Source organism: Bactrocera dorsalis, chromosome 3 (assembly GCF_023373825.1).
Source record: "Bactrocera dorsalis isolate Fly_Bdor chromosome 3, ASM2337382v1, whole genome shotgun sequence".
Classification (NCBI taxonomy): Eukaryota; Metazoa; Arthropoda; class Insecta; order Diptera; family Tephritidae; genus Bactrocera; species Bactrocera dorsalis.
The window spans coordinates 90,194,988-90,267,076 of record NC_064305.1 but is presented as its reverse complement, the minus strand read 5'-3'; the positions used below and the strand labels follow the sequence as shown (position 1 = coordinate 90,267,076).

Here is a 72,089-nt window from a genome sequence, read left to right as displayed (position 1 = left end):
AAAAACGAACACAAGCAACAGCAGTGGTAACGGCAATTGTTGCTTTGCATTTGCGATTGCTCGCTCGCTTCTTTGCCTTTTGCAAACCGAATGAGCAATCGTCTGTTCCGGGTGCCGTAACATGCGAACGCAGACGCGTGCAATCGCCGGCATTGATTCGCTTCCGACGCCAAAGGTGACTGTGTTCGATGCAGTTTGGCGAGGTGGCTGGGCAGCTGCAGCCAAGTGGAACTCGCATTGTGTGTGCGGCTGAGATTTTCGACGTGACTAAGCAGCAGGTGGCGGCAACTCGAGTTTTGGCTAACTTGCCCGCTGCTCATTTCATTTCACGCTGCTCACTACAGCTGACTGCTCATTGTACGTTGCTCATTGCTGTCTGCTCAAAACCAAAGTCAATTGTGTACAGCGCAAACATGCGAACAATTAATCAAGTCAACCTTTGCCACAAACACTTCAACATTTCCACTGCCAATTTCAAAGCGACCAACCAAGCAACCAACTCGTCGACCGACGGCGCAGACAGCCAGACGGGCAATCAGACAGGGGAGCAAGCAAACGAAATCAGGCACTATAACTCTGCTCACTCGTCTGTTTGTCTTGCTGTGAACTATTTCCATCTCTCTCGCTCTTTCCACCTTTCACTATGTCTCTACCTCACTTCTTCATTGCACACACCGCAAGCAGCGGAAGTGCCAGTGTGGCGCTCTGCTAAGGCAACGATTTGAATCGCCTTTACGATTCGATCAGCTGCAGAAGTGCTTTATGTTGTTGTTGTCACTATTGTTTTTGTGTTTGTTAAGTAGCACTTAGTTCTGGTTGTTGTTATTGCAATTAAAACATACAACAAACACTCAACATGACAGCTAACAGCAAATTCAAATAATGCAACGGCGATGAAGTTGAAAACTGACAGGAGGACCATAGGAGACAAAGCCAGCTAGAGTTACCAAATTGACAGAATAGTCTTCGTGTATAGATTTTGTCGCAAGCCCTTAATGTTTTCGCCTAATTAGGGGAGTCTGTCCGATACTAAAGCCACTCCTGGTTCCCTAAATTACATCGGTTTATGTTATACACCTAGCGTGACGGCGTAGTTTAGGGTTATGATAAGAGGTCGATCATATTTCATATCATATCATCTCATATTTTGAGCCTATTTCATAGTTTTAAGACGGCTAATATCAGTTCCGGCTACCTCTCCTGATTCGGAAAAGGTTAGACTACCAATATGACTCCACCTTAGCCCTGCTGGGCAATGGAGGAGAAAAAGGCCGGATGTTTCCAATTTACCCTCATCCGACAAAATTTTGAACTTTGACTGCTTATTGGATAATATTCAGAACTCCTATGTTTGTGGCAAGATGAACAAGTGGCGCAAAAAAGGCAAGTAGTTCAGAAGATCTCCTGCGTTTTAATCTATACTGAAATGATATTGCTGTCCGATAGGAGCAGGACGTGACCGACGCCTGCCAAGCGCACGGAAGGTCCACTGGACCAATGCTAAAACAGAAGATGCCAACGGAGTTCCAACTCGTTCCCATTCTTATGAGAACGCAGAAGCGTGCCCCTTTTTCCATCGGCTTTGCAGTTGCTAGTGATTCCATTATGACCGGGTATCCAAACGAGTCTGATAATAAAGTAGCTTGATGCTATTTCGAGACAGAACAGACCCTTTCACCAGCCTTAAATGGACAGTTAGTGAACTCAGCGTTGGTATTGCCACTCTGCTGTCGGAGGTAATACTCACATCCCTGAAAGAAGCTGCATTTCGCAATACGTCAACTACCACGTTAACCGCAGTCACTTCTACCTGAAAAACACTACAGTGGTCCAATAGGGTTAAGATAAGATTGATAGAAAGCTTATTACAGAGAGTCTAAACAAAAGGTGACTTTTAACACTACCTTCTGCCCGTTAAACTCAGCAAATGGAGAAACTGATTTATGGCTCTTTAACATAATGGAATAACTTATGACAAATGATAAAATAGGGGTACTAGGGTGACCACAATCTCATATGTCCAATGTACAAGCTTTTAGTACACGATTGAGATATGTTACTTCAAATAAATGAGGCTGAAAGTTGATCTGACCACAAGTATGCACAACTACTTAGACACCCTAAAATCCGCATTCTTCATTACATGCTTCTGTAATCATACAGAGTTTTTCAGACACTTTGGCAACCCTGCTAACGACACAGTTAGTGTTCGTAACTGTTACGCGCCCAATCGTCCCACGCACAATCATTAATTTGTTAGCAAATTGTGTGCGTATCTGTTCGATTGCAACTCGAGATTTCCATTGTTTTTCCGAGCAGCCAACTCAACTAACCGACGGCACGTGTGCGCTTGTATTGAACGATGGGAGCTACAACTACTACACACTCACACACACCGCTACAGGCAGGAACGATTGGTGTGTGCCAGCGTGTAATCAGCTTTGCTCGCCTTACCGCAGAAGCCGAGCGCCGCAATGCTCGAGCTGGAATATGCATGTGTGTGTGTAACGGAGTTTCTCAACAAGAAGGTCTTAGTTTTTATTTGCCCTCACATTGTTTTTGCCGTTCTCCCTCGGGCATCTCAAACAGGCATTTGGTGAAGTGATTTTCCTTGTTTACTATCAACTCGCTTTTGTTTATTCTTTCCCGTATTTGCTGCAATGTACTTAACTGTTTGCTACGCGCTCGCCACATTTATAAGCATAATTGACAATTGAAATTAATTAGTTCGTTTTTGTTGCAGCTTATATTGTACTTCAGCTGCATTCTCCCCACAGCATCGCTTGGGAGTTGGAGTCGCACTTTTTGTTGCCTACTTTTAAGCGCCTTAACTCCGTGCTCCGTGCTAGGGTTTCCGCTGAGGCTGAAGTTTTTGTTTATTGCTCTGCTTTAGCCGGCTTTGTTTCTCGTGTTGAATTTTTCTGGTTTTTATTGGCACCGCTTTGTCTTTTTCGCTCTTCTGCCACTCCCCTGGAGGTTCGCGCGTTGTTAATCATTTATAACGTCTGCATGTCTTCTCGCTAATAGCTGAGCACTCATTAGATACAACTAAAGAAAGAAATTAATTGCGAAAACGGTGCAGATTCTTGCTTTTTATGTTATTTTTTTATATTTCAACGGAAACCGCATATTTTTTATTAATTCACTTACAGAGTAAGGCTTTCAAGTAAATGAAGTGAAGATGGACACGCTTTTTGTACAGTTATAAACAATTTGGCAAGTCTTTTTATTAAAAGTGTGAGATAAACTCTTTATCAGACCAAATTTTCCCTGAAATATATTGGATATTCATCGATAGATGATAATGGCTTTCTTAAGACCAAACTTCCCTCATTCGAACTATTATGATATTTATAAAAATAAGCGGTTTCCACTTGCCCCGATTCTTTGGAGATCGTCGAGTTGACTTGCTTAGCCAGAGAACCAATTTAAATTTGTTTCCTAAAAAGATGCTTGGAGTTCTCTTCATTAAAATGGTAAGAAATCGCTCAGATAAGAAGAGAGTACATTTCACATCGACCGAAATAAATGGTAGTTAGATGATGCATGGTCTTACAGCATAAGAACGAGCATTTTTGCTGTAAATTTCTGGATGTGTCCCCAGTTTGCTTCATTCTCCAGCATGAGGCTGTTTAAATTATCTGCGTTTATTGGGCCAACCAGGCCAATTCAAAGAATGAGTCGCCTCTTCAACTTTTCCCATTATGTGCAAGTACTTTTTGAAGTACCCATGGGCGGATAACATTTGGATTGTATAAAAGTCGACTTCTCCGAAGTTACAGCTTGTTCATGAGTTGAGGTGTTATTCTGGGCGTTCATCTGCCGCGATTCTCATTCTCCCATCTTCGTTGCCTTGTTATTATTGTACCTTTCCTTATTTGTTCTATTGTATTCTTGTTATTAGCTCCCTCATCGTTTTCTTTTCGTATACCAGACGGTCACTTGGAGCATTACCGCTTATAACTAATATTGCATAAACTGTTCTGTTCGGTAGGCTGATGCAACTCTGAGGGCTGCGGTGCGGTATAGGACGCTTATTGTCGTCGATATTCGGAGCTTTCTCTTTCCTTGACTCGGGCCCCCTATGTTGGTCTCCTAAGTTGTGAGGTGACTTTCCATGCTTTTTCTTCAGCGTGCTGGGTTTGTACCCAGAAGGTTAGTTTGGGATCTAGTCGTACGCCTATGTGTTTTACTGTTTTTGCTGTTCTAAGAATATCCGTGGTTGTTTACATACTTATTTCGACGAGTACGTGCTTATTCATTAGCAGTAGTAGCTCCGGTTTTTCCATAGCGAGCTGTAGATTGTGTGAATCGAGTCAAGCTTGCGTCCGTATCATGATGACCTGATTAAGTTTTATTTGCGCTTCTTCTGTATCTCGCGCTGTACATACTGCTGCAATGTCGTCTGTTTAGCCCATTACGTACAATTCGTCTGGCATTTCGAGATTAATATAATGTCCTTGCTGATGTTTCACAAGTAAGAGCCTAGAATGGATCCTTGTGCTCCGTGCCACAGTTCTGAGGTAGTCGGTGATTTTAAGGCTTTTTTCGTGAGCCTCGATCATATTCACCCAGCTAGCGCTTTTGAAGGCCTTTCGGACATCTGAAGTCACCAATAGCACTATTCTTTTGTACTTATGATGTCTATGCTGTGCGGCTTCTACACTTGCAATGACGTATTTTATAGCTCTAAGAGTTGATCTGCCAGGTATAAAGACTTGTTATCTAGGGTAGAGTCCGTTGATAGTCGCTTCAAGTGTGGGTTTAAGTAGAGCTTTCCCACTGTGTCACGCATGCATGTTGGACGGTATATTGATGACAGATTGGAATCTCCTTTTCCCTTGCTGATAAGCACCAGCCGTTGGTTTTTCCAGGGTTTCGGATATATTCCGTCTTCGAGGAATCGTTATACATATTCAATAGTACTGCCGATCGCCCTGCACAGATTAATTAAGGATATCTGCTGTGCTTCCATCCGGACCATGCGAGTTGTTAGTGTTGAGCTTGCCAGTGACTAGTTGCAGCTCCTCAAGAGGAAACTGGGGGTTCTGTGTAAATCTTAGAGTCTGTTCTGAATCACTAGCCCTATTTTCGTATGTGGGGAAGAGTGCGTTTACGATGTGATCCATTTTGGCGGCGGTTAAGTCAAGTGGCCTTGCTCGAAGACCGAGTTCTTTACTACTATTTTATACCTAAGTCCTCAGGGTTTTTGCTAACATCCTCGGGTAATTCCTCCCATTTTTTTTCTTTTTGCTATCATCGATGGCATGCTTGAGCTCCTTTTTAGCTGCTTGGTATTGCTCGGCTTATCTCAGCAACTTCTCCATAAACTTCCATCGCAAAAACAGATTGTTGTTTAGATATCAAATTAATGACTTATACTGAAAAAGACCCGCAAGGAGTTAACTTTCCAAAGAATGATGGAAATATCGAAACAATGGAATAATAATCAAGTTACGCCATCTCTTAGCACACCGTATTAATATAGTTATAGACGTAATAGATGCAAGAACGAGCTATGGATGGAAGGGATCTCAACCATGCAAAGCCCAGATTGCTTGGAAAACTATGGGTTTAAATGCACTTGTTGTCTGATCTACCGAAAGTTACTTTCGAGCATTAGCTGTAGAAGGATATGAAATGGACCAACTTACGAGTCGAGGTTGTCTTGCATTACCAAATTTGGAACTTATTTCTCATTACTGATGCTCATTTCAAATATCATGTTATGAAATGAGAGAATTTTAAGTGCCATACTTCATAATCCGATTATTTTAATTTTTATTTTATGAACATGCTCTTTTGCAAACGATTGTGTCTTAAGTATGTGCCCCAAGCGCTTAGCTTCAAGCATATGTGCTGACTTAAGTTTATGCTCCCACACCACTAGTACCACAGATAACTCATACGTCACGTTGTACTTATACTATTTGCATGTACATACATGCAAATGAGGAAAAACTTTCCAATGCTTGCAAATCATTTCGATGCTCACGTGTAACTGAGCCGTGCGTGAGTCACGTGAGCACAAAACTTCCACTCAAACACTCCTCACAGAATTAATACCCAAAGCGTGACTAAACATACAAATGGAGTAGAAGTACAGGTGTTCAAACAAACACACACACAGCCACAATCAACGGTATGTTTTGCTAAATAAGTGTATGTGTGTGTATGTGTGACAGCAGCAGCCAGAGCCCGACAACGAGCAGAATTAAATTATACTTGAAGTAATTCGCTTGCAAAGATAAATTTTGTATATCACCTCCCATTTGTTGAGCACCTTCCGGCGGATATTAGCAAATACAACATTTATTTAATCAAATTTAGAAGCATCGTCTCTGCCAAGTCAACTTCGTTTGTCAAACAGCATGCAGCATTCGAGTACACTTGGCGCAGAAGTGTGTGTTAGCACTTGGAAACACACACACACTTGTATTGGACGTATGCATGACATATGTGCCACTAACAGACTGCATATGCTTGTCTGTGTGTGTGTGTGAATTTGTATGAAGCAGCCTTGCAGAGAGTTCGATGCCTGAATGTCGTGATTTTCTCTTTTTTAAAGAAGTATTTTAAAGAAAATTGAGCATAAAGCGAAATTAAGCGTGGCAGCTATCTTTAAAGACTTTCTTTTCAAGCTAAGAATGCTTTCAAAAAAACTTTTTAGGACTTTAGCGTCCTTTTCTAGAGACCCTTTTGGCATGAGAGCACTCGGTTATAACAAAATCTTAAAATTTTCCTACTTGGCTTCAATTAAATGATGCATTTGTGCATATGTGAATGTGAGTGTGTGTGTTTGTGAGCTCTCGTTGTAAGTTATTTGCATTTGCATTCGATTTGAGCACGCCTTTCAATTTGAGAATCACTCAGACGTGTCCTGTCACCCAATCGTTGACTCTGCCACTACGTGCATCACACTGGTAGAATAGCTGCAATAATAACAACAACAACAACAATAACAATACCGGCATTAATAATACGAATTGCAGCGAAAACATCGTGCATACCAATGCAAAATGAAGAAACACTCCGCACACACACATGCTTAACACAGCAAGGATTCCCTGACACTCACACATACATACCATCACGTTCCCCTCAGTGTGTTTGCATGTAAATTTGTTTGCGATATTGCGAGTGTGATAGTCATTATCAGCAAAGTTATGAATTCTCTCCAGAATTTCGCTCTTCTTTGCCGGAGTTGCAGCTATTTGTCCTCAAACGGCACTCTCATGTACAAGTGAGTATGTGTGTGTGTGTCTTTTGAATATTTTGTGTCTGTATCGATATCGGCCTGCCTGCTGTCTGTGATAATTATTGCTGCTGTTGAAACTTAATGATTTCGCGCGAAACGTGCAACATTATGAGGCACTAAAAGTAATTCGCACGCACACACACATTGTAGGCATAAAACACTCATTATACTAAATACTTAATGGCCGGCGGTGTAATTTCTTTGTTGCCAAGCCAGAGTTGTTTCTCAAATGACGCACGAAAGTCATAAAAAGCATCTAAGAATTTATGGAAATATTGCTGAATGCAGGCGCGTACCGGGCGTTGAGGAGCCCACACCCCCGAAAGTGTACGCTCATTTGAATAGCTGCTCTCACGTCGACAGCGCGCCGCTGGCGTATAAATAAGTGCAGTAATGCCACCTAATGTTGGCAATGACCGTTAAATTGCAAATTATTGACGATTAATGGTTCGGACCAAACACACAAACACAGACACAAGTATAGAGATGGATGACGCTGTTGTGTGGTTGTAATTCGCCGCATTTAATGCTAAGGCCGATTGTGTGGTCCATTAAGCGACCGCCAACGCTTAGCCGAATATCGCATTTTGGGCTCCACACACACACGCACACACTCATATTATTAGTTGTAATTGTTTGTCGTTAAAAATTTGGAATGTGGCATCGCTAAAAATGCGCTATTAAGAAATTTTTAATGGCAGTTGCCACATAAATGACATTCCACTACATTACTACACCGCTGCCACCTTCATTGTTTTTGAATACGCTGCGGTAACAGCTGGAGTAATTTGAAAAGCGAGCAGCTCGGCTATAGTAAACCGCAGTAGTAAATAATATTATTTTATGCACAAGCAAGCAACTTTTATTTGCAAGCACTTGGAAAATAATTAAATTTTAACAGAATTGTCAGTGAAAATGTTGCAAGGAATTAATTAAGCATACCGTTAATTTTCGGCATTCAATTGAATATCATATGGCAAAAATATTAAGCGCACAATATTTTATATTCAACGCATTTTGCCTTTTCAAGGTTCGCCATAAGGGAAGGCACATAAATCTTCAGTGTTGTGTGTTAACCTTCGTGCTTGTTGGTAGACACGAAGACAGCTAGAGACGCCCAGAAGCGCGATGAGCACAGTGGACGCGCTGAAGGTAAAGTTTGAAGATTTAGAAAAGATATTCTAATTCATTGTATATATGCAGGAAAAGAACTTACTTTCAACATGAGAGTCTTAAAGGGTGAATGTTATGTAATGACTTTTTTCATATAATTAATGAATTAAATTATTACAACTTTGGAGCATATAAAAGAGCAACATTTGAGTAATATTTTGTCAATTTAAATTTTTTGTAATTTTTCTTTTAAAACTTAGCCATTCAAAAGTGACTGCACGTGGTGGTCAGCATTATAGATAGAGGAGATTTTCGCAAATGGAAAAAATGCTTCTAAAACGGTATCCAATTCAAATTTTTTTCGCTCGAAACATCAATATCTCTATGAATTTTCGGGAAGAATGTTTTCAGCCTGCGAAGAGTCGAAAACGACCTTTCACTCGGAGTAGCTGATACCGGTAGAGTTGCATCGATCTGCATTTTCAACTAATATCGTGTCGCAACCGCCGCATTCACCTGATTTACCTTCGTGTAACTATTCAGCAAATTCACATGACCACTCCGAGGACACCGTTTTGACTCAATTGAGGGCATAAAAGTTGAATCGAAGAAGGGCTTTGATGGCCATCACGACGGAGGATTTTTCCAAGTTTTATGGATGCGGATTACTTTGAGGGAGATGAAATGGACAAAATTCAATTTCAATTTCAATTTGATCACAGTAATATGCGTTAATTGTCTAATGGTCAAGGACCGAGACTCATTCTTCGAGTAATGTTTTGCGGTACGGAAATTGCAGAAGTTAAGATGGCGTTCGTGCAGGCGTTATCTCAACAACAGAATGACAATTCTCCAAGAAGCACTGCGACTGCAGTATAATCAAAGTACCGTTCGAATCAAAAGTAAAGCGTTGATTGCCTCATTCGGTGGTTGACCGACTTTCCAAAAGTTGTCTATCAGAGGTAGCACGCAGAAACGTAATGCGAGACACGTTTTTGACATGACATATATGAGGCACCCCTAAAATCCCACTTTGCGTACGCCCCTGATATGATCCAGTAATACCTGTAGAGTAACAGATATCTTGATTACTCTCATTTTACAATAATCCGAAATCAATTGTGGACGTCGGTTCATCTTTCTCCGGTACTTTAAGGCTTGCTGTTTGTTCGTCTCTAGCGTGAAGCTCTGGCGATAATTATCTTTAAGCTATCTTGTACAAATCAATTGAAAATTGGTATGTCGCATACCATATGCTCGTTGCCAATGCCTTTCTCTGTCCACTCTTTCTTCCTTACGGAGCAGCTCCTTTAAGGTATGGGAACCTACCTCGGTGAATGGTTCGGGTCCTAGCACATTGGTGGAGGCTGCGGAGCGGGCGAGCTCATCAGCCAGTTCGTTGCCGGCTATAACTCTATGACCAGGCACCCAGATTTAGTGCCGCTTGACTATCGTTAAGTATGGTTATTCGCTCATTGCAATAGTTGCTATGGAGGTTTATCTCTATACAACGACTTATGGCAGAGACCTCTGCCTGAAAAATTGTCGGAAAACTACCCATCGGTATGGAGAGCTTGGTGCGTGAACCCGCGATCCCTGCCCCAATTCCATCCGACGTTTTCGAGTCGTCGGTTTACCACTTCTACGTGCTTTCCCTCAGCATTAGCTCAAGAGTGGAGTCATTCCACTCATTCTATTTGCTGAGGGTAATTCAAAGCAATTTTTTTACCAAAATCTAATATGTTCTAAATCCACTAAAAGTTCTCCGGAAATAACATTTCACATGTCTAACAATGGTGCAACGTCTTACATAATATTATATGATAACTATTAATTTCCGTTTAATTTTTTTTCGTTTGCTGCTCGCTTTGAGCACACTGTGCAACGCAGCCAAACAAAATATTGCTGTTGCAATAAAGGAGCTGATGTGCCAGCAAATTTATATTCTAACGAAACGCAACTCAATTTAGCAGAACCTTCGCCAAATAAGACACACAACATTCTTCGCAAAAACACACCAACGCCACATATACACAAACACACATACTTGAGCGGCAGCATGTGTGAGTGCAACATCGACAAAGACCAACGAAATAAGAATAGAAATTAAGCTGCAACTGCACATGCAACGGTAAATTTGGCTACTTTGCTTGCTTTGTCGGTGTACCTTGGAGATTTTCATTTCAGCAAGCAAACAAAATGCGAAGCACAGGCGAAGTGAGAAAGCGACGAAAAAGACTACAGGTAGTCTTTGTGGGATTTAACTGTAAAGCACGAAATTTATTTGAGCAAATCCTTATCGCAGTTTGTATTAATGAAACCACGCTGCTCTGTAGAGTTGAGCGCAAGTAATCGAGAGACGCAAAAAAGTCCGTATCAGTGGAGCGTGAAAATAATTGTGGAACTCTTTGTTTTGCTTCTGCCGGCATGAGCTCAAGGAGACCAAACGAAAATGCCAATAAAGTAGCACAAAGTGTTACTGTTAACGATATTACTGCTGAAGAAAAGAGTTCACATTGACCTTCGCGTTTCTGTTTCATTTTCCGTTTTGAAATTTCTGTCTTCGCTTTCATTTCTGTCTGCAGATGTTGGGTGTTGCATGCGATTATGGCGGCAGCGAACTCTATGTTAGGTGTTACGCAGCTTGGTGCAAGGGTGTATCAGCGAGTGTGCGCTTGAAGGCCACAAATCGAAACGTTTGATTTATGATGCGCGGCAAATTAAGCGAATCATGGCACGAAAGTAATGCAATAAGGACTTAGCGCCTTTAATACAGTTTGTAGACCCATTTTTCTAGCGAAATACTACTGTAAATGTCGGTCAGTTAAACAATAAACAAAAACAGGATAAAGGTTTTTCTCTTGTAATCGAAAATGCAATGCCGAACCCAGAGTATATTTGGTAATACATTCTGTCAAGAAAGTATCGGGAATTCTTCATTTCCCCTTCTGCTATATGGAAGACAGGTAAATTTCCGCACTTTCTTCGTATGATTCTTTATTAGGCAATTCTTATTCCTTCGTGATCTCATTTATAAAAATATATGCTTTGTGATTCCATAGTTTTCAACGAAGGTAACAATATACTATCTGTTCAAATTTGACACGGACTGACCAAAAACTACCACAAAAATGTTTAATCCAATTTTCCCTTCACCTGTTAAAAACCTAATATTATTGTTTTAACGGTTATCTAGTTATCAGTTTTTCATCGGTTACCTTGTTATAAGCCCTGGTTGGGGCGGCCTTCAGTGCCTCCAGGGCATTACGGTTCACATGGGCTATACACATGGACAACTATATGCTATAGTGCCTCGATCTGAACAATCCTTGGCATATTGTAACAGTTATTGGGTCTCCTACGTTTACTTCTGGGTGTTACCAACTTCATAGTAAACATGATATGTCCTGTTCAGGGTACAAATATTGAGTGTTCTTAGACTAAGTTCGATGACTATAGCCTACCCTACAATTTTATTTAACTAAATAATATTCTGAGCACAGAGGGCGTGCTTAGAATGATTCTAAAGGTTAGTAGGAAAAAGCAATTCGCCACTTTCTTTATCGAAAACGCAATATCGAAAATATAAGATTCACAATACAATTTATCATTTTCGATTGTGGCGGATCCCTAATTAAAATTCATTTCCACCGATTAGACACAAAATCATGCCAATCAGCCATTAGATGAATCAAGCAGAAATTCACACACACACAATCTAACTAAGGAACGCCCTTGCGTATAAGTAACCTCAAACACCTTAATAGCAAAGGAACGCGATTCTCCTTGCAAAAATACAAAAAACAAACGGAATTAACGGTGGAAAAGGTGAAAGAAAATAAATTCTCGTCCACCTTCGCTGCAAGAAACTTGCTTAGTAATGGCCAAATAACATGGGATAATGTGCGCCCATATTTATATGGCTGTTGCATATTTATATACACACCCTCGTATGTGCCGAGCGAAGGCGAAATAAAATACTGCTCAATAATAACCACAATTCACCGAACAGTTCATACTTTCGAAACAAATACTACATATTTGGGCCATTGATTGTGCAATAAACAAATTTTAAGCAGCTCAAGCAGAGATACAAACATACTTGGTGTGTGAAAGTGTGTGACAGCGCATGTATATGTGTGTGTTTGCCAACTTTAGCAACTAAATGTAGCACCGTGATATCCTTGCTCCGTGCAGCAACGTCTTGTCGTACTGCATTATTTACTGCTGCTGCCACTGTTGCTTTCCACACACACACGCACACAACCCTACACGGACACACAGGCAGCCATTCACACACAAGCTCACTAGAAAACCGAAATAACAGCAATAAGTTGTTACTGGTGGTTAGTAGTATTATGCAGACGTTGGCGTTTGTCGGCTCCACTGTGTATCGTTGTATGCGTAAGTGTGTGTGTGTGTGTGTGTCTGTGTGAACAATCCACACGCAATGTGGCCATTATATGCTCATTTTATACGTCTTATTACATACGATTATGCCGCAATGGCGCTGGCAAGACAAAACGGACGCAGTTATATAACATCATTTGGGGGCCAAGGGATGACCAATAAGGCTTATGATGACACTGCAAATGGATTTCGGTAAGCACTGCCTCAACAAACGAACAAACATCTATATACATATGTACATGTGGTATGTGGCAAGTAGCAGAGTCTAGAGTGCAAGCGCATAATCCTTGTGTGGCCGCCATCCTTCCCTTTGCTTTCCCCATTTGGGTCGTTTGCAAGATGCCCAATAAATAATCCTTTTGCGGCTAAATGGCGCTACTGCCTCCGCCCCCCCGCCCGCACGCGTGCCACATGCGCCACTGTGTGTCACAGCTGCCGTTCGCAATGCTTTCGATTTCTTTCGGTGAAATTCGTTTTTCGCATTTTCCGATCATTTCGGTATTGATACGACAATTGTTATGGTTGTTGTTACTGTTGTATTATTATGCGATTATTGCGTGCGGGTGGCTATGAGCTGTAACAACTCGCACAGGCAAACCAACACTTGCTCACTCATATACATATATGCACATCCGCAAGTCTTTTTTCGCTGCAACTACACTTGTTTGTATGTGTGTGTGTGTGCTCGGCAGATTCTTAGCACTGGCGTTTGCCGTATTTGCAGCTCTTGCGTAATAAATTTTTATTTTTACGCAAATGTCCTTGTTAATCCGCTGGCCAAAGAGCATGTGACTGTCGACTTTGTATTTGCGTACTGGAGGGTGTGTGTATGCATGTATACATATATGTGTGTGTGTTAGTGTAGTTTTGGGTACGTTCATGGTATCAACTGATTTTTATTTCACCTCATACACATTTGCAGCAACAGCTGTTTGTGCCACTACTTTGTCGCTGACACGGTTAACTTTATGTATATGTGTGTGTGTATACTGAAAGCTATGTATCGTCTTTGAGGCAAAATTAACTCGGATTTCAAGTCAATAAATTTACACGGTATTTTTATACCCTGCAACCTTTACAGCACAGGGTGCCACAATCCATAAAGACTCGAACCAAAAAAGCGCTGAAAGCACCAACGCAGAAGAAGGGCTTCTTCACTCTAATGTGAAGGCGACCGAGGGCTCCAACTCTGACAAAAAAAGGAGTCCCCGGAATAATCCAAGCAAGGAGAGGTTGAGAACGAAAGCGAGGTATAAGGTAGCGGTCTGAATATGTAATCGTCTCGAAAGCAAGACCGGTCTGAAGAAAGAGGAAGTGAAACGGCTGGCTTGGGCTAGAGAGAAGCTAAAGAACGGTCGGGCACACTTCGCCATTCGAAACTGCTGCAAAGAGCAAGGGTTTGACGGTAGGCAAAATGAAACCAATGAGATTGCAAAACGGAATTTGACCGTCACGCTCATAGACTGTAGTAACCGGCTGGGACAAAAGTTACAGTAGCGGTGGAAAATAATGGAAATGAAGGTATGGGAAGCCCGAACCAGCGCAACCCGTGCCGTCATTTATGGAGCAGAATGGCTTAGCGGTGTTAATATTTTAAAATGATCATACGGTTTGGGGCAGTCCCGACATCAATCAGCAAGGTGAGTCACTACTCAATTATATTTTACAAAATAGTCTAGTGGTAGCTAATCGAGGTGAGGAACCTATCTACATAGAACCCACTTCAATAAACAGCTAGGGGCACATTGATAGAAAACTGGAGAGTGCTAAGCACTCCGTTGTCCTCAGACCATAGGTACATCTAATTCTCCATTAGATCGGAAGTAAAGATCAGAACGAGGTTAAGAGAAATCTCAGTAATACAAACTGAGATCTCTACAGGCAGATATTATTAAGCAAGAGACATAGACCTTGCGTGTATAACTCACATGAAGAACTTGAAAAGGGCGTTACTGTATTCACGAATGCCCTCAATGCAGCTCTTCACTACGCATCTCCTGCTCTGCGCCTCAAAAATGAAACGAAGCCCCCTTACAGGAATAAGGAACTTGGGTCTTGTAGATATAAAGTACGGGAATTCTTCAACTGGGGTAAACTAGCAGAAAGTGAGGACTTTTGGAATTAATATAAGGATCTTCTAAGAGGTGACAAGAAGTTGGTGTGCAGGACCAAGCGAGAATCCTGAAAAAACATTTGTAGTGGCTTTGAAAAGACCAAAGAAGTAGCGAGACTTTTTACACTATTCCTCAAAAGCCCGAACTCCCCTGGTCTAATTCGCAAAAGTTCATTGGAAGACGTAGTCAGTGTACACTTTCCAGGCTATAAAGACGCGGTTAGTCCTAGCTATCAGTCTATGTCCATAGTCTGGGGTCCTCACGGTATCGCAGAGACTATAAAAATTCGCGTCAAGCGCAGGCATCCTAATGGATGACTACTCCTCATGAACCTAGGAAGTGAACTCCATCTGGTATCGCAAAGGACCAAAACTTTACTAAAATATTTTGACTTTTTATGAATTAAATTAATCCTCTACAAATAACCGTTATGTGAAAAATATTACAACTTCGCATTCACACTTTCAAAACTAGTTGATCAGCGAGTCACCAATGAGTGCAGCATGCGTTTAGCAGCGCTCACCAAAACAATACACGCGCCGCCACATCTTAGCAGTGTTTAGGAAGTAACCCTAATCGCCGAGTATCAATTGTGGTAGTTGCAGTGCCAAAAACAGCAAAGCTGCTGACCGCAACATCAAAACATTTCACAGCGATACAAGCCAAACCAGCGCCGCTGACAAAGCCAAGCCACCAACCAAGTCAGCGCGGCGTATACGTAACCTCAGTCTTCTTGTGGAATCGCCGTTGCTGTCAGCAACACTTGGACGCGCACAAACACACGTAAGCCACACATTTATTCGGCCATGTAAAGCGAAGTGCGAACGCATTTGTATCCTTCCCCGCACACGCACACACACACGCGTGCTGTCGGCATTGGCGCGCACGCAAAAAGGAAAGTGCACAGACAACATTCCGCACTTGAGCCGAGTAAGATGAGCAGCTGAGCGCGCGCCATTTGTTGCAGCTGTCAACGCTGTGCAGACTGCGAGCATTCCCATGCGGTTTACTGTGGCGGTGATCACAGTGTTGGTGTTGGCAGCATCATGAGGTCTAGAATGCCATCAAACATGGCACTTACATATGCGCTTACGAGTGTGTGTGTGTGTACATGGATTTATTTGGTAAACATTGTGCGCATGTTTGTACATCACCGCACGCTTACATCCCCACCAACAACACTAACACACATACGTGCCATAAATTCTTGAAAGTGTCAACATCAATGCCGTGTGTCTGTGCCGTTGTTGCTGCTTTACGAAGGATTTTATTAAACTGCAACAACACGGTCTTGTTTGTTGTTTAATGTTTCTGTTGCTTCGGGGAGCCGCAATTACAAACGGACTTGCCACTTTCTATCTTATCTTATATCTTGAGTTTTATTCGCATGCAGTTACATAATTCTTCCACGATTCTGGAACCCGTTGGTGCTCTGCGGCCCTTCTCAATATAAAGCAACAATTCTTCTACAGCAAATATCGCGAGTTAAATATCTAGCTAGCAGCCAGTTTTACTTTCTACTCCAATATTTTCTAGCACATAGAAAGACATTCTCCATCTCCGACTCTTAAAATGAAGACATCGAAACAAGCTTGGGTAAACATGGTTATCTATCCGAAATATGGTTATCTGTAGAACTAGATTCAGCATAATTGAAGCTACCTGGCACGTCGGAAAGCTGCTATCACAACAGACAGCCGAATGATTTTCTACTCGATTTGCTCTCCTGCTTTCTGAAAGCACATGGCAGCAACTCGATATAAGGGAACTGCGGGACGGCATTTCAAGCTTTTTACGTACAGCTGCAACCGAAGCCGTTGCTTTTCGGAAAATGAAAAAGAACTGCTGGTACGACGAGGAGTGCCGTGTCGCAGCGGAGAGAAAAAACAGACTGCCTACGTCGCAACGTTACAGTCGACCACAAGAGGATTTCAAGAGCGGAGCATACATTTGTAGAACCCCAAGAGGCAATCTAGTGACTGATACTCAGAACATTCTGAAATTATGGAAGGAACACTTCTCCAAACTGCTGAATGACAGTGTAAGCAGAACATCAACAGTTGGCGAACCCGATTTCACCATCGATGTCGATGGAGCAGACGTTTCATTGCCCGAATTAGCAATACCTATCTGAAGAACAAGCGGCTTGGCCGATGGATTGCCGGCCGAGCCGAGAAAGTTATATCGAGCGTACTGTGTGAAAGATTAATGTCCTCCGTCAACAAAGTAATTGGAGCTTATCAGTGTGACTTCAGGGCTGGACCATGCACCAAATCTTTGAAAAATCGTTAAAGAGAATCGACACACATCAACTCTTCGTCAATTTTAAAGCTGCTTTTGACAGCGCGAAAATTAGCTGCCTTTATACCACGATGTTTGAATTTAAACTGACGTTGAGCAACACCAAAAGCTCCGTCAAGATCTTTCCGAGCCCTTCAATGTCAAATGAGGCTTCAGACAAGGCGGAAAAAATAATTCGACTGCAGATTTGAATAGAGAAGGTACAATCTTCTGCAAGAGTGTAAATCTGCTAGCGTACGCCGATGACATCGATATCATTGGCCATAACAACCGCGCCGTTAGTTCAGCTTTCTCCAGGTTCGACAAAGAAGCGAAGCAAATGGGTCTGGTAGTGAACTTGGGCAAGACGAAATATTTCCCGTCATCAAGCAAACAGTAGTCGCACTGGCTGCTTGGCTCCCACGTCACTGTTGACAGTCATAACTTTGAAGTCGTAGATAATTTCGTCTAATCGACAAGCCGTGGACGTTGTAATCGAACTGTTGCAATGCTCACACGATTCGACAGATGCAGATATAAATAATCCAGCTTCACACCTATCGTTGAAAAAGGCGGTGAAAATATACGAAGAGTTATTTGAGTATGTTGGTATTGAATCATAGTTTGCAGTCGCTGCTAAGCTTCATCGCCAAACTATTGCAAAATACGTTACTAATTATTAATTTTAATAATATATACTAAATATATGAATGTACATAATCACAGCCATTAAACACTGATGTCACCGCATCAACATGCCTATAATTCTATATACTTTACGGGCACATCGTAATGGTTTATTTTGAATAATACCGCCGAGTTTTTGGATACATGCCTTTCAGCGATGAGATAACTCTTTTTGTGTCATTACTTGTTATTTCCGAGAACATGTACTCATTATGCATTCACTCGAGCGACCAAAAAAGTCGACAAGCAAATTAGAGTAGCCACTTAAAACACATCCACATGTATGTAAATATAAAAACCTGTTATGCGACATACGACAAATGGACGAGAAATTTTGAGATAATATCTAAAAGGGTTTCACTTTAAAAATGAGTAGAACATGAGTAACTTAAATAAGTCTTAACACCGCTCTCGGCAGACGCTTCAGCAATGCGTGCATCAAATGGCCGAGAGCTTAAAAGTCAAAATTGACTGCCAACATGCAAACTCTTTTAAAACTTTAACACTTTGCTTTCTGCCAAAAGCAAAAATGTGACAAGCAAAACTAAAACGAAGAGGAAAGCGAGAGTGATTGTGAGCATGAAATCTCACGCCCAAGCCAAATTCGACGAAAGCAAACGAGAGTACTTGTCTGAAGGTCACACAAGCTAGCGAGAAGTGAGGAAAGCAAGTGAATTTTTGAAATATCAAACGAACTAATCACTTTATCGAAAAGTTTTGCTCTTAAAGCGTGTCACAAACAAGTCCATAAACAAGCACAGAAAACGAGCACACGCAAAGCGAGCATGAAAGGCGTAGACATGAAGATGTTAGTGTGAATTTGACTTTTAGTCATTTCGAAGGTAAGGTAAGAGGAGACAAACACAGTGGAAATACTATCACCTTACTTTCGAAATGGAGTACAAATACAAGTTTAGAAAAATGCCGAAATGGATAATACTGCAGATTGAAGATACTTGTAAAATTTTAGAATAAAGAAACTCACCAACCGCGGAGAAGCTACTCACGCTTGGTGCCTAGAGTTTAACGCAGGACAACCTAATAGGACTGATAGCTTCTAAGCTCCTGTTATCTCTTTAATAATGAAGTTTTCCGACACTCAAGTTAGAAGGTCTCAAAACAGAAAATAGCATACCTTGAAGTGATCAAATGAACTGAATTTTTGTCTGAAAATGCCTTCAGACTGGTGTGTAAACTCTTTCAAAAAATGACTGCCAACACAATCGAGCAAAGTTTACAAAGCACCAAAAGCCATCTTTCCACATGCAATGCCGTCTACAACATAAAAACCCTTTTCAAACGTACAGCCGACCATGCCTCGAGCCTGGTACCCCATATGACCTACGAACCGTTTTGTCGTCGCCAACCAAATGTAGTTTTAAGTGGTGCAGTAACTCAAGCAAAAGGCAACAAAAATGTGACATATGAAATAAGCAGAAAAGAACCGAGCACATGAGCCCACAGCCGACGGCCACTGTTTTTGTTTTGCATTATTTGCTCCGAATTGCTCGCCGAGGAAATTAAAAGTAAAGTACATACACATAGTCCAACAATTGGTGCGGGGTGCGGAAGCCGGCAGGGGGCGTGTGAAGGTCAAGCGAGATATGATTTTGTGCGGTTGCATGTGTGAGTAACACGCGTTGATGGGTCACAGCTGATGCAGCCGCTGATGACGGACGTGACATTCGCAAAATGAACGAAAATGAAAGCACGACCTCTTTAGCGCCGACCAGCAAGCGAGTAATTGGGTTGCAAACAAATACTTGTGATGTACGGCATTTAAGGGTGCATCGCTTTGGACTTCTGGAAAGGAATTTGTGGACTTACTTTAATGTTTTTGAGCACATGCTAAGCTGCAACTAGACAGATGGCGTGGTAAATGAATCCATCGATTTCGGAAGTCATTAATTGAACAAGTCAAAAGCTGCTAGTTCCTTATCAACTTCCGTTTCAGACTTCCTGACTATTGCAGGGTTTTTCAAGCCGAGGTTGCTGCTATCAAGAGTAGCTTCTGCAAAGAAGTGACTATCCAATCTAACCGTGCGATCTAGAATGGTTAAGGAATCCCTAATCTCGTTACCAATACCAGCGAGTGACTTTGTGATAACACTAGTACGGGTACCAGGCCACAGCGAAATCTCAGGACATCTGTCAGTAGAGTGGGAACGTGTCGGTTCTTTCCTCTTCTCTCGTTTTCTACTACTGGATAGCTGGTTTCATTACCGCAAGATCATTTTGACTCAAAATCGATTGTAAGCTATCTGTAGTGGTTCTAACTGGTCACTGCCATATCGGCGTCCATGCTGTAAGATTGGATATCTAATCCGACGCCAGCTGCAGGGGCTTTATAGAAATATCTCAGCACTTCCTTCTTGATTGTCCCGAGTTAGCGAGATCACGACTTAAACTCTTGGGAGCTCACGCCTTCAGATGTCAAACTGAACTGATGGAAATAGAAATTACACTCCTGAGCAAATTTTTATTGGCCATATGTTCGAATTAAAAGAGTTCTAATTTTATGATATCACCAAGCACCAAGCTTTGATTTCTAATATTTGAAAGTTTAAATACCATTAGAGGGTCGACGGAACGGAAGGTTAATAAGATTTTTCTGAACTTAATAAGGATTATCGGCAATCCCTGAGAATGTTGAATTGTGGGTATTGCGTTTAATACCTTCGACATATCTAAGTACCTACCTACCATTTAATCGATGGAATTGGTAGTAGAACCCTGCGATTTGACGAAAGACTGTGGCGTATAGTAGGCAGCAGTTGCCGGTAGTGGTTAACCAAATGATTTTATTTGAATATGACACACAACTCTCCGAATGTTGTCGGATCTCGGCTTGTGCGCTCTCATTATATAAATACGACACATACATATGTTGACTGCGTGCATCCAACCGTTTGTCTCGTTTCTATTCCCCACTTCGTACTTTTGCACTTTTTCTCTTTCTACACCCAAAATCGGCTGGACAGTGTAACACATTTCGTGTGAGTTAACTTTTCCCGAGCAATGGTACAGTTTTATTTTCGTTTTTTGTTTCGTCTTTTTTCGCTGTGGCCCTTTTGAAGTTTTTGCCTTGGGCAAGGACCACAGGTGGTCATGGCGAATTGATGTCAAGAATTACAATTACCGAAAGTCAAGACCGTGCAGTGGAAATTAATGAAAACGGCACATGGGCACAGTGCATGATTAATGAAATGCCAGCTGGAAGGGGCGTTGGGATTTCGCTGTGGTACGAATTTGACAGGTTATGCAAGGCAAATCATGTTTCATGTTTCAAGAGCAAACAAGCAAATGGCGCAGTGTGTTTTTGCATTCTGACAGCCGTCGTTTGTCTAAAGACATTTAAATGTTTTTTTCATAATTTCTAAAATATGGAAGGACATAGCCAAATGACTACGATATTAAGTTGTAGAAGCTTACCCACCTGCTTTGATTGCTGTTATTATTTTCTAGTTTTTAAGAGCTTACGACTTTTTAATTCACGCTCACTTGAGTAGTGAGAGGACGGAAGGGAGTTTAATGTGTTTTTAAACTAGACGAGAGTAGATTTCAAATACAGCAGTATATGTGTGTAAATATGCCTGTAAAAAACTTTTGGATCTGCAGCTTGTAAAGTACTTTAATATTTTAACAAGTGAAGAGGCTTTCCTTGAGGGTGTTGGTTTAATATTCATGCGTTGATTAAGGTGATTCATGTCAAATTACCCTGGGAACAAATGAGTCATCTAACATATTTGAAGAGCTAATAACGTGTTGGGGGCTTTCAATATGGGGGAATATTGTAGGAGCTCAAAATCTGTAACCACAAAAGATTGATTGCTATCTTTCCACTGGGTTACTAGAATATTGAAAAACTTTATGAGTAAGAGGAAGAAACGAAACGAATCTCTTTCCGAACTGTTCTCTAATCTTTAACTAAATGCAATTACAGTTGCAAGCAATCTCTTGGGCAACTGCTGAAGGATAGCGGGCTTTAGTGATATCCCTTTGAGTAGCTGTTCCTACAAACCGTAGTAAATATCATGGTCTCAGAAATATTCAGTAATTATGAACAATAATTAATTCCATCATCAATGAACTGATTGGACTTAATCAAGGTAGTTTCAGACAATTAATGCAATATCCTCAGCTTTATCAGAATAAGAACTCTCTGAAATCAGCATCTACGTTGACTCGGTGATGGTAAAAGAATTAACGCGAGGTCGCCTGTGTGTTGGAACGAATAAGTCCACAAAGACTTTCCTCCATTCAGCGAGAGAAATAGACACTAGTTGGATATCACTAAATATTTATATAGTATAATGTCAAAGGGGCATAAGACAACTGTTATGGAAAAGTATACAGTTGTACATAGCATATCGCAAAGAGGAAAATTAGGCTTTCCTAGTCAATGGAGTAAGACTAACTCATATTAGCAATCACTTCCACCATGTATAGGACCATTATCTTTTTGAAAGAAAAACCAACCATCAAGATTTGATATGCTAAGTTTAAACGTGGTCTGTAGCAAAATGTTGGCAAAGTATAAAAATGGTAACTAAAAGTTTGAAGGGCACTTTAAACTATAAATCAGTCGTGAAGGGAACTAGTTTCAATAAAAAAGGCGAAGGGGACTTTGAAATTACTTGTTATTTGCATATGTTTCTGTCATTTACTTTCGCATTTATATTCCGCTACGTACATACTGTTATTTAAACTCGTCACTAAGCCGATTATTTAGTCTGATTGCAGCATTATTACATACATGCATACATATGTACGAAATTCTATTATTATTTGCCATATAAAACCTATAACTTTAATCGTTAATTTTTTATATTTTTTATTATTCTAATTTTTTGCTTCAATCTGCTTCTGCTAATCTACACTGGTCCATATTTTATTTATTGGCTGTTATTAATCGATAAAATAACTGTATGTTTAACTGTAACACATATTTATTAATAAAATAACAGTCATTGTTCATTGAAAGTGAGTTGTGTTAAAAATATTATTTTTTCTTAAATAATTTAATAGATTTCCACTTTTGGTGAACACGATGTTATTTGATGCAAGATATATAGTATGAGTGCAGTGAATTTACTTTTTGAGTAACTTCTGTGATAACTTGTTTGAGAGTTTCACTCTTTTATGTTTCGTCAGGCTATTTCAGGACGGTTGTGAGCTGCTTTTGGCCTTTTTTTGGTAAATATTTGAACCCCCTTTTGGAAATCATTTTGATACTCTTTCACTAACCGTTTTTATTATTAATGATATTTTTATTAACGGAGCATTTTTCGAAATTCACATGCTCTTAGCAACTTTCTCGCGAGGTGAACTTCAGTTCGATTTGAATAAATTCTCGATTTATCTCGTTTAATGGCACAAATTGTCCTTTATTTGGGCATTTTCACTGACCGAGTTTACTTTCACTAACCAAATGTAATTGTGTGTGTGCACCGCCTTCTGTGAATTTGCCGCTTTCACTCACATTAAATTTCTTCAAAACACGTTATATAAGAGAAATTTGCAAACGTTTGATTTTTTTGCTTCTAAAAAGCTCCTTTCCGTCCCCGCCTCCAAACTGACTGCGTATTTTATGCCAATGTGTGCAATCCAAAATGATGTGGTGCCCATTTGGCGCACTGCAGCCATTAGTCACAGCCACACGCGCATGCAAATAACCCTTCCATATACATATGTGCGTAAGTCTAGCACCTACACACACGCACACGAGGGATTTTGCCAACGTGTAGACCTACTTTTCTACTCCGTACACGTCTGGCCTGCTGAGTGCAAACGAATTCGAACGCTAATATTTCAACTCAGCAACCACAAATCGACTAAGTGCCGACGTCTGATAGTACTAGTCTTTTCGGAAATTAAGAAAGCACCTAGGAGTGACAACAACGCTTTTGACTGTTAGTCTCAATAAAGGATATGCAGATAAACAGCAAATCTCTTTAAAATGTTTTGTCTACGACTACGAGTCATGGAGTACATTAGAATACTATATTTACATTCGATATGGGCTGGAGAGGCTTTTGCTGACAGTCGAGAAGATTGCAGGAAATGTAAAGAGCAAAGCTCTGGCCCTACGCTTCAAGAATTTCGAAAGCCCCACGTTACACGACCAGAGTCTGTTGAAATTCTCGTCAAACGCAGACATTCTAAAGGTTAACCACACCTCACAGACTTCGTAACAGAACTTTATCTAATATCACATTAGACAAAACCAGGCTATGCATGGCTCATTAGTCTACCAGACTAACCTAACCTAACCTAGTATTTTGTCTGTGATTTGAACCCACAATCCACTGAGTGCTAGTAAAGCACTCAACTGCTGTGAGTTTTCGCTTACTTACGTGAATTATTTACCTCAAAAATATTGAAACACCGCACTGACTCATAATTTGTATTTGAATTGCTTTTTTATTACATTCTTTCAATAATAATGAGAAAAAAGGGAAAACAGTACGAAAAAACTTAATTGCTTGTGAATAAAATTCGTGAATTAATTATTAATAAATTTGTCTGCATAAAAAGCGACACTATAAATATTATGTACAAATATATAAACATATAAACATAAATATATTACATTTTTTGAGTAGCAAAATTATGGCGTGTCATTTGTGATTTATAAAGCGAGAGCAGCAAGCAGCAAAAAAGACGGCTCACACGCAATTAATACCAACACACGCACACTCGTTGCTATTCTACAGTGATAATATCGGTCACACAGCGACACACATAAATTTTAACGATTTTTGGCACATAACTGACTACGTTACTCCGTTGAGTTCGCACATTCGATGTGCAAATGGTTTGTACATAATTAATTTAATTACAAGCGCTGTCAAAAAGCAATGCGCGAATTATGGCATGTTTTCAAAATCACGCGTAAATCATTAGCGCACTACATACATACACACATACAAGCTAACTAGTTTACATTTAATTTTTATTTTTTTTTTTAATTTTTAATTAATAAAAAAATTATGCTAATTTACATATAAACATTTTTACAAATTAATTTATTTACAACATTAGTCGCTCAAAAGCGCACTTTTCGACGCGCACAACAAAAATAAAATTATAAAGTAATATATGCATACATTTACTTTCAAATAAACAATACACATATACATACTTAAAAAAATATCAATTTTATTTTTCAAATTCTTAAAGAGTCTTTGCGCGCACTTTTAGCAAGTAAAAGTGGCAAAAACTCGTTTACACTGCCAGCGTCAGCAGCAGTTCTTTTTTATGCCTGAACGCGCCTCACGTCAGCGACGCGGCGGCCGCATACATGACGCCACAAGCGCGACTGGCTGCTAAGTAAGTCTGAGGCGAGCGAAAACAAGCGGTAATTTTATTTAAGGGACTAGCAGCTGACTGACCTAAGCGCCGACGACTGCAGCGGCCTAATGACCCAAGGCGCTCAACGCGCAACAGACATTTGCAGCTGAGTTGCATGCCACCCGAACAGCCACTCAGACGAAACTCTCCTGACGCGTCAAATTGAATTTGAAATTGCCTCTGCCACTGCCACTGCCGTTACCGCTACCGCCAACTGCGCCCGCCATCGCTTGTGCGCCAGCACCACTTCCAGTAGCAGTAGTCAGCGCACCATCACAGCCGACCTGCGCGGCAGTTTGCTCCTGTTTTTGCGCCTGCAGCAATTGGCGCGCCAATGCCGAAATGTCTCTGCCATGGCTACCGTCCAGGGACCATACCTCCATACCAGCACCAGCGCCACCACCACCACCAGCGTTGCCAATTGACAGCGCCTGTCGGAAGAAGGCGGGCACGCGATGCTGCTCCAGCAGTTCAATGCCCAGACTGGACTCGTGCACCAAGTGTGTCAGCGTGTGCAGAATCGCTTTGATAGTGCGGCGCTGTGCATCGCTTTCGGCGCGCGATTCGTAGCACTTGTAGAATTCCGTTTGGTATGCGCACGTGATGAAATTTATGATGCTGCCATTGGCCAAGTGACTGTGGCACTTCTTGTTCATCGACATATTGTGCAACATCGCAACGATTTGTTCCTGCAATGTAGAAGAAGAAGAAGACATGATGCAACGTATTAGAATAAGTTGAAATTTGATTGCTAATATTCTAAAATGAATGTGCCTCAAGGCAATTGAATAGGCATAAGCTTTCACAAACGCACGCACAAAAGACAAGGAGCTTCCTCTACCACAGAAACATTGAAAGTGAAGAATTAGGTTGTGCCACAAAGCAAAATGAGCAATACATTTTACTCTAAAAGCAGCAGAAAAGAGAAAAATTGCTTTACAAATTTGGGAATAAATTTCAACAGCTCCGCTCTCCTCCCCGCACACATTTGGCAACCGGAAGTAGCTGCCGCCAACCACCAAACTGCTTTAATGCTCATAGGCGTCGGCACGAAGCTTAAGCATTTTGTCATTTGGAATCCCTGCCATGGTAGCTAAGTGTGTCTTCTCATCTCTCACCCTGCAGCCGTCTGCTTTTCGTTGCTCTCTTCATCCAACAGCCACTTTAATATACCATTTGAGCGAATGTTACTTGAAAAGCTTTCAATAAAATTAGAAATTGCTTTTTAGTAGCGATCGACTGAGTGATTTATATACTCCAGCGGCCATCCGGCGCAGCCTACAGCAGTACCCCTCAAATCCTTAAAACGGCTCGGCATCGATTCATGTCATTCGTCAGTTCAATGTCCCCACACAGCACAGTTGGCTCGGTGTGTTGGTCGATTTACGAGATTTTTAGTTCCTTCTTGTATGCCATTTCTCATTCAGATCTCACACTACTCGCCTTCTTATGGCATTTGGGCCGCATGCTCAACAACCCTACCAACGTCACTTCAGAGGCTCATAAAATACACATTCTAATATAAAATTGATTTTTCTTGCTGTTTTTGTTTTTTTTTTCTTTGAACTTGTGTTCTTTCTGCAGATAATATATGATGGCTTGTCCTGTTGAATTGGGTTTTTTATATGTCACTTCGTGCTACCGGAGTTAGGACAGTTAGGAAAGGAGATTTAGAATGGGTATTTATTTTTCAAATTGTCAATTGAATGTCAAATATTTCTTTCTAATGGGAATGAAGAATACCCTTCTATGTAACGTAAGAACTCTACTACTGCACTCCCAGGTTAACTCTTAGTATCTTCTTCTCTCCATTTTGCATATTTCTTACTCATACTTTCCTTAACATTTATTCTCCTAGAAGATTGCTGAACTCTAAGAAGAAGAAATGAACAACTCAAATTCTAAAGTAGCGTTTCTTACCAGATAGAAACTTTTCTCATTTGAAAACATCGTATGAAACCTAATCTGGATAGAGATCCAATCTGAATAGCAATCCAATCTCCTTTCAAGTATTCATAATGTTGCATTTCCAACCAACAATTTCAGAAACAACTTAACCTTTTCTCTTAGAACACATACACACACACATAAAGAGACTTTGGTTATTATGTACTTACGTAAAGAAAAATAGACGCCTCTTCGCCACGCGCCTGCACCACCTCGATCAATTTGAAGATTGCCTCGTTTGACATTATCGAGTAGTGTGACGTCACCTCTATGCGACTCAGATTATTCAAAGCGGCTGCACATAAGAGCAGCGTCTGCGCGCATGCAGTGTCAGTTATCAACTGCGTCAGCCCCTCCACTATGATCTCTGCACACGCCTTCAAGCCATCAACACGATGCTCCGGGCCATGCCAAGCAGCAGTGATTTGCGTCAGTAGTGATACCGCTTCGCGGCGCTCAATATCGCCGCGCTTAAATTCGCCTTTGCGCTCTTTACCCGGCACTTGTATGATGTCGCGCACGATTTCGATGCCACCACAAGCGCCCAGCTGCGCAATCGCCGCTGGTGAGCAGCAAACTGTAGCAAGTGCACGCAAAGCTTGCGCGCGCACTGACGACAGCTTATTCTCGAGGCAGACGATGAATAGGGCGCGCACGGCTTCGCTCTGCACGAACGCGTCGGTGAGCGAAGCGAAGCCCTCGTAATCGATGTTCATAAGCGTCGCAATCATGTTGATGTTGGCGCGCAGCATGAGATCGCAGTGACCCTGTTCGACGCTTTGTACGATAACGCGCACCATTTTCTCGAACAGCTGCCGAAGACTAATCAGCAGATAGCGCTTCAGCACGTGCACATCATCTAGCAGCGACTCTAGATTGATGTAGTGTTGGCGCTCGATTGAATAGCGTGTGTCCTTTGTTATTATGCGTATCTGCTGAATATTTTCGTCATAACGCTTGCGATCGGCGCGCGACTCATTGAAGAAGACAGCGCGTCGCTCGAGCACCTGTGTAAACTCTGCGACGTTCTCCACCAACTGTTCAGCGCCCGAGAGCGCCTCGTGTAGTGTGGCCTCCTGCGCGCCGGACAATATGCGCTCCACACGCTCGAAGTCCGATTGCATGGAAAGAGCGCGTTGCTGCAACTGTCGTATCAATTTCGCCACGGTATTCGTCGTTATCGTCAGATTCTTGAAGGCTTCCTGCGCTATAGACTTGGTCTGTAGTGTAGACATCACTTCGTGTTCATATGATGAGCGCAAGTCATGCAACCAGTGCTGCAGATCCGGTGCATGCCCGTTTAACAATGGATTATCATACTCATGTGTGACATGGCGGAAAGACATCTGCGTCCACGGCTTCACACTACTGCCTTGTGCGGCTTTCGGTGTGCTCGTGCTTGCCAAAAAGCGCTGTTCGGTTTCTTTCAGTGGCGATAACGTGTCGTCCATATCAAGCGCTTCGTACTTTAGCGTATTGTTGTTGTTATCTTCACTAGTGGCGCTCGTAATTTCACCACCGGCGCCCAGCACCACCGTTTCATTGTTGTACGGCTTTGTGGTGGGAGTTGTGGCAGCCACACCAAGATAGACAGTTTCATTGTTGTAATCTGGCACAACATGCAAACGCGTACGTGAGCGATTATGTTCCGCTGAACGATCAAGCTCATCAAATGAATTCACCGCGCTGCCGGCATCGCGCTCCTCATCACTATTATCTGTTTCCTCGACTAAGGTGCGGCGCTTTGTGGGCGACATGGGTTTCGTGGGCTGACGTATGATACGGCGTCGTCGTTTCGGTTGCTGTTGTTGCGCTTGTTGCGGTCCAGCAACGGCCAGTCCACCGCTCGCATTAGCATCGTCGAAATTCAATTTCTTCGCAGCACTCACGGCCTCGTCCATCAACAGCTCATCAGAAGTCAAGCATTTCGGCAAATGTGACGTTGAGTCCTGCTTCGCGGCTAAGGCGGCATCCAGCGCGGCCGTTGTGGCAGGTGAACCGGGAAATGATATACGACGCGATACGTTCACCAGCGGTGAATAGAATTCCGATTTGCCTACGCGTCGGATAACTGTGGGTGGCGTCTCAACCGCCACGGAGCGCACTGAACTCGGCGAACTAGCCGCACTGCGTGCGCTGCCCGTCGATTTGGCGCTCGGTGAGGAGGGTTTCGACGAACGTCCGCCGAGACTGCGTCCGCTGTGCGACTCGTCATTGTCCGAGAAACCCGAGTCCTGCAAATATACGCGAAACATTGAAATTTATGCTGATTAGTAACAATGCAATGTGGACTACAAGAGAATTATATACGATGACTGTCATCTTATGATGTAATATCACTCACCTGACTGCGTAGACTGCCGGGACTGTCACGCTTGCCCCACGACAACTTCGAGTTGTTGTGCTCGTCATCGACTTCCTGTATACGCGACAAATTGCCCACGTGCGAACGAAAGCTGCCCGAATCCAGCGAATGATATCCGCCACTGTGGTTGTTGTAATGCGTACGCTGCGCATTCAGTTGTTGCGTCTTTTGTGTGAAGTAAGAGCCGTAGTAGAAACCGCCACTTGTGAAACTGCTGCCGTCGCCGATAGAGGATGCGCCACCCGCCGCTGAGGACAGCGCCAAAGAGGAGGGTAACTGTTGATTATCGGAGCCCCACCACACTTTGCTGTAGCTGCGTTGGAAAGCCATTGCTTTTCTCTTTGTTGGTTTGTGATAACTCTGAGCAGGAGAATTCGTTAATGGAAGTGATCTGTAAGCAAGTAAGTAAAGAAGGTTTAGTATGAACCTAATAACTTAATTTGGGAATTTACAGGTGGAGTAATTAATGCGTACAAAGTTTTAGAATAACTAAGAAGTAGTAAAAAGCACATCTTAACGGGAATGTGTGGTTCTGGTCTAAGCTAAGTCAAAATAAAATTAAAATAATTAAAATAAAAATAAAATTAAAATTAAAAATAAAAATAAACCTTAAATGAAAATTAAAATTAATTCAAAATTATAATTAAAATTAAAATTAATTTAAAATTAAAATTAAATTAAATTAAAATTAAAATTAAAATTAAAATTAAAATCAAAATCAAAATTAAAACTAAAATTAAAATTAAAATTAAATTAAAATTAGAATTAGAATTAAAAATAAAATTAAATAAAATTAAAATTAATATTGAAAGCCAAATTGAAATTAAAATTAAAATTAAAACTAAAATGAAATTATAATTAAAATTTTTAGTGAAACTAAAACACAAACATTTTCAAGCAATAATTTTAATATTGATTTTTGGTACTGTATACACGTTCAACAGTTAGCATAAAATTGGCTCCCCCTATATGAATTTACTTGTATATCTATGTATAACTACGTATAACGGAGCTTGCAATTAAATGTGCAAATATACCGTTATTTGTAGAAGTACTTATAAGCGCATTCGTAATACACAAGCAAACCCGTGCCCTGAGTGCATTTACAAGTACAAATACTCTCGTTCCACCTGAATGACCGTAACAACTACGCACATACACACACACATACATTCCCTGTTATAACTTACAGTTACACTTCTGATGTTGCAACAGTTTTACAAGTACTCCACAACACTGTACTGCACTTAACTTCGATTCCAGGTAACGGGGCACTCACACAGGCACACACCCACATAGGCACACAACACACACACAACGATAGCGCAAACGTCAACAGCCAGAGCAATCGAACTTATTTAACGAGAATTACTGCAAAAATTGGCATTTTATTGGTTTCCACTATGCACCGTTTCGCATGCATTGCATGAGGCGGAAATGGAGGGAAGCCACTGGGCGAGCAATAGGTGTGTCGACACAACCACAAACGACTGCGGCAGCACGGCGCGGCATGGAAGAGCAGTATTTGTTTGTGTGTGTGAATGTGTGTATGTGTGTGCTATTATGCATTAGGAATCGCACATTGATTGCTGCCATTTATGAGCAGTTGAAATGGGTCAACTCAGGTGCTTGACTTCTAGCGGTGGTTTATAACCGTATTCCCGAGTACAGAGTTAGAGCTGGAGTGTGCTTATTATAAGTGCAGTGTGCTGCTGCTTTTTGTTGATTGTTGGCAACGTGACGAGTAAATGTGCGTGCTACAAAACCGGCCGTTGTTAGAAAATATGACTGGTCAGTACTTTCGTACTTTGAACTTTTTGGAGGGTGAGTAAGTTATGAGTTGAGTAATAATAGTCATTATTGAGAAATTTGTCAAAATTAATACATTTCAAATTAAAATTAGACAACAAAAAATAGTTTAAAAATGATAACAAATCGCAGAGGTTTCAGAAAAACTTTAAAATTTGTTCAGATGGCTGCCACCTATTTTAAATTTTTACTTCATTTTTTTTTGTAATTTACTATTTATTTATAAATATCAAATTAATAATGTTTCAAATTTTTTGTGTAAAGAGTTGCCACCTGTACTAGTTATTTACTTAATTTTATTTATAAAATAATATATAATATACATATGTATTAAAGATGTCAAAGTAAGTGTGCTTTAATAACATCAAAACAATTATGTGGTACGAATACTTTTGTGTAAAGAGTTGCCACCTGTGTTAAATTTTTAAATAATTTCATTTGTGAAAAAATTAATATCAGCAAACAAAATTTGCTTTAGAAATATGTACATTTTTTTTGGAAAGAGTTGCCACCTATTTCAATTTTTTATATGTAACTTAAATATAATTTATTTATTAAAAAATGTAATATTTCTTATTAAATAAATATAATATATATATACCGTTCAAATATTTTTTGTGCAAATAGTAGCCACCCGCCCCAAATTTTTATTTGTAAAATTATATATTTTTCGAAAAATATTTTCATTTTATTTTTTAAATTTTTAGGTATGTTTTTTTATTTAATATTTCATTAAAGTATCAGACTAAATACATATAATTTATGAAAATTTTTTATTTGAAGTGTGGCCACCTGTTTTAATTTTTTACTAATTTTATTTATAAAACTTAATATTTCTTAAAAAATAGCAAACTAAATGTGCTATATGAAGATTTTTATTTGGAGAGTTGCCACCTATTCAAAATTTTTACATAATTTTATTTCTAAAATTCTATATTTCTTTAAAAATATCAAACTAAAAATGCCTTGGAAATATTTTTTGTTTAATAGTTGCCACCTGTTTTGAACTTTAAAGAAAATAGATAATAATCAAACGCTTAAAGACTACTTTACGAAAAGACTTTAAAACGCTTCTAATTGGAAATTATTTTTATGCGATGCCGCTTGTTCGTATTTCACTATTTTTCGATATTTTATTACTTAAAAATAAAAAGGCAATAACTTTAAATTTAAAATACGTGTTAAAATCCTAACTATGTCTATGCAACATTAAATTGTCCATTTAACAATTTAATAATTTCAATTTCCCTCACTTCCTTAGCTTTGTATACATTTCATTTAAGCTACAGAAATATAAAAGTTTCCGATGAAAAAGAAACTGCACAGCAAACAATCCAACAATCACAATATCAATTTTATTATATTATACACATATTTATGCATTGCATCGTATTTTATTTACCAAGGATATGGGCAAAGAGTTTAAGCGCTTTTTTCGCCCATCGCCCGCTCTCCCCCTCCGCACAACACGTGTGCATTCAATATACTTTTTAATTTGTAATATATTTTAAGCAACATTGAATGTAGCAATGTAACAATGCAACAATGCATAACCGCATAAACAAACAACGGTTTATGTGCACAACCATTACACACGTACAAATAATTCCCACTTGCTTCGAGGAAAAAATGGAAGCAGCGAAAGGATAGTTGGACGCAAGCGGACACAATTGCACGAAGATGGACTGGTGCGATGGCGACCAGTTACTGGAGCAGTTAGAAATAAAGCGATTTCGGATGTTATAATGAAGATAAAATATATTTATTAACAATATTGAAAAGAGTGACTCGTAAAAAATACATTTTTTATAATAAAACATTACGATCCCAAAATTTGTATTTAAAAACAAAATTATATATAAAACCATAAACACAAAAATGTCCTACAAGGCAAATAGTGTGTCAGTTACTACTGTGTTACGTATACGCCATGGCACACACACACGCGATTTTAAAAGGTTGGCTGCCATAAAGGCACACACATTCACATGCACACAGCCGCACAAAGGCGAAATAGAGCAACACAAATAACAATGATTCTGTGTATTTGTGTACAACAACAACAAGTATACGCTGATTGTTGCCATATTGAAATATGACACAATTTTAATTTCCGCAAGAAAAAATTAAATTTCCGCTTTTACGCTGGCATTTTTGTCCCTTTTATAATATATGAATAAATAATAAAATTATTTTAAAGTGTAAGCAATAAGCAAAAAGCAGCGAGCATTGCACGCGCTATACAGTAAAAGCATTAAGCGTAATCAATGAACAATGCGCCAGTGTTTATATGGACTTTTATTAGTCTTTTGTGCGAACACGCAAAGGTCGCGCGTGCACTCACACACACACACACACACACACACACAAAGTATCGGAGGTCAACGCTAAAGCTTTTTGCTCCAGCTAATGCATGTACATGTGGCGCTTGCTTATTTGTTGTTTGCAAATATGAAAATGTTTCATATTTAAAAACGAAATCAATGTCGGTCAGCGTGTGTAAAAGGAAAATGTCAATGCGTTGAAACATAATTTCGCTTTAGGCCTTATGGCATAAGTCACTGCATGTGTTTGTGTGTAGGTGTGTGTGTATAAAATTTATTTAATAAATATTTTCGAGCGATTGCAGTGGCTCACAAGCATGCTACTGTGCATATGTGCTCCGAGCTTAAATCCAATGACAACTAAATTTGCACAGTTCAGTTGTTGTTGTTTTTTCATGAGAGTGTCAAAGCTATAAATATAATAAAAGTGAGCAGCAATATGTGTTGCTTTAAAAATAACATTTTTCCAATTTTTTTATCACGTAATTGTAAATTTTTTATGTATATCTGTAAATTGTTTTTGTTTCGTAATATAAATTTTTAGAACATCAAATTTTTAATCACCTGTTTTTAACTCAAAATTTTTTGTAACTAATTATTTAGTATAAAACTTTAATGTTTTTATAAGAGTAAATATTTTATATCTAACTGTAAGTTTTAAATTTTTTTTTAACTTTTTTTAAACTTGAACTTCTTCGACTCAAAAATAAATTTTTATAACTGTAAATAGTTTTTATATCTAACTGTATTTTTTTTTACTTTTTTCATATAATTTTTAAAACTGCAATTTTTTTTTTACTTTTAATTTTTTTTAACTCAAAAATGTCTTGTATCTAAATTTTGTAGAACTCTAAGTAGTTTTTAAATCTTACTGTACATTTTTTCAAAACTTTTATAATTTTTAAGTTTTTTATAACTCTTTTGTTTATTCTATAATTTAAAATTTTTTTAACTGTAAGTTAGTTTAATATACAATGGTGAATTTTTTATAAATTTGTCTATTTTAATTTTAAATTAAATTTAATTAATTAATTTTAATTTTTATTTTGTTAAATTTTTTTTTTCTCTAAATTATTTTAATATCTAACTGTATTTTTGTATAACTGTTAATTTTTTTAACTATAAATTTTTATAACTGTAATACTTTTTTTTAATATAAAATTTTAAAATTGTTATCTCAGTAAATTTGTTTACATCTAACGGTAAATTTTCCTTTCCTAAAACCTGCAATTCAATGCTTATTTAACACAAATTGCAATAATTAAGAACTGCTTTATTGTCAAAGAATACATAAAATCAGCAAAGCAAGATTTAAGTGCAACACGGCGTATACGTAACATTTTCTGTTCTATGTACATAATGTATATTTGGTAGAATGCAAAGTGTATGCATGAGCAGCGCCAAAAATCGACAAGCTGCTGCCATTTCATAACTTCTGCAAATCAAATCTATATTCAACACACGCACACACATGCAGACCAGCACTCGCATAATCTTGTAAACACTGACGTAAAATATATGAAATATAAACGCTGTAAATATGTATGCATTTATTTATTTGACTGCACTTGTCTACAAGCACTTTTGTGGCAGTAATGCAGATGGATGCCAATGTAAGCGTATAAGTGTGTGTGTGTGTGTAGGGTATTAAGTTACCGCAAATTCGAAAGGCACTCAATGAATTTTTGAAATGTCGGCAAGACAAACAAATTCCAGCAAAGTCACTGTGGCGAAATTGTGTGAAAATCTCAGCAAAGCAACTACTTATAAGCAGCTTAAAGCGCAAATAGACGAGGCATGCTTACTAAGTAGGTTATGTTTTAGAATAAACCGTGTTAAATGTGAGCGATAGAACCATCAGTATATGCTCTTTTGCAAAAATTTCAGTGTTGGGGAATGTGAAAAATTAAAAAAAATACCAAATATCATTATTTTTAAATTTTCAATGAAAACGAAAATCAAGCAAGGAAAGAAAAAATAGAATTTTTTATATAGGAAAAACTTTAGATATTGATTTAAACAATATTGTTTGAGCAAAATTTTAATTAAAACAAAACTCTTGTATCGCGGCAAACCGCTTTCGTTTTCAATATCCCAACCATATTACTCGCATTTAAACTGAGCTGTCCTCTTATATTAATGTTTGTATAAGTCACAATTATTTTCAGTTGGCATTTAAATGGCAACCGACATTTCACAACAGAATTTCACTGATTTCACTTTAAATAAACAAAATTATTTCAAATGTAACAAATCGAATTAACGCCAAGTATTGGAAGGCATTTAATTTTCATTTGAAACACATGCGGCGGCCTTTATATTTATAAACAGGAATTATTGTGTAATATGAGCTACTTGTGTGTGCGTGTGTGTATGCGGTGGAAATGAGAGAAATTAATTTCATTTTGAATTTAAGCTGCCGACCGCAAGAGTTCAACTGCGTTTCCTTGAAGCCACTTTAAAATGCCAACAAACATATGTACATATATGCATACATATATATGCGTGTGTGTGTGTGAAAAGTGCATAACTCAAAGCCACTTTGGCTGAGCATTGCCAGCTTGTAAATTTAGTTGTTGTTTTATTGTTTGTTTAATATTTGATTAGGCATAATGCGGCTTAACACACAATTTTCGACAGGTTCATGTAATTTGGCAGAATCTAATAAGACATTTTCATAACTAATGTGAGCAGCCGACTAATCAACAAACATACATGCACATATATACAAACATACACATAGCTATATATTTACAACAGATATATGCATTTAAAATGGTATATATACAGGTATACATACATATGTATGTATATTGTATGTATGTACATACATATGTGTTGCTGCAAACATTTGTTCTTATTGATTTAGTTTCGACTTTATGTAAGATTCCACAAATTGAATTACGGTAAAGTATTTAAATTTTATGCACAACAATTTGTATATATGTATACATGTACATATGTATATTCATATGTGTTAAGTTAATAAATTTGCCTTTAGTTGCGCTGAAATATTTGTAAAGATTTACATTCATGATTAGGAGCTTCAATTGAAATTTTCACTTTTTGGATGGAAAGTAATTATAAATGCCACAAGAAATTCCAACAGAAAATAGTATTTGAACTTATTATTAAATAAGAAATTAAATTATTAAATACTAAATACCGAATACCGGGTACGAAATACCGGGTACCAACTACCGAATACAAAATATCAAGTACAAAATAACGAATATTTATAACCGAATACCAAATGTTGAAAACCGAATTTCTTATACCAATACCGAATACCAAATATATAATATGAAATACCGAATAATCAATTTGCAGTATTAAATACCGAATATCAGATACTAAATACCCAGTATTACACATCGAATATGAAAAACTGAAAATTAAGTATTAAATACCGGCTATCAAGTAACCTGTTTTATATACCAAATATAATTTACTGAGTAGCACAAATCATATACGAAATAAAAATTGTATACTGATAACAAGTATCAAATACCAAATTTAAAATATTAAACACCGAATACCCAGTATAAATACCAAAAACTGAATACCGAATATCACATACCAAATTCCCAATGTTAAATACCGAGTAGCCAGTTTTAAATACTAAATATCATATACCGAGTACCGAAAACCGAATACCACAAAATAAATATCAAATACTAAATACCGAGTAAAAAATGTGAATATTAAATACCAAATTCCGAATATTAAAAACCGAATAACAAGTATTAAATACCAAATACCGAATACTAAATACCTAATAATACTCTGTATTAAACACAATGCGTAAAATAACAAGTACTAATTTTCCAATACCAAAAACCGAATATCAAATATGAAATACCGAGTACTCAGTATGAAACACCGAATACCTAAAACCGAATTCAGAGTAAAAATATCGAATATCAAATACGCTGTACCGAACATCAAAACCAAAAACCGAATACCGAATACCTAATACCGAATTCAGAGTAAAAATAACGAATATAAAATACGCTGTACCTAACATCAAAATCAAAAACCGAATGCGAAATACCGAATTCAGATTAAAAATATCAATAATACGCTGTACCGAATACCATTACGAAAAATCGAATATCAAATACCGCAATTCAAATACCAAATACACAAACTACACACAATTATAAATTCATTCTAAATTTCTTTATACCCGAAAAGCTACAAAAATTTATTCGAGAAGCCTTAAATTTAAGCAGAATCTTTTGGAAAATTAAACGGACTTCAATTGCGTAGAAAAAATATTTTTTTTTGCAAATGTACCGTTACAATTAACGTGCCAATGTGAGGACAGCACCACAGCCAACAGTCAATCAACATTTTTCCGACATTTCAGCGCATTTTTCATTCAATATCTTAATTTTTCGGCAGCAGCAAGTCGGAACGGACACAAAATTTAAACAAACGGTAAAAGTTTTTGCAAAAGTGCTCAAAACATATTGAAAAAATTAAGCATATATTTATTTATACGCGATGTGTGCGTAGAGATAAAGCTGGCTGAGGCAGACAGTGAAATGTTACGTGCCGTTGACATATGTACCGTTAACATAAAAAGCCGCCAAAAGCAATCAAATTACTTTACATGTGTACAAACCCTAAATGGGGTACAACTGTCAGGTGGAAAAAATATAGATTTACCGTTATGTGGATATGTGGCACTGTTGGTTGCTGCATGAGTTCTGGGAAGGGCAATTGTTATTGTTTTTATAGGCCAAAATGTCAAGCCTCATTCGCTATTAATTGACAGTCGAAGCGCAAAATATTGCCAACAACCAGCCAACTAGCGAGGGGGAGCGAAAATATCGAAGCCACTGGCGGCGACATCGGCTTTTTGCTAACACATTTCCATCTTTTGCGCTAATTTATTAACGCAGCGGTAAATGCGTGCAAAGAGTCACATGCGACGATAATAAAGTTGATTGCAGCGAGTAAACAAGCAGAGGGTGTGTGCCAGCGGCGCGCTGTGAAAAACTAACGGCGCAGGCAGGTGTGTGTGCGTGTGCAAATAGTGGATTTTCGTTTGTTTGTTTCGTCTGTTTTTTTAAGTTTTTTTTTCAATTTCCGTTTCCGATATTTTTAAATTTTTTTCAACGGTTTTCACGACAACAGACTATAACAGTTTTTTTAATGAAAAGTATAGACGTACAGTTTTATATACGCCAACTGTCAAGTGCTAATTAAAGAAAAAAGTTCTTAAAGATTTTTATTTTATTTTAATTTTTTTCATTATTTTATAATCAATCTCAATGCCTGCAAACCGAAACAAATCAAAATATTCGATTTCTACTCGCCAGATATGCCAATCTGCCTCAACAAAGAAAGCATAACAACAGCAACAACCAATTTTCGAAGATTTCTTTTATTTCGCCAATCAAATAAATATGATAAATCTATTTTGTTACTGAGTTTGTGTAGGAAATTGCTGTTTTCTTTTATTTCGTTGCAGTTTGCATTCAACCAAATCGAATTGCTGACATACTCATACTTCAGCCACACACAGCAAATACCAATACAATGCAGAGTTGTATTTTTAAGAGCACTTTGTTGTGCATATTTGTGTGTGCTTGCTTAAGCATGTGCGCTCTTTAATTTATACAAATTTTCTGAAAACATAAATATTTTCCATGTGCTGCACTAGTCAATGAGCATGAAAGGTAGGGAGTTGGGGGGTTTTCATCTCACCAACCACACACAACAGTGGCAGGCATTAGTATGCATTTCTGTGCGAATGTGTGCAGCAAATTTGTGTTACAACGAGCAATGTTGGAATTTTATTCAAAAATATTTTTTTTTTCCAATAAAATTCAGGTGTGCTGTAAATAAATACATATTTATTATAGAAAAAACATTTAAAACATATTGCGGGCCTAACTCAGCTGTAAAAGTAGCTGCCAATGTACTCAACACTAATATGCAGCCTAAAAGTATGCTACGGTGTTAGTGGGATCAGTGTGTGTTTATTATGTTATTGAAGTATTAACTTATTTAGTAACATTCTTACTTTTGATTCCACAATAAACAGTAGGAAATTTCAACTGAATCCTTAAAAATAAAATATAGAAATATATAAAAAAAAAATGTGTTAGTGCTTTTAATTGCTATTACTCTGTTGATGATCAAGGGTCCATATGGTTATTTAAAAGAATTTTTTCAATTTGCTACTAATACTGCAGCTACCAGGCTACAAGCTATGAAGCAAAAAGTTTATCAAATACCGAATACCAAATATTAAAAACCGAATACCGAATACCAAACACTCAGTATTAAATATTTAATACCAAATGCTAAATACCGAGTAACAAGTACCAATATTAACTGCCGAAAACCAAATACCAAATATGAAATATTGGATACCGAATGTCAAATAACGAATATCAATAATTAAGTGCCCAATATTAAATTCCAATACTCTATGTTACCGAATACTAAACATCCAGCATTAAATACGTAATACCAAAAACTAAATACCGAGTACAAAGTTTCAATATTAACTACCGAATATCAAATACCGAGTAACGAAAATCAAATAGACAATATTAAAACCAGTTACCTTATGTCAAACATAGTATTAAAAACCTAGTATCAAATACTGAAAACCGAATATAAAATACCGAATACCACCAAAGATCAAATAGCCAATATTAAAATCGGTTGCCTTATGACAAACACAGTATTAAATACCGAATATCAAATACTAAATACCAAGTAACAAAATTAACTACCGAAAAGCAAATACCAAATACCGCATATCAAAAATCAAACAGTCAATATTAAAACCGAATACCCGTTGAGAAATACCGGATACCAATTACCGAATATTTCGATTGGATTTAGCTGGTTTTTCCTATAATTTATCAAAAATCAAGTAAACCCTTGAAATCAAGTACCCAATATTAAAACCGAATACCCAACGTCAAATACCGAATACCGATTACCGAATAAATCGGTTGGATTTAGCTGGATTTTCCTATAATTTATCAAAAATCAAGTAAACCCTTGAAATCAAGTACCCAATATTAAAACCGAATACCCAACGTCAAATACCGAATACCGATTACCGAATAAATCGGTTGGATTTAGCTGGATTTTGCTGTAAGTGATCAAAAATCAAGTGAATTGATTGTGGTTTCCTTGTTTTCTCAAAACTTAAGCGCCTTATTATAAATTAAATATATAAAATCTACATATTTGAGGCTTATAACAAGGTTAAGGGGAAGTGCGACCCGCAAAATTTTTAAACTAATATTTCAATTAGTAATATTTCATTTAGGTTAGGTATACTTATAAATATTTTAATAAATCTTTTAAATAATTAATATAGTAGTAGTACTTTATACCGCCTATTTTTGGGCTGTCACAAAATCTGATAATATCAGCTGAGTAGGGACCACTACCTACAATCAGCTTCCTCAGCCATAAACTAATTAGCTGTAATGTCTTTACACCCTGCTGGCTGAAGAGAGCGATGCAATCAAAAACAAAGGATGTTGAATTAAATTTATGCAACAATTACAATAAACATACTCGTACTGGATAAGCGGAGAGCAAAGACACGAAGAGGCGGCGCTCATAAAATACCACAAGCGGCGTAAATCATATCGAAACAATGAAGTCAATGGGCCATTTCATCGGGCAACCGAGCAATGCACGCGGGAAGATTAATTAAGATTTCAACACTGCTATTGGCATGTGTTAAATTGTAGCCGAAATGCGCCAGTGCTCGGTGCAGTGTAATCGCGAAGCGTTTGTTTGCATTCGGATGTGTCTGCCGCAACATAAGATAGGCGAACGCGTGGTAAAGCAGAAGCGTGCACCATAAATAAGGCAGCGAACGCACTAATACTGGCACAACTGCTTTTATTTATATATGTATATATGTATGTGTGTATGTGCATGTGCATGTTGTTTTTGTACGCTTTAACAGCAGTTGTTTTTTGTTGCACGTGCCCCACACATATTTGCGGCTACTACACACACCCATACACATTTCGGCACAGCCAATCACACAAAACAACAAAAACACGCAACATCAGTGGCAAGCAAAAACAACACACATGCTGCAAGGAAGCTCATAACAACATACCAATACATGCGGCGCGCCCAAAATGCTATATAACGGATTTTATTATCGAAGAAAAATTAAATGGCAAAAGGGAAATGCGAAAATGCTGTTGTTGTTGCGTTTGCTGCAGAAACTTGCGGCGGCAAAATCAAGGTTTTATCGCAGCAACAACAACAATAATATTGACACGCACACACACAGACTCACACTGCCACATGCAGGTATTACTTTCTGCTTTACCACTTTTCAATTAATATTTACAGCTCTATTATGCTTAATGATTATTGCGCTGGCAACCAGTTGTACAAAAGTAATATCAATCGACTGCCCCCGCCACCGCTGCCGCCACACACATGCTGCACGAGCATGTGTGGCTGTGTGCGAGCGCAAGAGCATGTCGAAAACCCCATTAATTTTGTTGATCCCGCGCAGAAATCAGCTCATATTATGTGCCGCAAAGTGTTTAAGCGCCGCTGCATGTGTGTGTGTGGGAGCATGAGCGAGTGTGTTGGTATGTGTGGCATGCAAAATTCACACGCTGCCAGCAACTCACGGCAAAGTACCGACTGCACGCGTTGCCATTGTGTTGGAATATGGCGTGTGCTGGCATGCAAGCGGTCGTGCGACGGGGCGTATGAGTAATATATTAATTTATGCGCGCGCCCAACACCGAGAGGCCACGCACACGCACGCAGGCATGCAATTTGCAACTGTCGGCCCGCATAATATTTTTCGCTTTTCGCCCGTGTTTCAACACAATACTACTTATTATTGAGTTTCCTCAATTAATCGGGGAAAAATGTGAACAAAACGAAAATGCCGTGGAGCGAGTCAAAGGGAAATAAAATAGTTTCGATGAATGTGGTTGATCGCTTTGCGCACACACGTCGCTGTGCTTACACAGCCTTATGGCATATACCCTACATTCATTCATATATATGGACATGTGTATGTATTTATGACTGGGGAGTAAAAAAGCGCTTAAGCGCAAGCGTAAACGTCGCAAAATCCTGTCGCTTCAATATGGCTTTGCCGGATATGCGGCAATAATATTTTTTTAAAATTCACTGTAAACAATTCCATAAGAAATAATGCAATAATAATAAAATAATAACGCCACACAATTGATGAAAACAAACTGTGGCGCACAATGAGCGCTGAGCTGGCGAATGCGTTCATAACTCAACTGAGAACTATACATTAGGATGAGTCAAAAAATTTTGACTTTTTTCTTAGATAAAAAAATATTTTAAAGAATTAAAAAAATGTACAAAATCGCAAAATATTGAAAAACAACATAATTTAAAAAATATTTAAAAAAATACTTTAAAATTAGTTTCAAAAAATATTAAAACAAATTTAAAAGGCATTAAAAAAGAAATATTAAAAGAAATTATCTAAAAAAAAGATTTGAAAGCAAAAAATTTAAAAACATTAAAAAAAACAAAATTGTTCAAAAAATTCAAAAAAAATATATAAAATAAATAAAAAAAATAAAAATTTAAAAAAACAAAACAATTTAAAAAATTAAAAAAAAAAAACAAAATTGTTTAAAAAATTAAAAAAAACCATATATTTAAAAAAAATTATAAAAATAAAATAAAATAGTTTAAAAAATATTAAAAAAAAATAATATTAAAAAAAAAAATTTAAAAAAAAAAAAAAAAAAAAAAAATAAAAAAAAAAATTTAAAAACATAAAAAAAACAAAGTTGTTTAAAAAAATTTAAAAAAAATATATAAAAAAAAATATATAAAAAAATATATAAAAAAAATATATGTAATAAAAAAAATATAAAAAAAATATATGAAAAAAATATGTATATGTACATAAAAAAATTATTTAAAAAAGTATATAATTTTTTTTTTTATTAAAAAAAAACTAAAAAATAAATATTAGAAAAAATTAAAAACAAAAAAAAAAATATTTAAGAAAAATACAAAATTTGAAAACCATCTTTTCGCTTTAAGATTGAACTTTGACTTCCAATAATTTCAGAACGAGTCGACTTACCAAAAACTCACACTTGAACTTTATGAAGATAGTTAAATTCTCTATAAGAATCCAAACAAATTAAGAAAATTCCTCTAAACTTTACCAGTATTCGGAAGACATTTTCACGGTGCTCAAGGAAAGCAAGAGAAAATATTAATTTTGGTTTCACTGAAGCTACTACAAGTATAATACCAGGTTCATTTCATATAGCTTAAAATGCTATAAAAAGATCTTCGTATTAATTTTGATCGAACAGTTAGTATGGTAGCTATATGCTACAGTAGCCCGAGCTAAACAAATTCTTCGGAGATTGTACCGTTAACCTAAACTCTAGTGCATGCCAAATTTCGTGAAGACATCTCGGCAAATAAAAAAGTTTTCCATATAAAAAATATATCTGCCTATCAGTTCCTGACAACTACATACATACATACATATACACATATACAAAAGTTTTGTTTGGCGAACCCTACTGTGCGCACTCGTATACATATGTACATATGTACGTATGCATTTCTGATATTTATGAGCAATTGCGGCCACACAATAGCAAAAAACGAATGATTTCTTTTTATATTTTTTTGTTGAAAATTACATTCATTTATTTATAGCATATGTATGTACATAAAAATATAAAGATTGCGTTTTATGTCGGTTCGCTGTGTAATACTATGATTATAGTAGACTCTTAAACTTGCTTTACAATCAGTAGGATAAATACGTTATAAATAATTAATATTAGAGCTAAAAGTTATAATAGCAAGGTAGTTAGATTATCGCTAATACCAGTGGTTAATCCGTTAGCTAACTTTACCGAACGCCTTACCAGCGAGCATAGCTGTGTAATTCTTCATATGAAAACGTTTTCTAACAACAAAAATCTGTATCACCGAAACACTTAAAAATTATATAATCTTTTTTCTAATATACGCAGTTCTACTGCGCCTGTGCCATAAATAAGTGTGTGTATGTAAGCATATGAATATTTAATTATCATTATAATCGCACATTGGTCAATTAATTGAAGATAGTCAACGAAAAGTAAACGCTTAAATAATATTGATGATAGCCACAAATAAGCATAAAGTAAATAAAGCAGATAACGAAAGAAAGTAATACTCAAGGAAACATAAAGCTTAAAAGTAGATTTCGTTTTTCGATTCGTAAGGCAGCAAGCACCTGCGCAGCAACACTTTTCATAACCGAAATTATCAGGCACTAATCAGGCGATTTGCATGCAAATAAAAACAACCGTTATTGCATCGGCGGCCGCAGACTTCGAGTACATTTAACAGCTAACATTAATTCTAATAAATAGGCGATTGTTTAGTGTAGTAATAAGCGCACTTGGTATATGATGGCTGGCATTCGGGCATGCCAGACATGCTTCACCCCCAGCCGACGAACAATTGTTTGTTTAGTTGCTTTTAGTGCTGCCAGCTGTCGGTACGTTCAACTTTTCGTTTATTTAAATCATATTTTTGCTAATCACACGATCACTTTCCTTACTACATGTACTGGTTCTCCTGCTAACCCCGCATCAACGCCGCTCGTAGCGCTACAGACGTTGCTTTGCACTCATCTGACATCGTTCAGCACCAAAGTGGTTGTGTAGGTTTGCGACTGCACCGCCTTCACAAGCGTTGTTTTACGCTGGATACCGTTAGCGTTGATTTCCTCGGTACTGCTCATGAGCACACCAGACTTGGTGTTCACTACAATGCCGTTGTTGTCGCCGTCGTGCACTTGCACCGGCTCGTCTTCAATGCAGCCGATGGTGGTCACCTGCACGTCGGTTTTGGAGAGCCGCGGCGATCGTGCACGGCGTGTGGGCGAGCGCGCGCCATTGCTGGAGGCTACCTCATCGTCGCTGTAGTCGTCGGTGGCGCTACTTATAGCGCTGCGATTGGAACTCAGGTAGGAGCGTTGCGGCGCCAAGTGGGGACGACCGCCATTAATTGCTGAGTTGCGGTACATGCCGCCCGTGGTGGAGGGCGTAGCGGTAATATCTTCCTCGGAGATATCATCGAAGGCTGGTGGCGGCGTCGATGAACCGGATAACAGCGGTGGGCGTGTATGCGAGGCCAAGTTCTGGGATGGCGTGCGTTGTGGTGTGCGCAGCGTTGTCGAGCTCTTTCGCTTCGAGGGGGAATGTTTCAGCGGAAAGGTGGGCGTCTTCTTGAACACAGTTTTACCCATGAAATTTTGGAAACGTTGCGCATAGAAAGATGGTCGGCACACCGACACCGTGTCGCCATTGTAAATGATGCTCTTGAACGTGTGTTCCAGCTTCTTCTCTAAACGGTACGATTGCAAGATATCGATTATACCGATGTAGAGGATCAGACGTTCATCGTTCTCGGAACGTGCTGGTATGCCGCCCGCTGGCACATCTTCGTCTTCCTCCATGGGTATGTCCATGTCGGCGGTGATCGATTCGAGTGCCGTAGAATGTGCCACCAAGCGTTGGCGGTTCATGCTGCGCGAGCGATTCAATGCGGTACCAGCCGATTGTAGCGCAGTGGTTGAGCCTGCATTCATTGTTTGGTCGAAATCTGGTGGCTCTGGTGCCTCGCGTACCTCTTCGGAGCGTTGCAGTTTGGCACGTGCATTTCGTATGCGCTCCTCACGTTTTTCTTTTTGCGCCAAGTCCAAATTGTGTATACCCACGAGCAGCGAGTAGTCCATTATCTGGAAACTCTCAAGCACCATACAATCTCGCTGTATTGTCTTTATGAGTGCGTTGTACTTGTCTGTTTCTAGAAAAATACCATTCGGATGATGCTCCATGAAATCTAAATCTTTGAAGGTGGGACTGGCTTTCTGCCGTTCGGTTTTTGATGCCTTGCGACGAAATGTGGAGCCTTTCAAATCGTATTTCGCGTGCATTTTGATATCAGAGGGCAATAGATTGTTCATCGCCACCAGACGCACATTCTTCGCATTGTAGTGAAAGCAGTAGAGCCCGAAGAATTTTGGCAGTAACGTGCGCGGATTCTGTGACAGGTTCATATAGTAGCCCGGCAGTAGTTTTTGTAAAAATTCACATTCCTTCTTCTGCACTGTCTTTATGATAAACTCATCGTCGTCGGTCAAATAGAATATCGAACCGGATGCGCCTGGATTCGATAGTTGGCGCAGCGGTGAAGCACACATCGACATGAGAAAATCATCGGGTGCTATGCCGAACAAATCGCGAAAGTACCGAAAAGCAATGGGCGCATAAACTTTGAAACGAAATTCGCTATAATGATGAGCTGGCGTTATGGATGAACCGTCTGGTGGAAAAGCTATTGTTTCCATTTCCCAAAAGTCTTTCATGAGCAAGTCCCGTTTGGGTTTACTGGCCAAACTGCCAACCGTATGTTGTATGCCCAACTGAATGGAGCCCATTATTTGCTTAGATTGTATGCGTTTATATGTCACCTCGCCACCTTCGTCAACGCGCCGATGTCCAATTTTCTTCTCATGCTTACCGGCCGCTGACGGATTTCTCGATACACTGGCGTCTAATGTCGAACTGGCACTACGTAGGCGCTGTTGCTGCGCCGCACTAATTTCCATTTCAGCCTGCATGAGCCGTGTAGACTCGTCGCCACCGTGTGCCGCAGCTGCCTCACTATAAAAGTTGCGTGACGTCGATGGCGCAGCAGGTAATATACTATTTACGGCATTCGTGCTTTGATGTACGTCCTGTAATTGTGCTAAGGTTTCATCACCAGATAATCTCTTCTCCGGCGTGACAAGCGGCGTTATGGTGACGGTGTTGACAGCAAGTGGTGGCGTAGGTGTGGACGGCTTCGAGGTTTCAGGCGGGATGTTGGCAACATTGTCAACTTTCGCTGGCTCATTTGAGTTTTGTCGGTTAACTGTTTCCATTTCAATGGCATCCGCTGTCTCACCAGTTGCCATTTTGGCTGAGTATATGTTTTTGTTTTACACGTGTTGCTGTCCTCTGTACGCTACAAAGCGTAAGTTAAAGGTCTGAAAGTTGGTAAGAGAAAGTCAAAATTGGCAAACCTACTTTGCAGAAAATTCAAAAGCAGGAAAAAAGTTGCAACATTTATATCAAATTTCGTTTTTTTGTTTTTAAGACTTCTCAAAACTAAAAATTAATCAGTTACTCCTAAACACTAAACTAGTTGTATGATGAAACTACTGAGCGGGCAGCAAAACATTTGGATATTATCTGCTAGTGGAAAGGTCACGTATTCACAAACCAAGCACACATGTATTCACCGGCACACAGTCGAGCGCTGGCCTGTCACTAGACAAGCCAATGAAGCATCTAAACTATTGTTGTGCATTTCTCTTTCAACTCGAAAGCGCACCAGAGAGTACATGGGCAGTAACAAAATTACAAAGCAAAATGTTCAGCATTAAAATTCCAGACGCGTACAAGTGCAATGTCGTTGCACCGTTTATGGGTGCATGGCAAGGTGTGGTCGAGGCATTGTCAATCTCATGCGCACTCACCTACTTCATTACCTGTCTGTTGGATGAGCAACTGGCTGAAATCTCAATTGAAATTGATAATGTGTCATGCTAAGCACTATAAGCAAAAAATGCCAACGGATTAAGCAAATCATTTCAAATTATGCTCAGAATTCGATTTGGAACTTTATTAGACTAAAAGTTAACTAAAGTCAATGTCTAGTTAGCGTCGCCTTTCCAACAAGGCTTAAGTAAAATGATTTTGTAAAAACAAAAAAGAAAACTAACGCGAATGACAATTTGTGTGCTACCACTTTAAACATCTATACATACATACATTATTTGTTATGGAGTATAAGTATAGCTAGCATATTCTGAAATGTTTATTTTAAATGCTTTTGTCAAACCAGACCGCGAGCAATATACTTGGAAACAGACTTTGCTACGTATGAGAACAAAAGCTATTTTTATGCACAGTTGGCGAGTCAAGTGGTCAGCATTCTGAATAGGCTGTGAATCAAATGGAGAAAATTTGTCTAATTATATAAAAAAAATTGAAAACAAAACTGTTTATATGCTTTTGTTGGCCAGTGGTTGGCGGCGGATTTATGTAAGACCTAACGAAAACGTGCTGCTTAGTAGCTTCACTATTCAACTGAAGGAACAATGAATTGCTGCCATTTAGCATTCATACACAGATATATTAGAGCAAATGTGTATCAACATTTTTATTGAAAATTATTTTCATAATTGCGGGGAAGAGACAGTCGTACGGCAGTGGAATGTAATCTATCTTCCTGCTTGACTTATCAGCATTTTATGTGCTAGCCTCTTACGTAGCAGATATTTTATCTTTAATAACTTGTCGCTTATCTGACGTATGGCAAACGTCGTGTATACATCAAGGGCAGCGGCGCTGTTTGGACTTTTAGACACTTTTCAATTTCCAATTAAAATAAGAATATTTAATAGTAATTAAAAAAGCTGGTACGGATAATTGTTTTAGCTCTTCTATATAGTAAGCTACAATTTGAGCTTTCGATAAACTTGACTTAACAACACTTTAGCTCAGTACATACTTTGGCATTGGAAGTATGTCGTCATTTCGTCGCGTTTTTATGGAATTCACAACTTTTCACCTTGAATAGCACATAGACTATTGACACAAAAGCAAACAGCTGATATGATTTTTAGCCTAAGCGTTTGCAATTGAAATTCCCACATTAACACAAACATACATATATTGTGAAGATAATGATTAAATTAAATATCTGTTGTATTAATCATCCGTCAAAAATATATTTGAAGATCGAGAAAACGTGATGATTAACTGTTGCAACTTTTTCCTACTGTTTACTCACAATTGGGAAGATATGCCAAAAATTTCCAAAACTTCAAAGTTGTTCTCCAAATGAAAAAATCGAACTTGCTGACGCCCACAAATGAAGATTACTGTTGAAAATAGTTTTATTATTTTATTTAAAACTTTGCGGCCTCATACAATGGAGAAATCTGCGTAATGCGCGTATCACCAGCTGCTCCAATACGTACTCAGCTAACTCTTGAAGTTGTGCTCCAGCCCCCGTTCCCAATTTAGCACATAATTTACACGATTTCGCTACACATTAATAATTCTAACTACAATTTTTGCAATAAAAATTAAAAGAATTTTTCTCCACCTGATTTGCATATAAATTTATCCGCAAATTTAACTCAACACTTATTCACTGCTTATTCTATTTGAAAGTCGTCTGCGCTGAAGATTTTTCACACAATTGTCAACGCCAATGGCTAAACACCGCAGTGCAACCGAAATGGCAGCACTAACTTACGTATTGCCCAACGAAGTGGGAACGAAAGAGCTAGCACCACATACATCTAAGTGACATGAATCATAGGTGCAACTACTGTGTAGGGCGACCTCACACGGTGATAATAAGCGATCAATTTGTAGACAGGGTGATAACTTTCAAAATATACAATTATTGTTGTCGACTCAGTAATATTTATTTAATTATTTCCACGATTTTGTTGTCGTCTGAAGTAAGCACAAATATTTTAAGTTTCTTGAATGAAAAATACATGTTTTTGGCTTTATATTAAACGTGTTTAGTATGTTTTCATCATTTTACTGTTGGTTGTTGGTGCATTTCCATTCTTTTATTATGTACTCAATACATGTAATGAGGCAACATTACGCACACTGGAAGTTAGCGGAACTTCCGTAAAGAAATCCTTTTTGATACTAAGTGGCAGCATCCTCCTCCGGCCATATTTTAAAATCTGCAAATTTGTCATTTTTCTCGCGATTGTGTAGCTGTTATTAAATTACTTTAAATTTGTGTAAACCTAAAGTGCATTATTAATTAGTCGTACACTCAGCCTAATCAGATTTTCATCATTCAATTAGCAAAAGAAAAATGGCTTCATACACAAGAACCATAAACAAATATTGTAAGTCCAACTGTCGGTCATCGCTGGCAATTTCATTTTATGGATTTTTTATTTTTTCTAAAGAAAGCGTAGAATAAGCGTCAAGCAAAAGCAATTAGAAAATAAGAAGGTGCTGAATGACCTTTCTAAATTACGCCATATTCGTATTGGTGTCATTAGTAACTATGCCTGGGTGTTGTTTTCTGCGGCCGTTTGTGGTTTAATGACTCGCTGACCATAATAAGCCTGCTGCGCTGAACAGTTAGTACTTACAACTAACAACGTGGACAGCGCTTGCTACCGTTACCGACGACACTGCATACTGCGGCAGCGCCGGCTTTAGTACCATGAGCGAATATTAATTGGATATTGGCAAGCACCTGAAGCTACATCGATTACACGAACGTCTTTAGCTCGGTAATCCACAAAGCCGCTAAGGAACAGACGACCTAAATACTCAAGTGTTTGCTAGTTGGGCAAAGAAACTTCTTAATTAAAATTCGATAGACATGCGCATTAACCAAATTAGTTATATTTTGTGCTTAAGTGTACTTGAATCGCGACAAAAAAAAATCTACTGGATTTTAATATTTGTTGTCTTTTTTAAATTTTGCTTTCAGCGTTTTTAATTTCCGCGGCTAAGTACGCAATTACGGCAAAAAGATTTCGTTTGGCCATGTTTACTTGTGTTGTAGTTGTTGCTTGCCCTCGGCTTGTTATTAAAATTGTTGTCATTGACCACTCGAATCTCTTCCAGCTCATCTACACGACAAGTGCGTAAATTCGCAATTATGGCCGGCTAATTTGCAAATATTCGGATTTTTAAATTAGTTACAAAAATATAAAATTCAATTATTTCAGTTCCTCATTGCCCGCACACCTCAAACCGGTTCTGGGTATGAGTATATGGCAAGAACTTTGTACATCACCGCGCAGTGAAGCACATCTCCGTCGGCGAATATTATGGTGGCTGCGATGATTAAGCTACACTTGATTGGAAACAAGTGGTTGTTGCAACCGCACAGATATGCAGTGAGGGTACGAGAGTTGCTACTTATCGAGTGACGGGAGGAGAGCAAGTGATTGCAGCAGAGTGACCGCATTCAATACGCCGAGTGTGTCATCTACTATTGAAGCGCAGAGAAAATATGTACATATGTATATACATATTTATATTGAATGTTTACATAATTATTAACATTGTCCTCACCTCCAATCGCCTTGTTTCACTAATTCTATGCATTTTCATTCCGTTCTCGTTCACCTGCACATACATACATACACATTGGCGATCCGATCACGTTTGCCGCAAAGGCGTAAGATATTTATTGCTTGAAAGCTGACTACTGATGCTACTTTTGCCATTGTTGTTGTCATTTATCTCCTTTTTGCGCTGTTGCCATCTTTGTTTATACCTTGTTGCTTATATGTATATGTGTGTGTTAGTGAGGTTTTACATTTACATAAATTGTTTTGCGCTTGAATGACTGAATTATATTAAGTCTCAATTGTGCTTCGACTGGAATTTTATTAAATATCGAACTTTTAATTATCGGCAATGCACAGCAGCGCTGCAAGCATTGAAAACAGCAGCGAAATTAGCTGTCATATATTAATGGAAAACCCTACTTAGTGACTGTCGCAGGTGTGCTCATGCAAAATGTGCTTAGACACGTACATATATACATATGTATGTATATACATGCAGATGTCTATTACTGAGTAATCGGTGTATAAAACCCAATTAGAAATATTTAATCTATTATAAGAATTTATTATTATTTATAATTTTTTCTTTTTTCCAGATAAATTCAATTCTACAAACTTCCTAGCATTTTGAAAACAAGCAGCCAGTTTGTAGTAAGTACATAAATACAGTAGAAAGATACCGTTAAGTTTAAGTGGAAATATTTAAAAAGATTTTCCTTTGGATAAACATAAGCGCGTGAGCACAATATAAGTACTCCTTTGTAAGTATGTATCTAACAGTTCAATATTCAATATAGACGCATCAATTTGGCGCCGAGTGCAACATAGAAACACGTGCTTAACCGAAATAATAGTGAGAATAACAAAAACAATGTTGAAGTGGATAAAGTTAATATAAAGTGCAGCTGATAAAACAAAAATAAAAGAAATAAAAAGAAAAAATTTATAGTGTGGAAATAAGTACACAGCCGGAAGTTGTCACTTAAAGGTAAACAACAATTAAACATTAATTTTTCTCTTCTTTAGTAGAGCTATGACGATCAAAGACAAAGACTTTTGACGTTTTGTAAAAAAATAATAGTTTTTAAATTACTAAAAATTGTCTCATGCACTTGATCGTCAAACAAACAAGTTTTCCATGCAAGAATTTGATTTTGTTCCTTCAGTTTATATGACACCTATATGCTAGGGAGGTCCGACATATACGATTTTTTGAAGAGAAAAGAAAGTGTGAAAGATTTCAGTTCAATATCTCAAAAAACGAGGAAGTTCACGTGTATACAGATGAGCAAACGAACAGGCAGACGTACTATTGTGATCAAATTAAAAGGTGAATTTTGTCCATTTCATCTCCTTCAAAGTAATCCGCTCCTGCTGCAATACACTTATGCCAACAAATTTTTCAGCCATCATAGCACTTGGAAAAATCCTCCGTTATGATGGCCATCAGAGCCTTCTTCGATTCAGCTTTTATATCCTCAACTGAGTCAAAACGGTGTCCTCGGCGTAGTCATGTGAATTTTCTGAATAGCCAGAAGTTACACGAAGGTAGGATCAGGCGAATTCCGGTGATTGCGGCACGATATGAATTAAAAATGTGGCGAAATAATATGGTGCAGACATAGTAAAAATAGAATAATTCACTTTTTGAGCCTCACAAAACGACGCGTATCTCAAACACTAATGAATATTTTGACGACGACGAGCATAGATGTCACTAACAGTACTACCAACTTACAGGAAATTACCTATTCGAAAAACCCGCGAAGTATAAATCAATCAATTTGATCACAATAGTACATGCCCAGTACGTCACGCTGATCATTCATAAATGTAATATATATGTATTTTAGAGGAAAAAACGTTTCATTCTGTTTTGCCCTTAAATACATATGCATATAGTACGTGCATGTACGTAAATATGTTTTTTCTATCATTCATATGTATTAACTAGAATAGGATATTTATTTTTAATGGAAAAGTGTGAACTTATAAAAATATTTTCAGTTTAGACATTCTCTACATAATAAAATTGCTGCTGGATCAGATTGTGGTTTGAGCTGTTATAGAAAAGCTTAGCTGAATATTTTAAATGTTTTATTTTATTTTCCGTAACACATTCTATAGGACATATAGTTCACTGCTGCATTTGAATTGTGTTTTCTTTTACTATTATTTTTTATTTCTTTTTGTTTTTTTCCGACACATTCACACACATATTCAGCAAATGGCCGAAATGGATACACAAATGTTTTCATTTGAATTGCTTTGGACTTTTGGTCAGCAACAATTTCAAACTATCAGTCGGAGTACGTAAATGTCATTTAAGCTCAACAAAAAAAGACGAAATACCTCAGAGCATTTAGTTTATATTTTATTACTTGCAGATAACTAAAATAGACACATTTCAAAGTACGAAAATTTGTTGCAATAAATTGGATACGGTATACTTATTTCAGAAATAACAAAAACTGACATAGAACTAAAACGAAAGCGGCAGAGAAGAAAGCGGCAAAGCGAGTAAAAATGCTTTACAACGCCGCAATAATAGAGCTTCGTGTAAAATAAAGAAAAAATTCTCGGTCGTTGGGTCATTGGCTTCTGATGGTGCACTGTTGAACAGTCAGCATTCGAGTTATACAAAAATTAGCAACATAAGCTCAGTTTCCATACGCCGAAGTGTCAGCGATATTTGAGCTCGCACTGATTGGTGGCACTGACCGTGCGCTGTCAAACGTCAGCTGCATAGAGTACCGTTACATGTAGCCATGGCATGTGTCTATCAGTCCGCATTCTACTGCTGCTGCATTTCCAACAATTATGTGTTAACTGTATTACCTTCGGACACATAATGACACTAATCATAATGACAATAGCTTGTCAAGAAGACGATAATAAAGCCATAGCAACTGATGTTGACTGCTGTCTGATGCATCAGCTGTGGATGATGCGTCCATTGAAGTGCGAGGCATGATAATAGTGCCAAGAGTAAGCAGCTTGTTTGAACTATTTAGGAGGAAGACTACAGCAAGCTTGCTAAACACGTTTTACGGTAGCGGAGCGCTTCTTCAGACACGCTTAGCGTTAGGGTGGCACGCATGTAACGGAAACACAAGCATTGCGGACGAAGAGGCTAAGATGTGAGGGGAAGTGTTGCGTGCTAATCGCCCACAATCACCAGCTCCGCATTTGGTAGTGAGGCGATGGTCAGCGGTGACAGTTATGGCCAATCGTCACTGCAATTGTCGTGCTCGTAAATGCGCATCAGTGCGCACACAATTGGCAATTAACTTTAGTTGCTGTCATAAGTCTAATTGAATTGAAATAGCAATTGCGCTTGTAAATCTCTACAAAATGATCGCCACTTCGCCATAAATGCAGCTCAATGAGTCAATGAGTCGCTTAAACGCTACCGAAATGGTCACGATAATGTAAACGCTGTCGCATTCAACTTGCCACATTTCACACAATTCACAATGGAAAACTAAATGGCGGTTGAATTTTATAAAATTATTATTTTTTCTGATTTGAGGTTTACTGTTATTGTTTTGTGTGTGTGTGGACTTTCAGGAAATCGATTTTATTTATTATTTGGTATTTGTTGAGGCCATTTGAGTAATACTTAATGCTGTGCACGCTGTTGTTGTTGTTGTTGCTTGTATAAAATAAGTGTTGCAATAATTGTGTCAATCGTTAACACTTTTCCGCGCTTTATGGCACTTATGTTAGCACGCAACTGTACACATTAGGGTGGTCCATAAATTACCAAATAAGGGATTTTTTATTTAGCACGTATAATGATAAGACATATGTACATATGTATAGTAAAGTTAGGTCATAGGGTTGATTATATCGATGGATCTCACTTGGACAGCTGTAAAAGTTGGTCCTTGTGATACCAAAAGAGTTTAAGAAATGAATCATCGAAGCTTTTCAAAAATTTGTTAAGGCTATTTGTTTTCTATCCCAATCATTTCGCTAGGTTCATCGAAGACGTGTCTACCGAGATATTTCAATCTCAGTCTGGCAAAAGATAGACAATAGAGAAGAAAGTTACAAGATTATTTTACCTCGCCTCGCTCCATACAACATTGGTAAAAATACATACAGCTTCGCTAAAAGAGAAAAACATTTACAATTACGGCAAGATTGACTTTAGCAAATAGTTCAGAGACCTCTTACAATTCACTCTATCCCAGAAGAATCTCGTAGCCGTACAAGTTCTGGTTGGTGATCAGCGCTTGCTGAGAGAACGAAAGGTCTATAAGTCCTGTGGTGGAACTCAAGGGTACAATGGAGTACCGACTCGATTCACGGAGGAAATTGGAGTAAGGGTGAACTCCATAGCAACTTTATCGGTTTGCAGTTACCGGCGATTCCGCTGTAACTGAGAAAAGAAACAAGTCGAATACAGAAGTAGCTTGATGTTATTGCTAAGAGGTCATGCACTCCTTGATTAGTTTTGAGGGCAAGGTCAGACAGAGGTGTAAGTTTTGGTTCACTTTGTAGATGGTAAAGCGCGTTATATTGGGTTTAATTTCAGACTTTCGTTTACAGACTCAAGCACTGACTACATTTGTGTCTAAGTTCAGGTTTTCCTCTGCAGAAAAAAAAATAATTGCGGAAACGCCTCGCAAATATAATTTGGATATTTAGATGATGACGTGAAAAAACAAAAATATTTTTAATATTTCGCGTCTATAGAGAAGTTTGAATTTGTCACCCTTGCGCCACGCCCTAACATTTAAGTGCCACTTTAGTGCACACATAAACGCTTACATTAGTTTAAGTGTCATGATTTTTTGCAATTTTGCTTTCATTATTAAATATGCTGCATTATTTACCGCATAATTATGGCTTAATTGCGCTGCCTATTTCATTCCAATAATTAATAACGGTATTGTTGTATTGTGCAATTTTAATACCGCATTTCTCAATATTTTCCAATTAGTTAAAAGTACGAGTATGTATTTATTTTTATAGCTCAATAAGTTTATTAAACTGAATGCAGCGATAAAGGACTTTTAATTCCGGGATTAAATAGCTGTATTTCGAAATCACGGAATTAATTCGCCCTTCTGATTTTCAATTCTTTGTTTTTAATTTTTCACGCAAATCAAAATAAAGCCTTTTTATTGGTCTCACTTATCATTAGCAATAAGTAATTAATATTTTTTTAATAAAAATTCGAAAATATTAGGTAGTCGAAAAAGTATTTTCGTATTTTGTCAATAGATGTCGTTGGAGTCGTATATCCCCAGTGCTACCAACCATATGACGTCATACCATATAAAAAGATATGGAAAGGTAAGAGTTTCATTTTACCAAAAAAAAAATATATGTATGTATATTAGAAATACGAAAAGACTTTTTCGACTACCTAAAATATGTCATAACTTGTTACTTCTCGTCTTTCAAAGTTTATAGAATGTAGAATTTCTTCACACTTGTAAACAAATAATCGAAGATTTCTTTGTCATTCTTCCTGCAGCTGTTTTGAGCACGCTTACGTGTTGGAGTCATGTATTAGTAAAGTACAAATCGACGGAGCGTAAGCGATCTATGGCGCTTACGCATAGTTACGTACATACATATGTACGCATGTGTATTTCCAGTGAACTCCGCAGTGACTCACAAGCGATAGTGCGAATCCAAAAGTCAGGAAAGCATAGGAAAACACACAACTTCCAGTTGCACAAAGCACCTAAGGAATGCCGCGCTGACCCCAACGCATAAAGGAAATTACGGAGCTAAATTTTAGCGCATAATTGCCAGTAATTACTTAGTCTAACGAGCCTAGCAAAAGTGTGCCCGCAATTGTCGTCACTCAACAAGTAAGTAGAACAATTTCGATTATTATTGTGCTCTGACAAATTGACAGTGCAAATTAAGCCATAAATTATAGTCAAGCTGCAGTAAACAGATAGTTATCGTTTGTACATATGTATGGGTGTATTTAATATAATCAAGGCCTTTAGAATTTCATAAATTTATCACGCACGCTAAGAAAAGCGACTTTTTTTCGAAAACTTTCTCAATTAGCACTTTCTTTTGTTTGTTTTTGAAGCACTCAGAATTGTAGGAAGAGATAAGCGAATTAAAGCTTAAAACAATGGGCACACACACACGCGTGCAATTGCAGGCGAATTGATAAGGTTCCGAAGTATTTATTGGCGGGGTTTGTCATATATTTTCACAGTGGCGGGCACACTAATGAGGTTATGTATTGGGTGGTCGCTTTGACGAGGGTTTTCATGTTTGCGTAGTTATTGAAGTATTAATTATTATTTTTAAAACAATGAAGACATAAAGTATGAGGAATATTTAGCTTTTTCTGACAACACAAGTATTGGGTGGTCGAAAAAGTCGTTTCGTATGACTTAACAGTGTAAATCGAAATTTCCAGAATGGAAGCGAGAAATCGTCTCCGTAAACTTCACAAATGTCATTGGTGGATTACATTCTTCCCTTTTTTATAAAAAAATTCGAAATTCGCTGTTTCTCATTATTTTCACTCATTTTAGAACAGCCGTAACTTTTTTTCATCTTAAATCTCACCTTTCTAACACTATATGGATATATACGACTTCAAAAACATCTATTGAAAAAATACGAAAAGACTTTTTGGACTACCTAATATTGTTATTATTTGATGTGAAAATTTAGATATATTTTAGATTACCATTTACTGATCAGTAAGAATGAGCTACTTAAGATTGACATAAAATTAAAATTTTTTTTTTATTAAATATGGCAATATTTTCAATACTTTTACATGTTCTTTTTAAATAATTTTAAATTCTAGCTTTAAATTTTTTATTGGAAATTATATTTATCAACACTCAGTTATAAAATCTCTGCAAATATGTCAAGATGAGGCTTTTAAGCTTTTTAAATACAAATAACCGTCGCCTTAACGTTCTAATCTCTCTGTCATTTCTGTGCCTTTTAATGATCCACACAGAGCTACTTCACATGCAGTTTACCTGAATTGGCTTTTTGACACATTTTTAAATTTTTTTATTGGTAAATTTTCGATTTAATGCGCCTGACTGTGCAGTTAGTTATTTCCGCCGTCTTTAACCCGTTAACAGCCAATTTTTACATTAAAGCTTACTTACCAGTATTGCCTCCAGAGGCGTTACACGCTTTTAGAACCGTGGAAATGTATCGGGTACACGTAATCCAAATATGTTTGTGTTTAAAACCGACGTAGCGGTCCGTAAAAGGCGGCGTGTATCCGTTGAAGGAGTGACAGTAGCCAAATTATTGGCAATCGTGTTTACAACGGCGAGCACTTAAGAATGTGTGACGATGATGCAAAGTCAAAGGCTTTGTTTTTTCGTGTACTTTTTTGTAAACTTTCGTGTGTTTATTGGTTTTTAGAATTCCACTCACTTCTTTGTAGTATTTTGCTTCGAATTTGTTTTGAACTTTTTGTTTTTGTTTTGTGTTTGGCTTTCTTATTCAAAACACGCACCAAACAAATTGTTGTGAACTGTGATTTTCTGTTGCTGTGCGCAAGCTTATTGTTGTTTTCTCATGCCAGCACAATTACTACTCTTGTTAGTAACAATTAGCAAGTTCTACTTCGACTTGGAACTTTAGTAGGTGAGATACTGCTTTTGTGGAAATATTTTATGCTTTCCGACACAAAACAAAGTCACTTTTCGTTTGAACTAGTTTTTAGTTTCGTATATAATATTTTTTGACGCTTTGAAGTTTAGCGCGCGAAAATATTTTTTGGTAAATGATACACTGTTACATATATCAAAATTATCAAAATGTGCACTTTTTCAACACTTCTTCACTTTCTTTTCTAAAATGTTGGTTTTTTGTTTATTATTATCATTTAGTGTCCAGTTTTCTTCGCTAAATCACATATCAGTTACTTGCATTTGTTTACTTCGTGAACCCCCACACATCATCTGTTCGCGCCCGTCTCTGCCCAACTACTGCCACTAACTGTTATTCACGTCTCAAACGCTACGATCATTCCGAGTCGCTGCCTACCACCTTTCGTAGCCTTTGCCGAATGCGCACACGTTGTCTACGTTGTGGTGCGAGTCAATCGCGTTTGTTGTCAACAATTCAAAAAAGACTGTCAATGGGCTACAGGTAAACAACTCACAACCGCACTCTCCCTGAGCGCGCTCATATGAGTCAAAGCAGTAAAATGAGTCAAACTGGTAAAGATATGTTTGCATTGAGTTGTCGAGAACTTACGTGCTATCGCATGACTCATGGCGCGCTTCTAGTGACTAAGCCGGCAGTCTGCCAGTTAGCATTCCTCACTCGAGTCTCCCAGTGCGCCGTACCCCTGTGCACTCAATGAGTCTCTTGGCCTCTCTTAGTTACTTAGTAACCACTTTGAGTGCCGGCTTTATCAGTAAAGTCAGCAGCTAGCGCAGCAGTTGAGTCTACAGCGCGCAAAACAGCTGTGCACGAATAACCTAAAGAGAATGAGAAGAAACAATACGGCACACCGGTCGCTCCAGTTGGACTCTAGCGGTAAGTGGCACGTTTGTTATCGGCTGCGTCTTCGGGCGTTATTGGTAGGTGCTGTATGTGTCGTGTGTTCAAAGTCGTGCAGCTGTCGTTTTGTGCTGTCAGACGTTAATGCGCTTCCTACTCGCCGCGCTGCAACCCCCTTATGCCTCTACCGCTGTCGTTGTTGTTCTGTACTTTTGTACATTTACCCATAAGTGACTCGTTCCACATAATGCACCACATTGTTACATCGTGTTATATTTATTATACGAATATTTCTATGTACATATGTTGGTTTGTGTGTACGCACATAAATTCCATTTAGTCGCGTACATTTTTATTGCTCTTTCATCTGAGTAATGTTGTAGTTGTTTGTTGGGACCGCGCAGTAGCCAAATAACACAACTGCCGTTTTGCGCTTGTTTGTTTTGGTATTGTTGAGTTTGCGCACGCGCTCTTCCCAAACATCCCTCGTGGCGAGAGCGTTGCACGGCGCGCCGATTGACACCTTTGACGCAGTGACGCGGCGCCGCACAGCGCGTTATGGCTAAGCGGTGCTAGCCCGCATCTGCTGCAAACAGTAACGTTCACCAGATGCACACTCATCAAAGTCATTATCCACACATGAGTGTGTGTGTGTGTGTATGTGTTGCGCAGACTATTTGATAGCGCGCATGCGTCATTACCATTGCTTTGTTGGGTGTCGGTGACAAAGCAGGGGTAGCTCATGCCGGTGATGATGAGTACACACATACATTTATATAATTATATCTTGCTGCGAAGGGTGCTTTGTAAGTAACGTTTATTTTGCTTTTGCGGCGACGCAGATGAATATGTGGCTGCCCTAATCCAACTTCTGGTGTGCTGCTGGAAAGTCGCATGAGATTTTCATACATGTTTGTACATATGTATGTGACTTATGAAAATAAATATAATTTATTAGTTTTTGAAATTGAGCATAACTAATGTTAGAATGTTAGTACTCTCCGGCTCAAAACTCTACCAAAAATTTTTAAGAATACCAAAATTAGGAAACCTCCTCTGCTTACTTTGTTTAGCGGAATTTGCATAACTCGTCTGCAGTTTATTCATAAATTCAACTCCAGCAAACTTCTTAAACACTCTTCGCCTGAAAAAAGTACCCTTAAACCCTAAAACATCTTTTGAAGCTACTTGCTACAGACCTGTTTTTCGGTCTCAAGATAGGGTATTTTAAAGCAGGTTTAACGCAAATTTTGCTAAGTTGTCTATCTAACAAGAATCTTTTATTTTCTCTACTGTGAAGCTCCTCAATGTTGCTTCGCCGGTCTTCTTATTTGTATTGTAAGACGTCTCGGCGTCTCGATTTATATATAGAGATTTAGTTTTATCAAAAAATACACTACAGCGGTTTGCTGTTCAAAAATTGCTAGAAAAATCTGTCAGTATAATTTGTTTGAAGTTTTGAAATCACTATCCACTCAGTGGTGGAATTTGTTGGACGCTGAAGTTTCTTTGCTCAAATAAATTTTTTGTTCTTTCTTGAGGGGTTTTGTTTGATGTCATTCCTTTTAGCCAACATCCAATGAACATTGGTTCTGATCGTATTTAGGTTAGGTTAGGTTAATCTGGTAGGCTAATAAGCCACGCATATGCCGGTGTGGTCCTTTTCATACCAGATGGAGTTCGGTTGCTAAGTCCAAGAGAAGAAGTCAACGTTTAGAATGCCTGCGCTTGACGCGAATTTTAACAGACTCTGCGGCCTCACTATAGATACTTCCTATAGTGCATCATGCAGTAGGGACCCCAAATGATCGTATTTAACCTCTCGAACTGAAAACAAAAAATAATTATATATTATATTATATTATAATATATTTTCACGTTATTTAATATAAATCGTTATTATCGGCTTCAAAATATACTCTTTTTGAGCCAATGCAGGCATGTCAATATTTAGTCCAATTTTCCATTGACATGTTGTAAGTCTTGGCTGGGGTGGTCTACACTGCCATCATCGAGTTCTGGTCTTCATTGCCTTCAGCGAATTTGTTTTTTTTCGTTTTCGACTCATTTTGGAACGACATTGGCTAGACTGATGGGCAGTTTCGGCGTCGTATTTATAAACCCATGCTTTATCTCCAGTTATCAGGAACTTAATGAATGTAAGGTCTTTTGCTAAATTATCAAGCATCTATTTTATGCAAAAGATTATGGTATTTTTGTACGAATCTAGCATTGACACTTTTCATGCTCAAACCATTAAACAAAATATGTATGTTAAGTCGATCCATAAAGGATACTCAGATCCTCTGTCATTTTTCAGATGCCAACCTGAAGTTTTCAAGGACCTTGTCTTTAACTTTTTCGATGTTATCGCTATTAACAGAGCTAAATGGACAACTCTGTTGTGGACGGTTTTCGATGACTTCACGATCTTTACTGAATACTTTTTGCCACTCAAAAAACTTGTGTTCTTGATTAAGTAGATTCCACACAATTCTTCAGCAGCACTTTCAATGATTTCGTGGTCGTGATTCTAATAGAAAAATAAAATTTCAAGCAAACTCGTTGTACAACTTTATCCATGGTAAAAATTGGCAGATAAACCTTTCCTATCATAGACAAACATCTGCAAAACGCACACTCATTGTGGCGATCAAACCTCTCACGAACTAAAAATGGTTGTATCAATCTAAAAATATATATGCCTATTCGACTAGTCCCAAATAAATTTTTATATAACTTCGTTCTAAATAAGCTCTAAGGCCAAATATGCAGAATAGAAAGATTCGGAAGTAAAGTCTACTCACTCCTTGATCCATGATCTGCTCAATTACTGTTTACGCAACCTATTCAGTAACAAATAAGACTCATACTAAGTCCTTTTAAGCCCTTTGGTACTTGAACTTTATGTTACCACACAACTTCAGCTCGGCAAATCAATTTAACTAGAAATCACACTATCTATCTTTTCGTAAATAAAACATTTCCATTGCTTATCATTTGCATTTGGAGTTAACAGTTTGGCATTGACCTAAAATAGAGCCCTTTCCGTGTGGTTGCTTTGATGAACTTATTGGTTTTTGTCGCTGTTTGGTGGTTTGGGAGTAAAAGTCGATGGCGGTGTTTCATCACCCCAGTGGAATTTTGGTTTAATGCATTTTTGTTTTCGAAAAAGATAACCAACGAAGTTGAGCAACTTACACTTGTGTAAATAGAAACAGTTATGCGTCTATTTGCATTGCGATAAGATAACTGTTATTGCATTGAGATAGTACGAGTGTAAACTAACAAAAGCTCAGATAGTTGTTGGGGGGATTTGAAACAAAGTTTCGATTTCGATAAATTGACGGAAGTGTGTTGTGGATAATTTCAATTGAATTGCTCATTTCATGCAACGATATTTGAATTTCCAATCAAACTTCAACTTATCTTTTTAAATTTATAATTTTACGAATTTCTTCATGAAGTGATGATATATGCGCAACGACACCTATTGACAAAATACGAAAAGACTTTTTCGACTACCCAATATAAAGAGAGAGCGCTTTTCTAAGCACCACAGAATTGTTAACCAAATCACTTTAGCTTGCGAAAGGAAACAATATTTTACTTGTCTATAGCTGATCCTAAATTATTGAAACGAGAGAAAATACTTTCGAAAATGATTTAGAGAATTTATTTTCCTCCTTGACCGACCATAACAAGCCATTAATTTACGCATTACATGCTTTGCAGCGGAAAACTTTAATGGCATACATTTAACATAACACATGAATAAATTCTGACTTTAATTCACAAAAATGTTTAACCAAAATTTCAAATATGTAATAATTGAGGTAAATAATTTTAATTCCATAAATATAAGTCTATCTTTCATTTGCAACCAACAACTAACCGAAATTTGGTTAAAATAAATTTGTACATATGTAATTAAGATTGCATCAACTTGTCGTTCGTTGAAACCAGCAACAACAGCAAATGATATAACTGCATTTAGCATATTTTAAGGCGTTCGAACGCAGAGGTCGTCCACTTTGCTGTGATTGCCACTGCATTTGACAATTTTGCACATAAATAAATATATATATGTATATACGTATAGTATATATATATATGTGTGTGTATGCATATTATGCTTAAATAATTTTGCATTTAAATAACATTGTGGAGCCAAGAGTCGATGATGAATGAGCGGATTTGTCGACTGTGCCGGGTGAATTATCCTCTGAGCGGAGCGAGCATAAATTTACAAAAATCGCTCCGGCTTCCCAGTTGTGCATGCAGAGCATTACAAGTCAGCAAATCATTGTGAACACTAAAGTGTTTGTACATTGATGTACTGCTTTAATCCTGCCAAACATTCCACACCCATACACACACACGAATCGTCGCACCGGATCTGTGCCACACACAGCCGTATTGATGACATGATGCGCTCATACATATTTATTTGGAAGCCACGCCACCGAATGTGATGCTTCAGCATGATTCAAACCGCACGGAGTAACACATAAAAGCCATAAAAGCGAAAATAAAAAATGATTTATGTAGTTCAAGTGTTAGGCAGTCGGTTAGCCAACATGCCAGAGGAAATCACTGGTTGACAATCGAAGGGTTCTGAGTGAAGTTAGGCCTTCATTGGTTCGCACTGGCTTGCTATATAGTAAATAAAAGATTAGATATACGCCTTCAAAAGCTGATATAATTTGATTATCTTCACTAACTATGAAAACGAAAAATGATTCCGAATATTTTTCCAGTCGAAAAAATATTTATTTAAAACTAAAACCCTAGAAGAGCGGACAATAAGTTCAAATTGTTAGATTTTCATTTAAAGATGTGCGACTTTGCTAAAAAACGTCTAAATGTAGGCAATGTTTTAACTGGGAAACATCAAAAAGGAAAAGAGACAACCTAATAGTTTAATGAGCTCTTATTCTTTTATATATAAAAGCATATACCCTGAGAACGCACAATCGCAATGAAGACGCAAAACTTGTAATCTAGATCACCCTAAGCCTTTGAGTTAGTCTGATATAAAGAGTACGAGTATTTCTAAGGTTAGTTCGATCTTTTGGACATAGGAACTTTACATGAGTAAAATGATCTGTGAAATATCTTTCTTATTTAGGCGGCAAAACAAAGCATGTAATATTTCTGGGTTTTTGGCAATACTGAAAGCAATCTTCTATAAGAGTGATGATATTGATATCATTGGCCTCAACAACCGCGCAGTTAGTTCTACTTTCTCCAGACTGGATAAGGAAGTGAAGCGTATTAATCTGGTTGTGAACGAGGACAAGACGAAATATTTCCTGTCATCAAACAAACAATCATCGCGTTCGCGATTTGGCTGCCACGTCACTGTTGACGGTTATAACTTCGAAGTCTTAGATGGTTTCGTCTATCTTGGAATCAGCATTAACGGCAAGAACTACGTGAGCCTCGAAATCCAACGCAGAATAACTCTTGCTACTTCGAACTGAGTAGGCAATTGAGAAGTAAAGTCCTCTCTCGACGAACAAAGACCAAATTTTACAAGTCAGTCATTATTCCCGTACTGCTATATGGCCCAGAGGCATGGACAATGATAACACCAGGTGAGAAAAAGGCTCGGAGAAATATTTATCGTCCTTTGCGCATTGGCAACGGGGAACATCGTATTCGATGGAACGATTAGCTGTAAGAGATATACGACGACATTGACATAGTTCAGCGAATCAAGAGACATGGGTAATTTTCGTCCAGCTCTTAGAGTATTCGACGCAGTACACACCAGGGTTTCCACTCCTTTGGAAAGACCATGTGGAGAGGGACCTGACTGCTTGCTGGAGTCTCCAATTTGCGCCAAACAACGAAAAGGAAGTGCGACTGGTTGTAGACTCGGCAATAACCGCATATGTGGTGCCTACGCGAATGAAGAAGAAGAGGAAGGCAAAATGTAATGCTTCGGAGTTGAAAATGGACAAACTTGTTAATAAATGATGAGATATTTCCAAAATAAGTGTGTTCTGAAGACTTTTAAACTCCCTGTTTGCAAAGAGGAAACCATCAATTCAGTTCAGTAACAAATTATTTCTAAAAATAACTGCTTTCTGGAGTCTTCAAGTGCCGAACGCTTTATCTCGACATTATTTTCGATGATTCCGTATCACAAGCGAATGCTTCAGCGAAAAATCTCGTGAAGAGACACCGCAATGACCTCTTGAAGGTAGAAATTCGAAAGCTTTCTTAGAATATCTAAGCATTGAGTCACTTTGTGGCTTTACAGTATGAAGAAGTGGTTATTTTTAGAGCGGTCGGTGGATCAGAGTCTTTCGGGTGCAACATTTCATCTGCATTCCTCTGCTAGTCATATTCGCATTTTCTCTACAAAATAGGCAACCATTTAGCAAGCATGTTTTTATGTGTTAGTATGTGTGTGTGTGTGGATGTGCTATATTTGAGGTATCCACTCAGATGCATTCAAATCGGGCATTGCTGCGACAGCTTTCGTGAAGCTAGCAAGCGGATTGACACAGTTAAACTGCCGCACACGCACTCACGCACACACACAGGCACGCAATCGCAGCTATTTGCTAGCGAGGCGAGTAGTTGGCTGTGGTAAGTGAGTACAAATAAATAGTGAATACGAACACGTACGATTGCATATTTGTAAAAACCATAAATACGAATTTTGTAAGAGATATAAGGACATCAGATAAGCAGCAGCAGCAGCAGAGGCAAGTCCAAGAGGCAGTGTGGCTTACATATGTATATGAAATTGTGCCGGCATGTTGCACGAGCAGTGAATTGTGCCACAACAAAGTGCAATGCATGCAAACTCATTGCTGATATGTCAGCGCAATAAATCCATACAGCGAACGAGCAGACTAATGGACACCGAAGTAAATGAAAACTCACAAACATTTGTAAAAAGAATGTCGTCACACAGACGTCGAACGCCAAGCATGCCACATGCAACCAGCCGCGCTGCTTGTTGTTGCACACATTAAGCTTCGAATAAAATATAACGACTGAAGAATCATAAAAATAGACAAATAAAATAAATGCACTAAAAGGATATGAAATAAATATAACGGCGCACAGTGGCACAGCAGCGCTGACGAGTGCGGCGCTCACGGAGCAGCAGCGCTGATAGCTGGCTCATAGGTATTCATAGACGACGACAGGAATTATGTGCCCGCAAACACACGTATTTGGTGTGCATGTATGTGTGTGTGTGCGCGCACTTGGCGCAGCTGTGGCAGCATGACGACAAGAAATACGGGCGCGCAAGTCGTGATTGGACGCGACTGGCATTCCTAATTTCTAAGTGGCGCTCGATATTAAGCGAACAAGCAGCAATTTGCCGACATGCTGCTACTGTTCTCATTGCTGCTGTTGTTGTTGACGACAACATTCATTGCAATGCGGATAAGGACAAGGCCGGGCGCAGACCTCACCGAACTGAATGCACCTATGCTTGCACATACACACACACATACAAACATGCTGCGATGTATACAGTTATGTGCTGACAACAAAAGCGCCAGATCAACAGACTAATGAAAAAGCCGAAAGGACGCTGGCAAAGCAGCTGCACTCAGCATTCCAGCGCCTGCAAGGAGATGCCAAGGAAAAAGTGGCATTTCTTCACATGTGAGTTGTCAGACTGCCGGCATGAATGCATGAGTGCATGGCTGAATGCCTGCATGTGTGAGTGAGTGAGCGGCTGGCTGACGGGGTGACTTATTTGACTGGCTGCTTGCCGCTGCAGGCATTTCTTCAGCGCCGTTGCCAAGCAGCGGTGGCATCGGTGGCAGCAGAAATCACGATTGCTAAGTAAGCCGTCCTTTGATATGAATTCGAGTTCCACAATGCTCAAATGCTTCCTCTTGCCGTTTCTTATTCGATACTTCGCGCTGACTGCCTGCCAACAAGGGACAAGTACATAAATAGGCAACCGCGGCAAAAAGTGAGGCATAATTTATGTGTTACGCGAGACACGTCGGAGACGTTGATGATGACGACGCGTCGGCCGGAAGCGCCGGGCGCTGACATGGAGGCAAAGCCGCGCTGTCGCTCTCAGTTGGTTAGTAGTGGCAGCGAAATTTGTGGCACTGCTGTGGATGACAATGGCAGCGCGATTTTTCTCATGTAATTGCATACCTTGGCGCATGCATACAAATCTACAAACACAGTTCGTTCACACATTCACACATACATATTTACATGAGTTTTATTTACAAGACGTTCGTAATTTAAGAACACGAAGCTCGAAATTGCCAACAATTTGTGTATGGAAAAATATACTAAATCCAGCATGCTTGTTTACAATGACACAATGCTGAGGTCATTCAACTAATAAAGTCGCGTTTCACCCTGTGATCAGTGTAATAACAGTTTTCCATTATGAATATTACTGTGTGACAGTTTTAATATTTTAAATTGTGCTTTTAGCATGGCAAATAAGTGATGATTTCTGACTTAAAAAAAGAGCAAACGTTAACGAAAATATCTACTTTCGTAGTTGTACAGGATGAGTCAGAATATAAACATAGAACAGTTCTGATATTAATATTTGTTAAATATTTGAGTTGGGGAGACGATGAACATTCCTATCAATGTATATTGGTAGACAGCAAGCTCTTTCAAAGCGCTTGAGTTTAGTAGTTTATGCAAAATTAAGCGTTTTCTCAAGCTGTGAATGGAACTATTCGGTGTCTACCAAACAATTCCTTGTACGTCTCATGTTCGTTGCCATTTCCGGGCCATCTAAAGCTCCATTTTTAAGACATAAAGATATCTACTTGAAAATTGTTGTACTCAAAAATAGTTTAATTAAATATTAAAAAGTCAAAATAAATCAAAATATATCTATTAGAAAAGACTAAGATTTTTTTCAAAAGTAACCAATATTTTGCTACTATCAGAAAATACGGCTCATCCCACACTTTTATTCCTTATCTAGAATCGACATATCAAATATATGTCCAACATGCAATCAACCCCCGCTTGACTCCAATCACCTTTTTGCATGCCCAGCTAATCCTACACATCTGACACCTCTCCCCCTATGATCCGACCCCGTCGAAACAGCACGTTTCCTGGGCCCAACGTTGGATGACCTTCATGACCACCTCTGAACCTAACAGGGACTAGATAACCATTACAACAACAACAGCAACAGCATGTCTTTATCATCATTACTGGCGACGAGACGTGGAGCGACTGTCCAATAATCTAGGTTAGGTTAGGTTAGGTTAGATGACTGATCAAAGATCGCACGTGCACTACTATCTACATGTAGTCCCTTTTTAAGCCATAGAAAAGAAGAACTCCTATGTTTTAACTATAAATTAGCAAAACGCTTAGTAGCCAATACAATGTTGCACATGCGTTTAATTTCCAGCTAGCACGGTGGGATGTCGGAAGGTATGCGCTCCCAAATGTTTAAGTGTTGACCTCCTGTAGATGGCGGCTGGTAGGATTCCCAGCCTCACTGGGTGGACGCGAATAGGGCGATGGCCCGTTAAAAGCCTTACTGAGGGTAAAACGATCACTACCAGTCTTATCACAAAGACATTCGAAGCTATTGATAGCAACGTTAGGCACTCTTCGACCTGCCTTGAACGCTCTATAAATGAGTTCAAGGCTAGCCATTCTGCTATCTGAGTGGATGGCCACTTCTCTGAAGAAATCTGCACTTCGGAGCAATAAATCTACTAATGCTGCTGCAACCTCGGTCTGGAAGACAGTCCTATAATCTAAAATGACTCAAGACCGATAAAATCAAAATGAAGGCACTTTGAGACATCCCAGCCGAGGTTACAAGTGTTACGTAAATTGGATCAAATGTTGTCTGAAAGCTTATTTTGAAGTCCATGATAATGCTTAATATTACAATTCGTGAAAATGTTTTTTTTTTTTGTTTTCAGTTGGGGTCAAATCCGATGATATACCGGTAGTCTACAAAATATGTTTTTTTTTTGACAAACACAAGTACAAAAATATCAGGCATGACATGAGAACATTTTAATCGGAGCTGGGAAATATATATTTCTAGGAAAAAGCCAAAAGAATTGTTTAAATATTTTATTTGAAATATTAATTTTAAAATCTGACTTAGAAATGATCTGGAATAGTATTAATCAGCAAATGCCATTAGTGGACTTTTTAAATAAAAATGAATATTGTAATCAAATCAGAAAACCACCGACATCTTAGTCATTTGATCATCTTCGCTGCTTTCAATGTTTTTCTCAAAGTTCTCCGCTCTAATTCTAACATACTTAACTGCACAATGTTGCTGGAAGTTTAGCGCACACATCAATAAATGCGAGAAAAACAATATTTATTTCAAAAAAATAAATAAAAATGCATTTTCACGTAATTGATAGCAGCTATATATGCTAGGTAAGATATATATGGTATACAAATGTAGTATAAATTTCACTTAATTTCAAAGCCAACTGTGAGTCAGCCAAAAAAGTGCACAGGAAGTGTTGCTGATTGGATTTATTGCCGCGCTTTAATTTATTTGTAATTCAGCAATTTATGTAATACATACGTGCATATACACATAGATTTACAGACAAAAGAAGAATGCACTCATAAAAACGTATTTGCCATCGGAGCTCGCAAATATCTATTTGTTTGTAAACATTTATGCAACTGAACTTGACACCTTTTTTATGGGCCGTTTTTACCATAAGTAGCGTTATCAATTTAACTTTGCGGAGAATGCAAAAAATCAATTAAATTCGCGTTCAGCAATTTTCAGCATAAACGAAATTGCCACCTAAACCATTTCACTTCCAATTTGGGACTACCAATTTTGGACTTGCCGTCAATTGCTTGAACGCTTTTGCCCAAATAAAGCTGTGTAGCTTCAAAAGCTGCCCACAGCCAATGTCGGGCGCTTAGAGACGCTGGTAAACATTTAATTTTGTTTTTATTTTCTGCTTCTTACTTTCACTCTGCACTTGTTCGTTGATGGAAAAGACAATGAAAAAATAATTCATGAGGTTAGGCCAGATACATTAATATTAAAACTCTAAATATAGTACATGCAAATATAATATACTATTATATAGTATATAAATATATAGGGCCACCAATTATTTCTCCAGTCAGGGTTAGACTACTTAGAAGTGTCCAGTATTGCAAAATCTTCTTCTTCTTCTTTTTCAATACATATTTCGACCTCCTTATGGGAGGAAAAGAGAAGACATTGCTTCAAATTTAATTCTAAAAATTCATAATAAGAATTTGCTTCTTCATTATAAAACTCGCAAAATATACATACATATAAATATATACGAACTACATATCTAAAAAAAAAAACTTTTATTCAAGATTCCAAAAATAAAAAAAAAATCGCATTAGTCAAAAGTTTCTCGCGACACACCTTATCGAAATACTCTTCCTGACAGTCGACAATCATATAAATATTTATCCACAGCCTAAGCGAAATTTTTATTTTTCAAGTGATAATTGCCTTTGTAGGCTTGACAATCTTGACTCAGATCTCAAATGTCCGCTCTAAAAGCAACAAATAAATCACTTTTATTTTACTTTAGTTTTTTTCTCGTTTATTTATCTTCAATATAATATTCATAAGCATGCTTAAAGCCACACGGGAGTTCTTCTGGTTTTCTAGTAGGCTTGCGGATGGAGGAAGAGAGCGCATGCAAGAGAGGTAGTGTTTATTTCGTTTAGCTTTTTTTTTTGTGGCATCATAATTCATTATTCATCACCGGTAGCGGCGAGCGATTACGCGTCACAGCTGATATATTTAACT

General features: G+C 38.3%; 2 protein-coding genes across 3 annotated transcripts; both read right to left on the bottom strand.

Moving 5' to 3' along the window:
* Nucleotides 1-24,262: 24,262 nt before the first annotated feature.
* On the bottom strand, nt 24,263-59,092 carry LOC105225447 (uncharacterized). The gene is made up of 4 exons (XM_049452599.1): nt 58,951-59,092; nt 29,507-29,918; nt 27,333-29,396; nt 24,263-25,904 (listed from the first exon to the last, which is right to left on the bottom strand). The coding sequence occupies exons 2-4, from the start codon at nt 29,855-29,857 to the stop codon at nt 25,350-25,352; spliced, it is 2,970 nt and encodes a 989-aa protein (XP_049308556.1). The 5' UTR covers nt 29,858-29,918; nt 58,951-59,092; the 3' UTR covers nt 24,263-25,349.
* On the bottom strand, nt 44,318-59,091 carry LOC105225446 (phosphatidylinositol 4-phosphate 5-kinase type-1 alpha). Of its 2 annotated transcripts, XM_011203905.4 has the most exons (3): nt 49,867-50,026; nt 49,549-49,805; nt 44,318-47,737 (listed from the first exon to the last, which is right to left on the bottom strand). In XM_011203905.4, the coding sequence occupies exon 3, from the start codon at nt 47,663-47,665 to the stop codon at nt 45,332-45,334; it is 2,334 nt and encodes a 777-aa protein (XP_011202207.2). In that variant the 5' UTR covers nt 47,666-47,737; nt 49,549-49,805; nt 49,867-50,026; the 3' UTR covers nt 44,318-45,331. The 2 variants fall into 2 exon arrangements, with proteins under 2 accessions (XP_011202207.2, XP_049308557.1); XM_049452600.1 differs by lacking the exons at nt 49,549-49,805; nt 49,867-50,026 and adding an exon at nt 58,951-59,091.
* Nucleotides 59,093-72,089: the final 12,997 nt, after the last annotated feature.

Bases quoted from the DNA above. Each gene is read 5' to 3' on its own strand.
- LOC105225446 (XM_049452600.1), bottom strand. From the start codon at position 47,665: ATGGCAACTGGTGAGACAGCGGATGCCATTGAAATGGAAACAGTTAAC.
- LOC105225447 (XM_049452599.1), bottom strand. From the start codon at position 29,857: ATGGCTTTCCAACGCAGCTACAGCAAAGTGTGGTGGGGCTCCGATAAT. The intron at 29,397-29,506 runs GTGAGTGATATT...GTATATTTGCAG, and splicing joins CCGGCAGTCTACGCAGTCAG to GACTCGGGTTTCTCGGACAA. The intron at 25,905-27,332 runs GTAAGTACATAA...TCTACATTGCAG, and splicing joins AGGCGTCTATTTTTCTTTAC to GAACAAATCGTTGCGATGTT.